At 40.8% G+C, this 67,896-nt stretch overlaps 1 protein-coding gene across 3 annotated transcripts; it reads left to right on the top strand.

Moving 5' to 3' along the window:
• The first annotated feature begins 9,763 nt into the window (after positions 1-9,763).
• On the top strand, positions 9,764-54,751 carry si:ch211-137a8.2 (uncharacterized protein LOC777613 homolog). Of its 3 annotated transcripts, none has more exons than XM_054603643.1 (12): positions 9,764-9,941; positions 35,090-35,215; positions 37,260-37,410; positions 38,578-38,760; positions 40,284-40,414; positions 40,511-40,709; positions 44,038-44,167; positions 44,262-44,423; positions 44,573-44,670; positions 48,200-48,439; positions 52,123-52,178; positions 53,212-54,750. In XM_054603643.1, the coding sequence occupies exons 1-12, from the start codon at positions 9,865-9,867 to the stop codon at positions 53,402-53,404; spliced, it is 1,746 nt and encodes a 581-aa protein (XP_054459618.1). In that variant the 5' UTR covers positions 9,764-9,864; the 3' UTR covers positions 53,405-54,750. The 3 variants fall into 3 exon arrangements, with proteins under 3 accessions (XP_054459618.1, XP_054461186.1, XP_054460401.1); XM_054604426.1 differs by lacking the exon at positions 9,764-9,941 and adding an exon at positions 19,323-19,387 and having other exon boundaries at positions 53,212-54,751; XM_054605211.1 differs by lacking the exon at positions 52,123-52,178 and having other exon boundaries at positions 53,212-53,371.
• The last annotated feature ends 13,145 nt before the right edge of the window (positions 54,752-67,896 follow it).

Raw genomic sequence — 67,896 nt, forward strand, 5'->3', positions numbered from 1 at the left:
ACTCTATTGCCCCTTTTAAAATAGAAGATAATAAAAGAAATGAGGTTTGCTCCATGGTATAACCCTCAAACCCCAAATTACAGCAAACATCGCGAAAGCTTGAAAGGATATGGCGTTCCACCAATTTGGAAGAATCGTGGTGAGTCTGGCAAGATAGTCTTAAATTATAGAAAAAAGCCCTCCAAAGCAGCCTATTATTCAGCATTAATAGAGAACTGCTTAACCCGAGGGTTCTCTTCAGCACTGTTACCAGGCTGACAGAGAGTCACAGCTCTGTTGAGCCGTGTATTCCTATAAACCTCAGTAGTAGTGACTTCATGAACTTCTTTAATGATAAGATTCTAACTATTACACACAAAATTAATAATCTCCTGCCCTCAACCAGTACCGATTGATCCTCAAATACAGTAACCTTAGAAACAGCTCTAGAACCTGATATATATTTTGATGGATTTTCTCCCATCGACCTTCAACAATTGACTTTAACTATTTCTAAGTCTAAACCTTCCACCTGTTTCTTAGACCTGATCCCGACTAGGCTGCTTAAGGAAGTTTTACCTTTAGTTAGCAATTCTTTATTAGATATGATCAATCTGTCTCTACTAACGGGCCATGTACCACAGTCCTTCAAAGTAGCTGTAATTAAAACTCTTCCTAAGAAACCCACTCTTGATCAAGAGGTGTTGGCTATCCATAGATCTCTATTCTTCCCTTCCTCTCTAAGATCCTCGAGAAAGCAGTCACAAATCAGTTTTGTGACTTTCTACATAACAATAGTGTATTTAAGATTTTCAGTCAGGATTTAGGGTGAATCATAGCACAGAAAAAAATTACGAATGACCTTCTAATTGCATTAGACAAAGGACTTGTCTCTGTACTTGTCTTGTAAGACCTTAGTGCTGCGTTTGACACCATTGACCATCAAATCTTATTACAGAGACTAGAACCTTTGATTGGCATTAAAAGAACCGCACTTAGCTGGTCTAACTCGTATTTATCAGATCGATCTCAGTTTGTATATGTAAACAATGAAACCTCGATGAAAACCAAAGTCAGTCACGGAGTTCCACAAGGGTCTGTTCTTGGACCAATTTTATTCACCCTTCCTTTAGGGAATATTATCAGAAAACACTCCATAAACTTTAATTGTTATGCAGATGATACACAGTTATATCTATCCATCAAGCCAGACAAAACCAACCAGTTCGCTAAACTTCAAGCATGCCTTAAGGACATAAAAACCTGGATAACCTGCAACTTCATGATGTTAAACTCTGACAAAACGGAAGTTATTCTACTAGGCTCTGATCATCTCAGAAATCAATTATCTAACAATATAGTTTCTCTAGATTGCATTGCCCTGGCATCCAGCACTACTATTAAGAATATCTGAGTTTTCTTTTATCAGTTTCTGTCCTTTAACTCCCAGATAAAACCAATTTCAAGGACAGCCTTTTTTCATTTACGTTACATTTCGAAAATCAGGCACATCCTGTCTCAAAGCGATGCAGAAAAAGTAGGTCATGCATTTGTTACTTCTAGCCTAGATTACTGCACTTCCTTATTATCAAGCTGCTGTAATAAGTCCCTTAAGTCTTAAGTCCCTCCAGTTGATCCAGAATGTTGCAGTACGTGTACTAACAGAATCTAAAAAAAATAGGTCATATTACTCCTGTATTAGCTTCTCTGCACTGTTAAATCAATAATAGTATTTTAAATACTTCTACTCACCTACAATTCCTCATTGGACAGGCACAGTCTTATCTTAAGAATTTATAATTCCATATTTCCCAACTAGAGAGCTGCGCTCCCTGAATGCAGGGTTACTTGTGGTTCCTAGAGTATCAAAAACTAGGATTGGAGCCAGAGCCTTCAGTTATCAAGCTCCTCTTCTGTGGAACCAGCTTGGACTTGATGCGAAACCTGTTAAAGTCTGAAGAAAAACTTAAAAGGCTGTGAGACCATAACAGTACTACTCATTTCATTATGCATCAACAAAGACTTCTAGATGTAAACAGGAGAAGTTATATAAAGGTTGTGAGTTTGAGTCCTATCTTGTAGTGCAGAACATGTTGTTACTGTGACTACTTGTAAGTGTTAGTAAAATCAGTGCCCTGTTTGAGACAAAGGGATGTTGGGTAAACAGGGATTGAAGAAAACATCAATTTACCACAAAATCACAATGTTTCAATCACTTTAAATTATATGAGATAAATATATATATATCCTGGGTTTACTTGTGTGTTTCCTTTTCCAGAAACCTGATATATCCAGATTGTGCCTATAGCTCCCCCCATAGCGGTTTAATTCAGCTAATGGTATTACCTCTACCACAAGAGCGAACCGTGGGGCTAATGCTATCATACGTTCTTCTCTCCTGAGCTCACTGGTCTTAGCTCAGTGAACCGTGCAAAACGTCTTCTTGAAGCCGAGAGATACATCTGTCATCAGATCGCCATGTGCTAATCCTCTGCAGCTCCAAATTGACTCCAAAGCATCTCCTCACCATCTCAGGACTGCTTCTCTTTAGCTCCATAACTGCTTAAACCAGATCAGCAGATCTGGTTTAAGCAGTTATGGAGTTACTGAAAGGGCAAAGAGAGCATCACATCGGGAGTGTGCAGACTTTGGCTGCTTTGACCCAATTGAGGCTAATCATCGAGGCTAATCATGCAATCTTAGAGATACATTTATCTAGTGTTACCAAGATCCAAACGACACAGTGATTTTTTTAGAGATCTTGCAGGACTTAGAACTGTACAGATTCAACACTTGAGCTTTATGTCTGCTCTGATCCAACAAAGAAGCATCCACCTGTTAATCTATGTAGACCAACACCTATTTAAGAGGTCTTACACTTAGACATTATTTGGATTTTTTAACCACGTTCAGATGATTCGACAGGTGTGAACAAGATGTGACTTCAGTTTTAACCCCCCAAAAAAGTTCTTAAAAATGGGATACTCTTGGCTATTTTCCATGCAAATTGTGATGCGAAACATGTCTGTCGGGAAGTTTCAGTCCTAGTTTAGGGCTTGGTATTGGCGGCTACTATCCAGACTGGTCTTATCCAGCATTCGTAGCATTACTTGCAAAATATAATGCGCAGTAATATTTAGACATCCTACAACATTTTAGTGGGATGAAAACAGCGATCCTTCAGCCAAAAGACTGCTTTTCGTTCTCCACGTGAACGTGAAGTCAACGGTAATGTTTTCGTCATGTAATTTGTGTACTTCAGTAACGGCACTTCCTGGTTATTTTAACCCAAATGATGATCTTTTCGTTAATCTAACCAAGTGGTTTGGTTGCTTAAACTTAACTAAACCTAACAAAGAAGGTTTGTGCGCTTTACCTAACTAAGTATTTCATGATCCATTCCTAAACCTCAGCAAGAAATGTTGTTGCCTAAACCTAACTGAGTTCCCTGTGAAAACAAAGATGTATTTTGAAAAGACTGTATGCATATAACACGAGGAAATTGACACTTGTTGCAGGCTTTTGTAGAAAACGCATCTACACAGCTCAGTGGATACTTAAAGCTGCACTTGGCAAGATGTTTCTGTAAACAACTGAGCTGCGTGTCCCATCCTTGATACCAGAGGTGACATGGATTCCTCCTTTGTTTCCAACAGAGAGCAGGAGAAGCAGCTTGGATTGAGATGTCAGTACCTGGGATTTCACTGAATTCTAAAATGTCAGTCTCATGAATGGAAACCCATTGTGACTTTCAAATTAAGAGATGAACTTGGCAGCCACCAACCTAAATTTACCAGCTCCTTGGCTCGTGCTCGGTGTTAAATTCCCTGTTTACTTGTAGCCATAAATACAGCCCATTGTCTTTGGTACGATTGTCTCGGCACATCGCTGTTCGTCGTGGCTGTAAATAGCCTTGGAATCAGAGTCTTATGTAATTTTCCTACTAAACCTCTTTTTGAAATACAGTGCTTATGTAACTGTCCTACAACACAGGGCCTCATTTACATAATTGCATAGAGATAAAGTCAATGCACCAATCCGCAGGAGAGTGTGTGTGAACTCGTTTACATTATGCAGATGAGCCACACGTGTACGCACACACACACACACACACACACACACACACACACACACACACACACAGATTTTCGGTGTCTTTTTGTCCTCCTCGGGTGTGTGTGCATATAGAGACAGACAACCATTCACACTCACATCCACACCTAGGGGCAATTTAGAGTCATCAATTAACCTAAGGTGCATGTATTTGGACTGTGGGAGGAAGCCGGAGAACCCGCGGAGAACCCACGCTGACACAGGGAGAACATGCAAACTCCACACAGAAGGCCGTCTAGCCCGGGAACTCAACCCCGAGACCCTCTTGCTCTAAGGTGACCGTGCTATCCACTACACCACCGTGCAGCCCGGTGTCTGATCAAAGTTTTAATAATCCAGAATGGTCCTTTAAAGAAGTTCTCCAGCGATACTATGTCCTCAGACAGTAAACATCTTCAGAGACTGTATATTACCAGCCGAGAGAAATAAACTGAACTTCAGCTGTAAAATGGCTGGAATTGTCCTTTAAGGGCTCCAGGGGATTATTTTTTCCGTAACCTGCTTATCCAGTTAAGGGTCGCAGGGGTGCTGCAGCCGATCTCAGCTGTCAATGGGTCGCCAGTCGGTCACAGGGCTGACATATAGAGACAAACAACCATTCACACTCACATCCACACCTACGGGCAATTTAGAGTCTTCAATTAACCTCAGCTGCATGTCTTTGGAGTGTGGGAGGAAGCCGGAGAACCCGGAGAGAACCCACGCTGACAGGGAGAACATGCAAACTCCACACAGAAGGTTGTAGTTGCAGAGGAAGACTGAAGGAAATAAAGTCCAAAATGTGAAAAATCCAAATCATTAACACTTATTTTTTTTAGAATTTAAGAGTTAGGCTCTTCCAAACGTACTTAAAAAAAGTATTTTATTACTGTTACTTTTAATATGCTAGCTATATATATATATATATATATATATATATATATATATATATATATATATATACATACATACATACACACACATGGCTGCACGGTGGTGTAGTGGTTAGCACTGTCGCCTGTACCCTGCCTTCGCCCATTGACAGCTGAGATCGGCTCCAGCACCCCTGCGGTCCTTAACTGGATAAGCAGGTTACGGAAAATGGATGGATGTATATACACACACACACACACACACACACACACACACACACACACACACACACACACACACACACACACACACACACACACACACACACACACACACACACACATATACAGCCGGTAAAATAAGTATTGAGCATGTCACCATTTTTCTCAGTAAATATATTTCTAAAGGTGCTATTGACATGAAATTTTCACCAGATGTCGGTAACAACCCAAGTAATCCATATATACAAAGAAAACAAAACAAATAAGTTCATAAATTAAGTTATGTGTAATAAAATGGAATGACACAGGGAAAAAGTATTGAACATGCTTACTGAAATTTACTTAATACTTCGTACAAAAGCCTTTGTTGGTAATGACAGCTTCAAGACGCCTCCTGTATGGAGAAACTAGTCGCATGCATTGCTCAGGTGTGATTTTGGCCCATTCTTCCACACAAACAGTCTTCAAATCTTGAAGGTTCCGTGGGCCTCTTCTATGAACTCTGATCTTTAGTTCTTTCCATAGATTCTCTATTGGATTCAAGTCAGGTGATTGGCTGGGCCATTCTAGCAGCTTTATTTTCTTTCTCTGAAACCAATTGAGAGTTTCCTTGGCTGTGTGTTTGGGATCATTGTCTTGCTGAAATGTCCACCCTCGTTTCATCTTCATCATCCTGGTAGATGGCAGCAGATTTTTTCAAGAATGTCTCAGTACATTTTTCCATTCATCCTTCCTTCAATTATGTGAAGTTTGCCAGTTCCGTATGCTGAAAAACAGCCCCACACCATGATGTTCCCACCTCCAAACTTCACTGTTGGTATGGTGTTTTTGGGGTGATGTGCAGTGCCATTTGACCTCAAAACATGGTGTGTATTATGGCATCCAAAGAGTTCAATTTTGGTCTCATCTGACCAGACTATATTCTCCCAGTATTTCACAGGCTTGTCTAAATGTTGTGCAGCAAACTTTAAACAAGCTTCAACATGCTTTTTCTACAGCAATGGAGTCTTGGTCGTGGTGAGCGTGCATACAGGCCACGGCGGTTGAGTGCATTACTTATTGTTTTCTTTGAAACAATTGTACCTGCTAATTCCAGGTCTTTCTGAAGCTCTCCACAAGTGGTCCTTGGCTCTTGGACAACTCTTTTAATAATTCTTTTCACTCCTCTGTCAGAAATCTTGCGAGGAGCACCTGGTCGTGGCCGGTTTATGGTGAAATTATGTTCTTTCCACTTCCGGATTATGGCCCCAACAGTGTTCACCGGAACATTCAGAAGTTTAGAAATCCTTCTGTAACTAATGCCATCAGTATGTTTTGCATCAATAAGGTTGCGAAGGTCTTGAGAGAGCTCTTTGCTTTTACCCATCATGAGATGTTTCTTGTGTGACACCTTGGTAATGAGACACCTTTTTATAGGCCATCAGTTGGGACTACTTATTTTACCCGCTATATATAATATAATATATACGTATATATATTGATTTACCTGTTTATTTCACTCTTTATTTAAGTTTTATAATAATGATAATTCGTATTGAATACCTATGTTTAATACACTTCCTGTAAGTCGCTTTGGATAAAAGCGTCTGCTAAATGACTGTAATGTAATGTAATGTATTAAGTTCAATATTATGATGTGTGCTCAGTATATGTTTTTAAAAAAGTAATCTAGACGTTCACAGATGAATGGAGTAGTCTTATGTGTTTATGGTTTGATGACCAATAAAGTAGGTCAAGCAGGGCCGCGTCCCATTCCAAAATCAGCTCCACTTCTACGCGTCCTCCACCAGTTCCCGTGGACGTACAAAGAGTTTGCGTGATCATGGAATTACAGCAATTTATTGAATAAATAAGTAGGTGAAGTTATGAAAATGAAAGTTATTGACGGATGTGAGTGTCCACTTAATTCTGTGTGAGAAGGTGAACTAGGACACATCCGAGGAGGTGTTGGTAAGAAAAAAAAACACCTTTAAAAGGGCCGCGCTCCAGACCTGTGAGCAGCTGCAGGTGCACGCGTGAGGACAGGTTCAGAGGGGGCGTGGCTTGTAAACTAACTGCAGCAGGTAGAATTTTAGTCGAAACCTCACCTGGATCACCGGAAGTGATCTGAGCGTATGAGTAGTCTTTTTCTCCGCACCAGCTCGGACGCTTTTTCCTTGTTTCCTGAAATGAGCTCACCGAGCAGCAGCCGGTAGGTCAACCATCGCACGGACGTGAATCAGGTCACGTTCACCACTCCACACGCCGTTTCAACCTGCTGCGAGTTTGTTGTTTTTCCGGTTCGTAACGGGGAAAAAAAGTTTCCAATTTCACTAGAACCGAAACTCTCATTGCGGGGTTTGTGATTATGACAATATGCTGTATACATATATGGAAAACCTAATGTGAGGGTGGAAATTTAAACCATTTTACTCTGCAAGAACCGGTTTTGATTCTGTACCTGGCATGCTCACTGTGTGTGTGTGCGTGCGTGTGTTTGTCTATGTACGTGGGCGGCCTCGCTGTCAGGATTGTATCCAGTGTCCTGTCAGTGTGCCCTCGGGATAGGACTTTAATAAGGTGTGTGTGTGTGTGTGTGTGTGTGTGTGTGTGTGTGTGTGTGTGTGTGTGTGTGTGTGGGGGGGGTGTCGGGTGTCGTGTCCCTCCGTTGTGCTACGGTTACAGAGAGGGGTATCTTGCATGCTGGTCTGGTTGAGGTAGTGGAGGAGGCCTTATTTTCTTGGTGTAGGTTGAGCTCTTAATGGTGGGGGTATGATGTGTTAGTTGGTACGGATTTGTGAATGGGCATTGTGGTCCTCTCTATCATTTCATATCTAATAGCTTGTATTCAACCTTTGGGGTGATTACTTAATGACATGAAATAAAATCATTTACATTTATTTTCAATTTCCATTGATTTTTACATTACGTGTTACTTTATTTGAACAGGGACAATGCACAAAGAACAATTGCCTTAACACAAAGATAGATTTAATGTACTGGGATTTAGAAAAATTGCTATTTTTTTTATAGTTCCTGGTACAGTATAAACAATTTGATACCTCTTTTTTCAGTGCAAGTATATACTTTTGAGTACTTGCAGAAACAGAGTACTTAATAATTCCGTTATAGTTCTAACAATGACTTTGAAATCATTATATACATCAGATGTTCCTCGCTTTCAGACTGTAACTATTAATTTTGGTCTCATCTGACCAGACTATATTCTCCCAGTATTTCACAGGCTTGTCTAAATGTTGTGCAGCAAACTTTAAACAAGCTTCAACATGCTTTTTCTTCAGCAATGGAGTCTTGCGTGGTGAGCGTGCATACAGGCCACGGCGGTTGAGTGCATTACTTATTATTTTCTTTGAAACAATTGTACCTGCTAATTCCAGGTCTTTCTGAAGTTCTCCACAAGTGGTCCTTGGCTCTTGGACAACTCTTTTAATAATTCTTTTCACTCCTCTGTCAGAAATCTTGCGAGGAGCACCTGGTCGTGGCCGGTTTATGGTGAAATTATGTTCTTTCCACTTCCAGATTATGGCCCCAACAGTGCTCACCGGAACATTCAGAAGTTTAGAAATCCTTCTGTAACCAATGCCATCAGTATGTTTTGCATCAATAAGGTTGCGAAGGTCTTGAGAGAGCTCTTTGGTTTTACCCATCATGAGATGTTTCTTGTGTGACACCTTGGTAATGAGACACCTTTTTATAGGCCATCAGTTGGGACTGAACCAACTGATATTCATTTGCACTGACAAGGGGCAGGATTGCTTTCTAAGTACTGATAGATTTCAGCTGGTGTCTTGGCTTTCCATGCCTTTTTGCACCTCCCTTTCTTTGTGTGTTCAATACTTTTCCCCTGTGTCATTCCATTTTATTACACATAACTTAATTTCTGAACTTATTTGTTTGGTTTTCTTTGTATGTATGGATTACTTGGGTTGTTACCGACACCTGGTGAACATTTCATGTCAATAGCACCTTTAGAAATATATTTACTGAGAAAAATGGTGACGTGTTCAATACTTATTTTACCCGCTGTATATATATATATAATATAATATATACGTATATATATTGATTTACCTGTTTATTTCACTCTTTATTTAAGTTTTATAATAATGATAATTCGTATTGAATACCTATGTTTAATACACTTCCTGTAAGTCGCTTTGGATAAAAGCGTCTGCTAAATGACTGTAATGTAATGTAATGTATTAAGTTCAATATTATGATGTGTGCTCAGTATATGTTTTTAAAAAAGTAATCTAGACGTTCACAGATGTGAGTTGAATGGAGTAGTCTTATGTGTTTATGGTTTGATGACCAATAAAGTAGGTCAAGCAGGGCCGCGTCCCATTCCAAAATCAGCTCCACTTCTACGCGTCCTCCACCAGTTCCCGTGGACGTACAAAGAGTTTGCGTGATCATTGAATTACAGCAATTTATTGAATAAATAAGTAGGTGAAGTTATGAAAGTTATTGACGGATGTGAGTGTCCACTTAATTCTGTGTGAGAAGGTGAACTAGGACACATCCGAGGAGGTGTTGGTAAGAAAAAAAACACCTTTAAAAGGGCCGCGCTCCAGACCTGTGAGCAGCTGCAGGTGCACGCGTGAGGACAGGTTCAGAGGGGGCGTGGCTTGTAAACTAACTGCAGCAGGTAGAATTTTAGTCGAAACCTCACCTGGATCACCGGAAGTGATCTGAGCGTATGAGTAGTCTTTTTCTCCGCACCAGCTCGGACGCTTTTTCCTTGTTTCCTGAAATGAGCTCACCGAGCAGCAGCCGGTAGGTCAACCATCGCACGGACGTGAATCAGGTCACGTTCACCACTCCACACGCCGTTTCAACCTGCTGCGAGTTTGTTGTTTTTCCGGTTCGTAACGGGGAAAAAAAGTTTCCAATTTCACTAGAACCGAAACTCTCATTGCGGGGTTTGTGATTATGACAATATGCTGTATACATATATGGAAAACCTAATGTGAGGGTGGAATTTTAAACCATTTTACTCTGCAAGAACCGGTTTTGATTCTGTACCTGGCATGCTCACTGTGTGTGTGTGTGTGTGGCGTGTGTTTGTCTATGTGTGTGGGCGGCCTCGCTGTCAGGATTGTATCCAGTGTCCTGTCAGTGTGCCCTCGGGATAGGACTTTAATAAGGTGTGTGTGTGTGTGTGTGTGTGTGTGTGTGTGTGTGTGTGTGTGTGTGTGTGTGTGTGTGTGTGTGTGTGTGTGTGTGTGTGTGTGTGTGTGTGTGTGCCTGTGTGTGCCTTATTTTCTTGGTGTAGGTTGAGCTCTTAATGGTGGGGGTATGATGTGTTAGTTGGTACGGATTTGTGAATGGGCATTGTGGTCCTCTCTATCATTTCATATCTAATAGCTTGTATTCAACCTTTGGGGTGATTACTTAATGACATGAAATAAAATCATTTATTTTCGATTTCCATTGATTTTTACATTACGTGTTACTTTATTTGAACAGGGACAATGCACAAAGAACAATTGCCTTAACACAAAGATAGATTTAATGTACTGGGATTTAGAAAAATTGCTATTTTTTTTATAGTTCCTGGTACAGTACAAACAATTTGATACCTCTTTTTTCAGTGCAAGTATATACTTTTGAGTACTTGCAGAAACAGAGTACTTAATAATTCCGTTATAGTTCTAACAATGACTTTGAAATCATTATATACATCAGATGTTCCTCGCTTTCAGACTGTAACTATTTAAGTGTGCATGCATGATGCTGTTAATGACATTTCAACATTGTGTTTCCTGATACAAATGGAGCATTTATTTTTTTCCCTAGTGATGACAATTACCATTTAAACCTGCTAACCGTTAAAAGAGATATTATGAATAAAAAGACCTGAACAAAACTCTGAGGAGCTGCTTGTCACATAAAGGAGAATAGTTGGTCCAGCTTAAAGGTCAGTCCACTGCAAGTGCGCCTGCATTGTTGTCCAGTGTGTTTTTTACATAATGATATGAAACAAGCGTAACATTAACGCTCACGTTTGGCTTCACATTGGACCCGAACAACTGCATCCTGGGTGAAAGTCCTGGGTTTGTTTTGACCCACTGATCCACCCTCTTTGGACTCTCTTGCCTCTTATACTCTTTATTATACCATGTAACATTCAATAACAGTTACAGATCTTGTTGTTTGCTCTCTGTGTGCGGCTTGTACTAAGACACCTGCTCCGAGGGATTTGAAAAAACGTCAACATTCAATGTATCCGTGGTTTGTAGAAACTTACAATGCCAAAAAAATGTCATGGCGACTGGGCTGATATACTACATTTCTCAGCTTTACATCACGGTAAACTTAATATTTTCGGGTTTGGAACAGTTGGAATAATTGATCTTGGACTGTAGGAAACTTTGGTGGGCTTAGAATCCAAACATTACATGGCTTCATGATGTTGCAGTACATTTTCTTTGAGTTGTTATGTACAGTATTACGTCTAAGCTCACAAACAAACACCCTCCTGTTACTGTCCTACAGATTCTGTTTGGTTGCATTTGATTGTCTATAGGTTTTCTCAGGCTTTGGAATGTGTCTGTGTGGTTAAATAGTCCCTCCACCCAGTGACAGCAGAACAACACTCAGACCTGTTTCTTGGCGTCTGACAGCAGCCGGATCCTCTGCCACACCTGAGCAGAAGAAACAATTAAACACGCCGCTGTGTTCCTGTCTGTCTCAGGTCAAGGTGTCTAGAGAATTCTCAAACAAACCCGTTGATCCCTGTGAATGTGTTTAGGGCTTTGTCTAACACCGGTGTTGAAAATGTTTCTGTGTACTCCCCTTTATCCTAGCATGAGTTGTAGACAGATGCTGCTGAAATCTAGTGCTTTGACTTGAATTTAGAACACTCAATTTGACCAATCCATCCAATCTACAGAAAATGAATTGACAATCATACAGATAATATGTTAATGCTGTGTTTCAAGCTTCTCTTAGTGAGGATTTGCTGCTTCTAAGTCAGTTTCTTTTTTTTGGTGTCGATTGAACGACTTCTTTTTGGGACGTCATTACATAACAAAACATAAGTGAGGTTTATGCAACAAAACCACTAAGTTAGGTTTAGGAAAGACGTCATGGTTGGTAGGAAAATAACAACAAACAAATCAAACGTGACGCTTAGGCAACAGAAACACAACAACACTTTGGGAGACACGTGTCAAACACCGGTCTTGTCCCGTGTTTGATCCACATGGACTTTGCATTGGCATTGCTTTGGTCATGTGGGACCGGTCTGTATTGTAACAGAGTATCTTTAGGTTGTTGGCTGTTTGTGGGGAAAAAAACAGATGTTGAGATCTACATGTTTTACTGTTCTGTGATTTTTCTGATTTAATATTCTCATATAGATTTGGGTAAGGCTATGATTGGTCAGCGCATCAAACAAAAAAATCAAAACAGAAAACACAGTGGTGTTTGTCTGCCCAGCTCAAAGTGTCTCAAGTTTTAAAGACTAAGGTCTTCCAATATTCAGAAATATCAAGTGTCAATGTTCACCTGCTTTAAATGTTAAAAGTTGTTTAACTACAGCACAGTCAGTCTCATACACAGCAAAGGAAAATGTCAATAAGGGATAATTTCAATATACCTTTACCACAATGGTTTTTTTTTTTTTTTTTTTTAATCTTCAAATTGACCATTTGATAAGCCTATCCGCACTTGGTTATTGTTGCCAGGCCTGTAAAGCTTTTGCATATTTTCCGGCATATAAATATGTCTTTTTCAACAATATCAGTGAGATACATTAAATCAGAGATAGTCCAAATGAAATAATCGCAGATTTTTGGAATAATTGTTCTGAAATATTAGAGAATAGACAGAAAGGACTTGAATTTGCATTTAAGAGCTACTGTACATTATCATTTTTACGGTGGGGTGATGTGAATGAAGAGGCCATGTGGGACAAAACTTTACAGCAACAACAATGTTCCTGCATATCAGGATTAGTCAATATGTCTTTTTAAGCTAATTTAACATTTATTTATGACTCTTTCAGAGGAGACTGATCCATAGAGGAAGAGGAGGTTGCTTCTCCTCTGATTTTGAGACGCAAAAGGGAGATTCAAATATACAAAAGAGTAACTAGTTGATTAAGCCATTACCAAAACTTAGTATCCTTTTTATATCATTCTTTTTTCTCGAAATGAGTCCATTATTGAAATTAACTTTAAAATGCTTCAGCAGCATCACCTGCAGGTCAGGCAAATAAGTGGTGGTTGGGGACTGACATCTGCTGTCAAATTCTTTACAACCGAGCCCAGTTTAAGTTTTTTTTTTTTTATTGAGCAGAAGCTAGTTACTTCTAGCCAACTCAACATTTAGCTTGTTGTAACATCCAAAGAGGAACCATGCAGCCTCCTATACCGGCATTAAGTCCTCGGTGAGCAAAGTGCAGCAGCGCATTGCGTGTGTAGCATATTTGCACCTTTTTGCGGCCAACCTGGGGCAGGTAAGCATTCCTCTGTAGAATCACGAGTTGGTTTCTTGGGCTCTATGCTAGTATTTGTGTAGTGGGCTCTTTTTTTTCTCCAGGCCATCTTTTATTCACTACTGCGACCCTTGTTTGGTGCACAGGTCACATCCTGTATGGACTCTGTGAGTGGAGTGTTCCAGTGTTGATGTCACGGAGCTCAGTGAACGAACCTGCAGCTTTTACACTGTAACTGGTCGTCCTCCAATCAGAGGATCGGCGGTTCGATCCCTGGCTCCGGCAGTCCATGTCGATGTGTCCTTGGGCAAGACATTTAACCCTGAGTTGCTCCCGAAGGCTGTGCTATCGGTGTATGAATGGGTGTGAATGATTAGAGAGACCCTGATGGGCAGGTGGCACCTTGCATGGTAGCCCCTGTCATCAGTGTATGAATGGGTATGAAAGGGTGAATGATTAGTAATGTAAAAGCGCTTTGAGTGGTCGGAAGACTAGAAAAGCGCTATACAAGAACAGTCCATTTACCATTTACCATATCATATAACTGTCATGGCTACAGTTTCACTACAGTGACCTGACCTGTGCTTGGTGTTTAGTGTCAACGGAGAGGCAGAGTTGTGTTTGACCCCATTCACCACCTACTACAATAATGATCATCAAAATAAATGATATGATATGCTTTAAATTCTGACCAAAGCCCTACGTTTTGCAGCTGCACACTGTATGCCAGGATCTGTGTGTGTGTGATGCAACTATTGTTTGATTGATTTATTGATTAATCTGCAGGTTATTTTTTCAATTGACCGATTAATCAGGTGGTCTATAAACAGTCAGAAAATTCATGTCAAATTCGTGTTCACAAGTTCAAGAACGCCAATGGCATTGTGTTATTACTTATTTTGTAGGACCATCACTGTAGAGTTTAAAGATATTCAGTTTAAAGTCCTTCAACACCAAGAAAAACAGCATTCTTATTTAAATTTCAGTACTTGGAACCAGCATTTTGCTTGCCTTAATTATTAGATGAGTCAACTATTTTATGACTAATTGTTTCAGCTTGAGTATGTATTCTAATTTTACACCTGTCAAACACCTTGAAAATATCTATTCTGTAAAATATATAGATGTAAAATACATTTAAAAAAATGCCATTTTCATGCAGATTGGAAGATAATACTTGTGTGGGTCCATGTTGACAAATCTGCTTGACAAATAGTGAACAGCACTGTTTTGGGATAAGAGATGAAGAGTGTGCAGCATAGAGGAGAAAGAAAAGCAATGAAAGAGTTAACGAGGATGCAGAGCAGCTTCTCAGTTGACAAGAGTGTTTTTAAAGGAGTTGATGTCTTTTATTAGTGTTGCTGGAGCTGCTGGGCTTCATTATGACTCAGATTACCCCCCCCCGTCAGCACAACTCTTTGTTTGCTAACATCTGCAGGCTAATGTCCCCTCTGGCGGCCATAACAACACATAATGCTATCACACCACTAACTAGCCTGCTTCTGCACAGAAACACCTGCTTCCTCTGCAGGGTTTTCTTTGCAAGGTTTATAGCCAGGGAGTAGACGGCTCGACTTCCTGGTTCACATTTCAAAGTAAACAAACAATTTTTTTTCCTTGCATGGGTTTCATTGGTGTAGGCTGGAATTATGGTAAACTTACCAAGTCATCGTGGTGAAGGTTGGTATATTCCAGTAAGTCACACAGGAGCCAACGCACACAAACTTCAACAGTTCGTGGTGCAGACGTGCTCATGAATCAAGCTGAGTTGTTGATCCAACTCTTGTCAGGAGGCTTGTTTGTAGATGACCATCCTAACCAATGTATAAAATGTATGTTGCATGCTCTGGTTTAATACCAAATTATGTTTCATTGCATTGCAGCAAACGCTGAGCCGGTTCAACCTTTTTGCCAGAGACCCTGCATTAAAGTCTTCTGTATCAGGACACCTGCTGCGTGTTTCTATACGGTGTGCTATGGTCGGCCTAAACATGGCAAGACAAGGCAGGCCTCAAACGCACCAGTCTTTCAACTTACTCTATTGTAAACCCATACATGTCAGTATTAGACAGTCAGAGCAACTGGCGTAGTATAAAGAGCGAGAAAGTCCACTATTGACGGGAGGGAGGGTTGATGAATGGGACAAGAAATCATGGGAGTTTCACTCAGCGGACCGGTGTTCGTTAACTTTAACTGTAACCATTTGACCTAGCTAACCATGTATTAAACCCGTTAGTTAACTATGTCAAACAATCGCAGCTATGTTTGAAAACGTTACTTGCGTCTTCTCTAGAAAGAGCTCATCAGCAGTTATCAGGTTTCTATTGTAGAATGGCACCAAACTGGTCTAACTGAACCAGTCCAAACAGGGCCTCTGCTCTTGCTCGGTTGCTGTTTGATGTAAACTAAATGTAAAAAAAAAAAAAGTTTTGTTTGTTGTCTCCACCCAAGCAGAGCACATTTTCCTCCTGGGCCGTTTGTTTTAAATGAGAAAAAAACCGAATTAAAGTAATTTTTCTCTTGACGGAAATATACTTTTTCAGTGCTTTTACCAAAAACTTCCGTCTTTATCTGTTCCTCGTGGTGAATTCACCCACAGTCACAACATTAGTCCTTGTTAAAGTATTTTAAACACACACAAACATACAGTTTTCTCTGAATCTGCCTTAGCTGTTATGTTTAATAGAAATATGATATTTATGTGTGACATACAGAGGCAGAAAATAAAAAGCAAAACTAAATGTCTCCTTAAATTTAGGGACTCTTTTCAAAGCCACAACAAGCTGCATCTTCAAGCTAATCATGTAATATTTGTCCTGACGAAGGCGCTTGAGCTGGAAGACTTCCTGTCACTGTGAGAGGTTCTGCAGAAAACATAGTAATAAAACAATCGTTCGTGTCACACGTCATTAAACATTACCATCACTTTTTCTTCAGAGTGAAACAGAGCAGAGTCTGAATCTCCTTATCAGAGTCTGAAGTATGTCGTCACACTCTCCTCCACTCAGTGTCTGTGATCCTCTCTGCTTATCCCCAACTCAAACACTTTCTCTTTTTCACTGTGCTGCTTTGTGACGCCACTTCCAGCTTAGTTAGTTTAACATTCAAATCTGCAGAGAAACGTTGACATATTTGGGTCATGAGATTAGGATCTGTTGAGTAAAAGGCTCCTCTGACACCTTTTTAGAAGTTTCAAAGTCCCACTCAGCTTGAAACTAGATTTGACATAATCACTGAGCTTAGAATTATACTAGTCTGATTTACTCTTATGAATCAAACACTGTTTTAATGCCATTGGTCTTAGAAGAAGAAGAAGTTGGCTTTTAACCATTTTAGAAAGTAAAGTAGAACGTATGTGGTTGTTATTTAAAGGCCACAACACCTCAGAGTGTCTTTACAATAAAACAGCAGGGTTCCGAATGACAAATAAATCCAGTAAGTTTAGAACTCAATAGCCTTGTTTGGGGCAAGTATGGATGGTGTGTTTGTTTGGCAGTCATCATGGTCTCGGTGTGGTTTAGGAAAAAGATCATGGTTGGAGTTAAAACAAGTACATATGTTACTAAATGTAGGTACAACGTTCGTGCTGTAAACGTGTGACGTGGTAATTGTACTAGCGTAGTTATGTACGTAACATATGCTTTTCATTCTGTAATCATGACTTATGGCCATCCTGGGAGAGGGATTCCTCCGAGGTGTAACTCCCTGACATTTTTTGGATGATTTACACTTACTCCGGAGCAGTTGAAATAATATTTCCAGACGGTAATGAAAAATCGTCTGAAGCCTTGTATACCAGCTGCTATAGCAAAACAAAACAATATAAGGGATCTGTATTGGCCTATATGGCACCGATAAGGAATCCGTATTGGTGGCCAAAAAACGCGATCTGGGATCTCTTAAATATATCATATATTTTTTTGACTGCTGGTCCAATCGTAACTCAAAACCATGATACAATCTGAACCGTGACCAACAATTCATAAAGAGTTTCGTGATTTGTGGCGCCCCTGCTTAAAATATCTCAATGTACTGACTTTTGGCTTTACACAGACTAAGGGCCGTCTCCTTGGTGAAAGTCTTGTTTGTTTTACCTTTCCATCACCTCGACATCCTCCATCAGCTTCATTTCACAACAGTTACAATAGAGATTCTCCACTAATCATCCACGGGCTCAGGATGTTCAAACAACCAATTGTATTGGCAAAATATGTTGTGGGATTTGTCTTAATAAACAGTTTTCTTTTGTTTCTAGCTTAAGCTTTTTTTCTTTTTGCACTTGCAACCTCGGTTACCAATCAGCCAGGTACAACAGACATAAACAGCAGCACAGTAGTGTAAATCAAATTATTTAGAAATATTGTGTCGCTTTTAGTGTATCAGAATGAAGAAAAGAGAGAGTAGTCCTGACTACCTGGTTCATATCCGTACTCGGATGAAGTGATAACTTGGTATGAAAAGGCATGAAACATCTCTAAACGTTTCCTTAAATGCTCTTTGTATTCTGTTATTTTGAACCTTCAGGAAACAGACCAACATTTACCTGAAACAGCATTGTTCTGTTTCTCACACAGAAGCAAGTGGTATTTGAGTGGCTCATAGTACCCTCAATGTGACATTGTTTATTTTATCGACTGTTCTTCCCTCCTCTACACTTTATAAACATGTATGCCACGTTCTTGTAGACAGCATGACAATCCATGGTACTATTTTTTTTTTTTTTTTTTTTTTTTTTTTTTTTTTTTTTTTTGTATTTGAATATTGCTAGGAGAGCTGTGGAGTAGAAAAAACAAAACACTGTGCACTTAATTTTCAGTAGGTTTCCATCTTTTCATGTTTTTAGTTTTTTTGCACATTCTTGTTTGCATCTGGCATCTTCATAGATTAGGAAAATCTGACTATTGATGGATTGAAAATCAACAGCAGCTTTTCAGATGTAATTGTCATGCAAGGAAAATAAAGTGCTCCTGAAAGTAGTGCACCTGGAACAGGGACTTCTTTAGGAACCAGGACATGAACTTTTTCTTTGGTCCCTCTGGTCGAAATGTAACATGACACTGAAGGGGTCAGAGAAGGACAAACACATTTTTGGTTTTGTTCGTTTCATGGGTTTTGTTGTCAACAAGAAAAGTATAGATTATCACCAATAGGTATATTACATATACATATTTTGTCTCTCTTTGCCCCTGTGGCTGTATGACTCTATTTTCTTTCTGTCCGTTATTTTAAGGATGATTTGTAAACTTATACACCCTCCAGATATTCTCACCGTCTCCTTTTCCATCTTCTCCTTTTCCCCAATTTCTTTGCGTAATTAGATAGTTTAAATCGGGTATCTTTCATACCCCCCGGCCCTTCCTCTCTCTCTGACTGCCAGTCTCTGAAGAGGACAGAAAGGCTGTTTGTTCCCTGCCTGCCTTCTTTTGTCAAGATGAGACAATAGACTGACTCTGGGGACAGAAAGAAGGAGGAGCAGGAGGATGGGGAAAGGAGCAAACATGTATTAGAAAGGACTAGGACAGACAAAAGAAATGTAAGATATGTCTCCAAAAAATCTTACTCAAGTAAAAGAGCAGAAACAGCAACAAGGGATATATTTTTTAAGGAAAAGTGTGTAACATTTAGGTGGATTAATTGGCAGAAATGGAATATAATATGCATAACTATGTTTTCATAAGTGAAACTCACAACTGTTTTTCCACCATGTTTCTACAGGAGCCCAGAACAGACAAACCTAACACTGGGTCTAGCGAGAGCCTTTCCCGCTTTAAAACTATAGGTAGGTGTACCAAATCTCAGTATTAAAAGGGCCCCAGTTGTAACTTATTAAAGGCTGGAGTATTGATTGGACTGTTGATACTGATGTTTTTAATTAACACTTTTTGTTTTGGTGTATAATAATATCACGCTATATCACAAAACTCTACTACCTCTGGCAAATTATGAACAGGCCATAGCAAAAGCTGTCTGTCTGTAGCCTAACTGTTGAGCTTAGTTTGTTCTTGTAAACTTCTCTGCTGGCTAATACAAACGGCCCTCTTCCCTCTACCAGCGGTACCTGAAGGTGGTGAATCAGCAGAGGGAGGAGGTCAGAGGAGAGAAGAATTAAATCCATCATTCTCGATACTGAATAGAGCTTGGATGCATCATAATGTAACTCGATGCAACCTCTGTTAACGTTAGCTGTTGGCTCCGTTATTTAACCAAGCTTAACTGTCATGCCCACTGGCTGCTACAGCTAATGTTAACTAGCTCTCCGTTTGCTGATTTCAACATGGATTTGTTGTTCACAGGTAAGCATTATCAGGGAAATTTTCTAGTGACCCAGGACGGCCGGACGCAATTGATCTCAAGCCCTGCCCACTGGGTACACTTATTGAATTTGTATTTGTTTACTGCACTTATCCTATTCGTAGTAGTTTGTAGCACTTACTATATTCGGATTAGTCTGTTGCAATTATTGTTTTCGTAGTAACTTGCCTCTGCACTATACTTTTGCTCTGGTTTATGCTTTAAGATGCTTGTTTAAGAAAGGAGATGCACTTATGACTTCTGGTGACTAGTAGTTCTCTTGAATACCTATGTTGAATACACTTCCTGTAAGTCGCTTTGGATAAAAGCGTCTGCTAAATGACTGTAATGTAATGTAATGTACCTTGTACCTTACAAAAATAAGGCCTGTTTCCTTTTTAGAATTCTGGCATTGACTTGGTACCAAAGTATCGGTTATCATGTTGTCTGGACTTTTTTGCATCTTTAACCCCATGGTTTTATTTTTTGTGGCACACAACTCAGTCTCAGCTACCGCTAACAGCAGAAAGACAGTTAGAGCCAAGCTGGTGAAAGTGGAGCATTTAGCAGCTGTTACGACCCGGCTCGAGGGGAGTAACATGAAGTCGACAAACAAGGATTAGATATAAGAAAACCGGGTTTATTGTCACTAAAGGTTACACAGACTGGTGAATGGGAACCGTGCTGCTGGCTCTGGCTAGCCCCCAGGGAGCGTATAAAGCCTCCCAGGCTTTATAGGCAACAGCAGGTGCCAGGTAACGAAGCGAAGGAGGGGCTGAAGGAGGAGCTCCAGGAGCACTGCAAAACATGGAGCAGACCTGCACATAACACCCCCCCCCTTAAAACGGTTGCTCTAGGCAACCGCCAAGTTACACAAACCAAATCAACAACAAAACAAATGAAAACCTATACCACCGATGCTTCTGACACTCATGATCTTGAAAGGGCATCAGCGAGCACATTGTCCTTTCCACGAATGTGCTTTATTTCCAGGTTGAAGCCCTGCAGGAACAAACTCCATCGCATCAGCCGGTGGTTGGAGTTCCTCATTCTGCTGAGGAACACAAGTGGGTTATGGTCCGTGTAGACCACCAGGACCTGACTGGAAGAGACATACACATCGAAGTGGTCCAGAGCAGAAATAAGGGCCAAGGCCTCTTTCTCGATGGTAGAATAATGCTTCTGATGAATGTCAAATTTTCTCGAAAAATAACAAACGGGATGTTCAACCCCTGATGAGTCGTCTTGAAGTAGGGCGGCACCTACCCCAGCATCACTAGCATCGACAGCCAGTTTAAATGGCTTGTTAAAGTCAGGGGCAGCCAGGACTGGGGCACTGACCAACATGGCCTTCAGGTTCTCAAATGCCAACTGACACATCTCTGTCCAAACAAAGTGGACCTTTAGGCTAAGTAAGCTAGTCAAGGGGCAGCCGCAGTAGCAAAATTCTTACAAAAACTTCGGTAGTAGCCTGCCATGCCAAGAAACCGCTTCAGCTCACCCCGAGAAGTAGGAACGCCGAAGCAGCAGATGGCCTCTACTTTAGCGCCGATAGGACAGACTACCCCCCGCCCAACAACCTTCCCTAGATACGCCACAGTGGCCTGACCAAACTCACACTTGGCAAGGTTCACCGTCAAATTGGCAGCAGCCAGCCTACCAAATACCTCCTCCACTTGAGCTATGTGCCGAGACCAGGTGGAGCTATAAATAACTATGTCGTCAAGGTATGCTTCACAACCTGCAACCCCTTTCAACACCAGGTTAACGAGACGCTGGAATGTGGCAGGTGCATTCCGCATTCCAAAAGCCATAACTCTATACTGACAAAAATCATCTGGAGTCACAAAGGCAGAGATTTCACGAGCCCTCTGAGTAAGAGGGACCTGCCAGTAGCCTTTCAGGAGGTCTAACTTCGTGACAAAAGCTGCAGACCCAACTCTGTCAATGCAATCATCTAGACGGGGAAGAGGATAGCAATCCGGCTTTGTGACAGAGTTTACCTTGCGAAGATCAGTACAAAATCGAGGTGTGCGATCTGACTTATCAACCAGCAAACACGGGGAGCTCCACGGGCTAGCACTAGGTTCTGCAATGCCATGCTGCAACATGTAATCCACTTCTTTACTCATCAGCTGGCGTTTCTCAGGATTTACCCTATAAGGGTGTTGCCTAATAGGTGCAGCATCCCCGACATCAATGTCATGCTGGAGAACATTGGTACAAGTAGGCACATCAGAGAACAGGGCAGGATATTTACAAATAGCCTCAGTAACGTCGGACCGATGTGGTGAATCGAGATAAGACAGATGGACCTCCAAATTTGCGACAATTTCTGAGTTTGGGAGCCTAGCACAAGAGACCCCACGTTCAACACCATCAATGTCCTTTTCACCCACAGGAATTGAAGTGCTCAGCACAGCAGCTGTCTTCACCCCAGCAACTGCCTTGAGAGCCCAGCCTGGCTCCTTTCACAGTACTTTTTCAAAAGGTTAACATGACAGAGACGCGTTTTACGCTTTCGCTCTGGAGTCTTTATCAAGTAATCCAACTCACCCACCCGACGCTCAACCACATATGGACCGCTAAATCGAGCCTGCAAAGCAGACCCCAGAATTGGCAGCAGCACCAACACCTTTTCGCCAGGGGAGAATGCTCGATGCTTTGCACTTCGGTCGTACCACCCCTTCATCCGTTCTTGGGCTTCCCCAAGTTCTGCCTCGCCAGCTCACACGCCTTGTTCAGTTTTGACCTAAAATGACAAACAAAGTCTAACAAATTTGTCGAGGGGGACTGGTTTGCCAACCATCTTTCTTTCAAAAGTTTCAAAGGGCCCCTCACAGTATGACCGAACACCAGTTCAGCTGGACTAAAGCCAAGGGACTCTTGAGTGACCTCTCTAGCCGCAAAGAGGAGCAAAGGGGTTCCCTCATCCCAATCTCTCTCAAACTCCTTACAGTAGGCTCGTAGCATGGTCTTTAGGGTCTGATGAAACCGCTCAAGGGCTCCTTGACTCTCGGGATGATAAGCAGATGAAGTCTGGTGCTCGATAGACAACTGCTGGAGAACCTGGGAGAACACACGGGACATAAAATTCGAACCCTGGTCGGACTGGATAATTCTTGGCAGGCCAAACACTGTGAAGAACTTGATGAGAGCCTTGGAAATGGCTGAAGCGGTGATTCTACGGAGAGGGATCGCTTCAGGAAACCGGGTAGCTGTACACATGATCGTCAATAGGTACTGGTTACCTGACTTGGTACGAGGAAGGGGACCAACACAATCAATCAGGATCCGCTCAAAGGGCTCTCCTATGGCAGGGATAGGATGTAAAGGAGCTGGGGGAATCTTCTGGTTGGGCTTACCAATAACTTGGCACACATGACATGTTCTACAATGCTCAGCAACATCAGACTTCACACCAGGCCAAAATAAATGTCTCATCACTCTGTCTAAAGTTCTCCTAATCCCCATATGACCGGCCAGGCAATGATCATGAGCCAACTGCAAGACATCCTGTCGATAGACACTCGGCACTACAACTTGAAACACACTACTCCAATCATCATGACAGGACAGTGTCGGAGAAGTCCACTTCCTCATTAACACACCATTGTCCACAAAATAGCAACAAGACACAGCTGTCATCTCATCCTCAGGCACAACCTTGTCAAAAAGTGAAGATAAGGTTGCATCTCTCCCCTGCTCACACTTGAGCTCGTCACACGAGGGAAACACTTTGCCAAATCCCAACACGTCACCCTTCGCCAAAAATGTGTCAAACAGTGCGATATCAGAATCAGCTTCTTTGTCTGGCTTCTTCTTCTCTGACATGGCACGGGTAGTAACACAGACAGGGAATGCTTCTGGGAATTGCTTCTCAAGATCATCTGGGCGTTTCGACACAACAGGAAAGGGGACAACCTCAGGAGCCGCAAGCATCCTACCACCGGCTAGGTCATTTCCCAAGATGAAGGACACCCCTTTAATGGGAATGCTCGAACAAACCGCTACAGCTACTTCCCCAGAAACAAGTCCCGTTTCAAGGGTAAGGTTATGCATCGGCAGAGACAGATACCCCCCCCCCCAAACCCTTGGACGAGGACACTGGAACCCAACTTAGACTGCTCAGAAAACGGTAGGAGGTCCTGGAGAATCAAGGACTGAAAAGCTCCACTATCTCTCCAGATCTTAATCGGTTGCTTGGTTGAAGGATCAGTGACAAGAGAGACACAACCATCCATAAGGAAAGACGAAGAACCAGGCAGCTCACTCTTTTGAGCGGGTTGGTCCATGGTTTGGTCGACAGCACAATTGCTCACAGTTTTTAATAAGGCAACAGGCTTATAAGACTCTTGTTTTTTACTCAAGACAGGGCAATCAGCAATGAAGTGACCACTGTTCTTGCAATAAAAACAAGTCCTCTCCAACGGAGTACTCACATTAGCCGATCTTCTAATGAAAGCTGTAGAAACGGTAGGAGGAGGCTTTGAGCAGGTGGAGGAAGTGGTTGGAAACCGAGATCTGTTAAAACCAGTCCGTCCCCTTCGCTCACCCTGGTCGCTATCAAAGTTTACCTTGAGCGTCAACACAAACTTGTCTGCTAGAACAGCAGCCTCAACAAGAGTGGACACTTCTTGTTGATTGAGATAAGTACACACAGCAACAGGCAGACAATTTTTAAAGTCCTCCAGCAGAACTAATTGTCTAAGATCCTCCTTAGTTTCCGCCTTCTGTGACTTGCACCAAGAACTAAAACTGATCTCCTTTTCTCTTGCAAACTCAACATAAGTTTGTTCATCCAGCTTACTGAGGCCTCTAAAACGCTGGCGGTACGCCTCAGGAACGAGCTCATAAGTTCTTAGAATGGCGCCTTTAACTTTTTCATAGTCCTTGACATCCTCAATGTTTAAAGAAGCGTAAGCGTCTTGTGCTTTTCCCACCAGAACGCTTTGCAAAAGCGAGGTCCAGGCATGTATTGGCCAGTCTGAAACAGTAGCCACTCGTTCAAAATGAGCGAAATACCGCTCAACATTTTTCTCAGCGAATGGAGGTACTAGTCTGATGTTTCTCGCTACGCTAAACTGAGCCGAGGCAGAACTGGATGAGCTCAAAGCAGCATGCTTAAATTCAAGCTCTTTCAAGAAACGCTCATGCTCTAGGTGCATTTGTCTTTCCTCTAGGTGCATTTGCCTTTCCTTAAGGATACGCTCTTTTTCTTTATCCTCTAGTTCTAATTCTCGGAACGCCAACTCCTTCAACCTGAACTCCAGCACAGCATCTGACATTTGAGGAAGAACAAGTTGATGCTGGTATGCTGGTAGAGCCGACGCCCTCAGGATGCCTCCTTCTGCTAGGCCTGCCTTAAGCTTCTCTTAAACTCTCTTTAAGACGTTTATCACCACTGGCAATCTCAATGTCATAATCCAATCCAATCCAATCCACTTTATTTATATAGCACAGTTTAAACAAACACAAGGGTTTCCAAAGTGCTGCACACAAAAAAGAGATAAAATAAGTATAAAATAAGTAAAAACACATGACCCACCCAACACTTCTACATCACATCAACACGCCATCTAGTGTCCAAAGGCCAAATAAAAAAGGTGCGTTTTTACCAAGGTTTTAAAGAGACACAGGGATGTAGTTTGTCTAATATGGAGTGGCAAAGTGTTCCACAATTTTGGGGCTGCTACCGCAAAGGCACGTTCTCCTCTGTGTTTTAGCCTGGTACGGGGTGTGGCCAAAAACAGCTGGTCAGCTGACCTAAGAGAACGGCTAGGAGTGTAGGGTTTTAGCAGCTCGGATAGGTATGGTGGGGCAAGGCCATTTAAGGCTTTAAACGCAAATAAAAGTATTTTAAAATGAATCCTAAAACGTACAGGTAGCCAGTGCAATGAAGCCAGAATAGGTGTAATGTGGTCGTACTTTCTAGTGTTAGTCAAGAGACGAGCTGCGGCATTTTGAACTAATTGGAGGCGGGCAATGGAGGCCTCACTAATCCCCATGTAAAGTGCATTACAGTAGTCCAGCCGGGTGGTCACAAACGCATGGATTACTGTTTCAAAATGCTGTCTCTGAAGCATTGGTTTAATTTTTGCCAGCTGCCTTAGCTGGAAGAAGAATAATGACTGGCAAGACTAAGGAGCTGTTCTTTAGTGAGCTGATCAAACAACTCCTCCGAGGGTGCACTAATAAAGTCATCTATAGCCGCCATACTAGACAACTTCAATCACCAAGCATAGATAACAAAATACACCAATCACTGCTGAGCACAGTGAGCAAGCCTCCGAGTGCAAATGATCATCTAAGCAAGCCCCCTGGTATCTGCCTAACTTTAAACTAACCCTAATGGTCTTCTGAGGCGTGCCGGGCTCGAGGCTTCTTTAAAACAAAGCTCAGTTAACCTCAGCCATGTGGCCAAGGCCCTGAAATGCTCGCCCCCACCAGAGAACACGTCTCCACCCAGGATTACCTCGAAAATAAAGAAGGCAAAATAACAAATAGTGTACCGATGGAAAGACAGATTGCTCCGCCCAGCTGGTACACTCCCTAACTAACCAGGGGGGATCACTCACAACTTAAAATCATAGCACTCAGATTCAATACTCACCATACTCACCATGAAAAGAAGCTGCTCATAGCCACACTGCCAAACACCACCAAAACATACCAAGTTACTCTGTCTAGGGGAAAATTAGAAATAATTAACTCTGCAAAACTGATCCAGATTTATCCCGGACGAGCCCCCAATATGTTACGACCCGGCTCGAGGGGAGTAACATGAAGTCGACAAACAAGGATTAGGTATAAGAAAACCGGGTTTATTGTCACTAAAGGTTACACAGACTGGTGAATGGGAACCGTGCTGCTGGCCCTGGCTAGCCAGGGAGCGTATAAAGCCTCCCAGGCTTTATAGGCAACAGCAGGTGCCAGGTAACGAAGCGAAGGAGGGGCTGAAGGAGGAGCTCCAGGAGCACTGCAAAACATGGAGCAGACCTGCACATAACAAAGAGCCAGATATTTTTTACTCATGATTTGGTGGTGACCAAAACGGAGATAAGAGAGTGACTATTGTACATGTTGCTCTTTAATATTTCATAGTCAGATTGCTTTTGTGTGAAGACTTTATACTTGTTTGTAGACCTGATGAATTTCATCTTCCTCAGTTTGTCATCTCTTTGATATAATCTAAAAAAAAAATCTTGATTCTTGTGTGCCCTGAATAGTTTGATGGTAGTTTCAGGTTTCCAACTGTCTACAGACTGTTTCCCGCCCCTGTATTCATCCCTTTGCGCTTTTTATCTGCATGTTCCAAAATCAAAGTGCTTGAGGAGACGAAATAATTCGAATCATTAATATAACACAAATTATGTTTGATGTGGTCACACAGCGGCCATGTAAGCTCAGGTTTTTGTGTATTTTCAACTGAGCAGCAAAGTGGATGATTGACTTTGTCTCAGGACACAGACGTTATTTCGTCTTGGTCCTAATGGTCTTAACTTCCTCTGACCTTCATCACCTCCTCAGTTGAATTTCACTTTCCCTCTAAAGCGGCCGCTCTCTAATAGGAGCCATTCATCTAATTTCTTCGCGGCTGAAATTTCAGGCAGTAATGCATTTCCGTGCTTCATTCCTGCAGTTTCATTGCAGGTCAGCAAGTGCAGTCCAAACTGCACTTGCTGACCTGCAGTGTTTTTTTTTTTTTTACACACATAATATGCTTAATGTCAGTGTGATTGGAGTTTTCTAAACATTAAGGTCACAACCAGATTAAAGTGTTGCCAGTTATACATGTAAAAATGAGTTGAGTCCTTTATTATTCCCAGCAAGAAAGTGTTACAGCAGCTTAAAGCAAAAAGAGACAAAGATGATGAGCAAAACAAATAATATAATACTAATCAACAATTACTTAAATAAGCAGGATCATTTTTAATTTCCATACATGCATGTGTGAGGTTAACATTATGCAAGAAATAAATAATAAACAATAAAAAATACTTATACCTTATATATGCACGGTGGTGTAGTGGTTAGCACACAGCAAGAGGGGCCCGTGTTCAATTCCTAGGCTGGACAACCTTCTGTGTGGAGTTTGCATGTTCTCCCGTGTCAGCGTGGGTTCTCTCTGGGTTCTCCGGCTTCCTCCCACAGTCAAAGACATGCAGCTAAGGTTCATTGAAGACTCTAAATTGCCCGTAGGTGTGGATGTGAGTGTGAATGGTTGTCTGTCTATACATGTCTGCCCTGCGACAGACTGGCGACCTGTCCAGGGTGTACCCTGCCTTCGCCCATTGACAGCTGAGATCGGCTCCAGCACCCCTGCTGGATAAGCAGGTTACGGGAAATGAATGAATGAATAAAATAACAATAATATTATTATTATTATAATATATAAAAGTAATAATAATAATGCATTTATGAAAAAATGGAAATTAGAAAAGGTTAGCTATGGCAAAAATCCAATGTGTTAAAGGCTTAAGGGCAGTATTAACTTTGATGATACATGGAGCAACTTTTAATTTTGCATCGCAATGTATCCTTTTCATCAAATCAAAAATGTTTTTTTATATTATTTTTGGGCAGTATTTCACATTGTGTCATTTGCTCTCTATACAGTAGTTTTTATTTTTAGAGTCAGGGTCCACCATTCCCATGCTGGATCCAAATTGCGCACAAGGGATTGACCGGAAACTGATGCAGCGTGTAGTCCAGTGTTACTGTTTGTAATTAGATCTGATGATATCGGCCTCACTGATTACTGTTCACTCTCCTGCAGCTAAATCCGATCTGGATTAAGTTACCGCTAATGCTAATACTAAGACTGCTGCTTCACATAACAGGCATTCAACTGGCCAAGTGAAAGTCACTTAATCATTTACTTTACTGTAAATGTGACTTTTATTGTGAAGCAGTCCTGCTGTTGAGTTGTAAACTACTAGATGATGGTTGCTGATGGCATTTTGGAGAACAGCAACAATAATAACTTCTTTATGAGAATCACATGAGTTTGTTTGGCTGCACTGTAAAGAGACGGCCACAGCTTGCTGCAGTATTAAACCACATCTGCTGTTACCCACAATCAACCTGGATTGAAATCTCAAAGATTATAACTTTAAATGGCTGCAAACACTGCACCACCCTCTACGTCAGTCCCTCCAGCCCCCAGAGTATACTCATCATATTCACTTTAAATGTCCCTCCCCTGCTCTCCATTCACTGCCAGATGCTGAATTAACTTTGTCTTAGGACTCAGCCATAGTGGGAGTACTGTCATGCTGTGAGCTTGCCTCCTTTCACCTTCACAGCTGAATATTCTCCAGTTTACACTGCAGATCTAACAGCACAAATCCACCTCTGACCAGCATGCTAATAAAGCTGCATACGAACAAATACTTTCAGATTTCTGTCTCAGCACACAGACATTATTTAAATGAATGAGTCTTTGCCTCTCACCTCGATCTCCTCCTCAGCTCTATATCACCTTCGAGTCTGACAAAAGCCATTTTCTTAATCCTTATAACATGAGTTCACCTCCTCTCCTAGTACAATGCACAGAAGAGGAGGCGGTATCCTCAACATCTCAGCAGGGAGAAGTCTTAATAGTGTAGATGAGCTGCTTCTTCTCAATTCCCCACATGCTGCTCTGATTGGCTGCTTCTGGTTTCCTGCAAGCAGAATAGCAATTTGCACTGCAAAAAGAAATCCTCTTCAACAGAGACATGGATATTATGTAATCTAGATAAATCTTCTGTTATCAAACAGAAAATCTGCAAACAGGGTAAGAAAAAAAAAGATTTTATGAACGTAGCGTTAAAATCTACCCAATACCAAAAACGATATGACCTTATAAGTACTTAGATGATGTCTTGTTGTGATTTCCTTGATTGTACTTACAGTATAAAAAAATGATGTTGAGGCAGTGGAATGACCGTAACATAAGAAACTGTCATATTTAGTTAGTTAAAAATCATGAAAAAGGCTGAAATAAATTTAGTATGATGTAAGGCAGTGATGATCATGCTCATGTCGTGAATCATGAAACTTTTTATCACTTAAAATCCAATTTAATCTCCACAATCCGCTATCTCCTATACTACCCAATATTCAGCTCTCTTAACTCAGTAATTGAACAGAACCCTCTCCCCCTTTTTGTGCTTCTAAGCAGTACAGCAGATTTCCCTCCAGATGTGAAACAAAACAACACAGAGACAGTGGAAATGTTTTCACATTTTATTTTCAAGTCAGGTGTTTTGCTGTTGAGGAGTAACAAGATAAGAAGAGCGAGTGCTGTTTCACTGTTGAGACTAAGCAGGCTGTTTGTCCCGCCAGACAGTTTGCTGGAGGCATCAAAGTCACAGAAGTCAATGGCTGATCTGAGACACACACACACACACACACACACACACACACACACACACACACACACACACACACACACACACACACACACACACACACACACACACACACACACACACAGAAAGCTGTCAGTAATCATATTGGGTGATGAAGCATCAATCATTACAGCCAATCAGACATCACTGCCACTATGTTTGTCCAAATCGATCACATTATTTTTGTTTTGTCTGTCTGGCCCAGCTGGTGATGTTTGTGACATCACCTGTCTGGCTGACTGTGTGTGTGTGTGTGTGGGTGTGTGAAGACTGTAAAATTTAGTCATCATAACAGTGTGTGATCTGCATTCAGAGTGAGTCTGTTTTTGCTGTGCAGGAGGCTTTCATGCATTCTTTGACTTTCTTTAAGAGGCAATAACATTTTTCTAATATTTGATTGTTTGAATAGTTACAATCCTGCTTTAATTCAGCTGATGCAAATTATGTTGTGTGTGTGTGTTTTCCCAGTCTCTGTCTCATATTCAAATGTGGCCTTCTCATGGAAAACTACCAGACCTAAACCTGTTACTGTCCATGGCAAATCTTGCATTCTGCTGCAGCAACCTGCGTAATATTTTGGGTGCTCAATTATGGCTGCAAGTCTCAGTTACACCCGTGAGATGGAGCTGAGACATTACATTTTTACATTACATTACAGTCATTTAGCAGACGCTTTTATCCAAAGCGACTTACAATAAGTGTATTCAACATAGGTATTCAAGAGAACTACTAGTCACCAGAAGTCATAAGTGCATCTCCTTTCTTAAACAAGCATCTAAGAGCATAAACCAGAGCAAAAGTACAGTGCAGAAACAAACTCATACGAATACAATAAGTGCAACAAACTAATACGAATACAACAAGTGCTAAGATGGCTCAGGGTAGTACTTCTTGAAGAGGTGAGTTTTCAGCCTGCGCCGAAAGATTGGCAGCGACTCTGCTGTCCTGACGTCAGTGGGGACATGTGCCGACACACAGCTGGTGCAGACATCTAAATAGATCACAATGATGGCAAACTGTTGTGTAAGACATGCGAGTGTAAATCACTTCTAACGCACCTGGTGGAGATCTTCATTCTACGTAGTGCAGCTGTCTAGTTAGCTTTGTATTCACTCTGTTCTGTAAAAATTCAAAGGAACAGTGTGACATTTTGGGCAGTCCTCTTCTTCCCTTTCTTGCTGAGAGTTTAATGAAGCCACAGACCGCAACCAGTTAGCCTAGCGTAGCATGAAGACTCAAAGATAATAGTTACTAATGGCTACTTGAAAGCTCTTTCATTCACATGAAATGTTTCGAATTAGAAAACACTCCTGTTTTCAGATCATTAAATGAATAAATTGTACTCTTTTCTCAAGTCTGTATGCAACAGGTCTGCACTGGTACGTACTGCTAGCAGGACATAGTCACAGCCATCTCCCATTCAAACACAAACTACTCCCTGTACAATAAAGAATATTGATGGTTGCTAGATTTCTTCATGTAACAGAATCAGACAGTAGACTTTGTGGATTCCTGCTGCATGTTGAGTTTGTAGATAGTCACTATGATGTTTGAGTTAGACTAGTCCGGTTGTGTCTGTAATGATGTTAATAATTGTTTTGCATATTGAGTCAAAGAATCTGCTCCAATTCTTATTTTGGCTTTTGTCTTGTTACAAAATACATAAATGTTGATGGAATTTTGTCTAATTGACGTAGTTAGTTTCATAGTTTGGAAGGATTATGATGCATTAATTGCTCTATTTGCACTTAGTTCCAACACCCCTGTGGACTTGTAACCTATAAGGTTCAGACAGCAGTTTCAGACTGTTGTTTAGCCCTGAGCTGCAGCTGGTGACTCATCAACAGATAAATATGCTCTCTCTCTCTCTCTCTCTCTCTCTTGCTCTCTTTCCCTCTTTCTCTGGTAATTCAATATAATGAAGCTCCACTCACACTTTCAGCTGTTTGGGGCAGCAGCAGGTGTGTCCACATGTTCAACAACTGTTCATGTTTTAATGTTAGTTCTCTTGAGACTGAGGGGCTGATCTGGTCTCTTTCTCCTCATATTTATACATTTTTAATGTAATTTGTTGTTCTGAGAACCTCACACTGAAACACTATACTTATGAGGACACTCATTGACAAACAGCCCCTAATTCTCTCTTTAACCATTGCCCAAACATAGGCCTAGGTACAGTAAGTACTGTGTATATGTTATATTTACATTTTAGTTTTTTTACTGGTGCTGATGAGACCAAATAAATCTTCAGATATAATAGGCTCTTCTAACTTTATGACAGTTCATGGTTTCAAAACTTAATAAAAACATTGATAATGAAAGGGATTGGCTGAACGGTAATGAAAAAAAAAAAAAAACATATTTGGAGTGACATTACGTAGACTGAAGAGTCACACTCACTCACACTGATGCAGACTGACAGTGAGTAGGATCTATGTGGCCTCTCAGTGGTGCAGGGCCGAAGTGTTAGCCTCATAGCTATTGTGTGGGCTCCTAGACCACATACACACACAAACACACGCACACACAGACACACACACACTGTCCCCCGAGAGAGAATTTGGAGGTTGAGGCCTTGGCCTGTTCAGCCTCCTTTGGGGCGGAGGATTTATGAGTCTGGGAGGCTGGAAGTTCTCAGGTTTGTCTCACTCACACGCACGCGCACACACGCACACACACACGCACGCGCACACACAGATAAAGGGAGGAAGGAGAAAGGGGAGGATGTAGGTAAGAAGAGACTCAGGTCTGCATATTAAAGGGGCTGCACTAACTTAGTTAACTAAAAGAAACAGCTTCTTGGAAAGAGCAGTAATCACAAATGAACACAGCATCTGTCTTATTTGGACTCACTGAACCGTGAAATCACTGCAGGTGATGCACTCTCTTGAGGAGACATTTACAGTTTGCATTTGTCTGCATTTACCTCTGTCTTCTAGTGAGACATCAAATTGTTGAGATGTAGTCAGTGTTTCCTCTGTATTTCATTCACTGATGCTGCCCAACTACACATAGTATCTTGAAGTGTATTGTCTGAGAGTATACTCTTACTATACAATTATATAATCTATTAGACACCCATTTTATGAATTTCTCATCAAAACCCCCAAAAAACTCTGCTCTGTTTGTTGTTCACTGCTTCTACTAGACGCACTGACTTCATATCATTTAGTTGTGTCATCAGTTTCTTTCTCTCATTCCCTTTGAGTGTTTTTAAACGTTGCTTGTTTGAGTAGTTTCTTTTCCTGTCTCAAGTATCATGATTTCAAATACTTTTCAGACATAGTTAGTCTTTCTTGCAGAATCATTGCAGTATAATTTCTTAACTTTTAATGCATGAAAACATTATGCAACCAGGCCGATTCTTTTTTTTTTTTTTTTTTTCTTTTCTTATTGTTGTTGTAAGGATCTCCATCAGCACAGAAACACCCAAACAGCAAGAAAATAGCTAAATGTCTTCTTCTCTGTCCGTTTTTCAGTCGGTAAACAACAAGCCAAAATGTCTTTATCTGCAGTGAGACAAACAGTCTGGTTCGTTTTAGCAGGTTAAACCGTTCTCTCCCCTCATATCACTACACAATGATAGCAGAGTCCTCTGTAAAATGAACAACATAAGTGCGTGTGTGCGTGTGTGTGTGCGTGTGTGTGTGTGTGTGTGTGTGTTAATATTGTAAATGAGTTATTATAGATATGATTAGAGAAGACAGGAAGATGTCTTCTTAACTTTACTGCCACACAGCTGCTGATTGGGATTATGTCACTGATTTCCAAACAGCTCCCGGTCACACTGGACCTGGCTTTCTGGATTCATACTAATTTGGACGGATGATGAAAGAAATGGGCTTTCAACCTTAGCTGTATCAGAGATTGAGCCTTGGGGATGTTGGTCCCAGTCAGTGGATTGTGTGATCAGCTGCTGCGTCTGTAAATCAGAAGATAATTACGCACAGATAAATGGAAGGTGCTGTGTAAATATGCTCTTCTTTTTTAAGATGCAAATGTGGCCTTCAGGGTTATTTTTCTTTCTCTCTCTCTTTTCTCTCCCTCCAGTCATTCAGTTCTGGCGCCACACACACACACACACACACACACACACACACACACACACACACACACACACACACACACACACACACACACACACACACACACACACACACACACACACACACAGAGAGAGATCGCTGTGTGTCTCTTTAAGCACCAAACAGCATGAATTCTTATTAAATTCTTATTTCTTATTAAAATCTGTATCGGGTTTATTGCCAAGCAGGTTTTCACATACACAGAATTTGCCTTGGTGTTATGGTGCATATACAAGACACATAGTAAGAGAAAACAAAACACTTTCTATGATGCCCATGTCTATCAATCATTATGAATATACATATATGTGTTATCAGTTTATAGCACTGTATAATTGGTTATAAGCACTAATAAACATCCATAATGCTATGTAAATGGTAGATCCTTGCAAAATAAATGCCAGTGATTAACCAGCAATTATTAACTATTATACTTGACCTTTGATCTTTATATTGTGTTCTGATTATTGTTATAATTACAAATATTTACAATATGTATAATTATACATGTCCATAGCAGGTTATAAATCATTATCATTATGTTTATAATTCATAACAGACATGAGCGTCATAGAAAGTGTTACTAAAACAATAATAGAGAGCAAGTAGCCGGAAACGAACGAGGAATTTCTACTTTCTAATTTTCTACTACTAAATGGATGTAAAAAAATAACCAAAAGTACGTGTGTTTTTTTTATGTGATGTCAGGATGCCTGGATTCCCACCAGACCCGCCCCCTTCAGAGTGCCATGGTGATGCCATCCCCACCACTGAGGGAACCCAGCTAGTGGACGTCAGCTGGAGCCAAGATGGAGACCTTCAGGGATGTGGACGGTAAGTGTCCTCCGTTGTTTGCAGCTGGTGGTGTTCTGTCTCCAGCTTTACAGACGTCTCTTTTTATAATGGTGCTTCTTGGGGAAAATGTCCCTGTGGTTTATTGTTACTTCATGTTCACTATCCATTTTCTAAGGTAAATAAGAGTCTACAGCTGTACAACAATATAAACCTTTGATGATTTTAAGAAAGTGTTAAAATACGCTTACAAAAAGATACAGCTCCAATGAAATGTATGCGACGGAGCGCATACTTACATAATCATAGCTTTCATATTCATGATGTCCATCCACTCTCTCTTCTGTCATCTTTTCAACTATGGAGCTTCAATCTCTGCCATCTACAAAAGTCTGCACCTTTCTGTCCCATTTGTCCTCCTTTGGACATTTATGAACTAACCATAGACACTCCACTGCGGTGTCTGATCCGCAATGGTTCAGGGCTTATGGGAAACGGTGTTTGTTAAAGCCCTCTAAAAACAGAAATAGTGCATATATGATACTACATAATTCAAAGAAAAATCATAGACCTACCGGCCCCCGTCTTTACAAATTTATTAAATGGGTGTTTTAATGAGTTAGGTTTCTTTACTTCTAGAACAGAACCTAGGGAATCTGCTTTCACTTTGGCTCTCTATTCAACTTATGAATAGAGAGATTTCTCCAATTTAAAACGGCAATTACTTTGCTATAAATTTCCAGCTGTATCAGCCAAAAAGCTGTTTTTAAGCTTAAAAATCTTAAAAGCTTTTAAGCTGTTCTTAAGTGTTAATAATAAAAAAGAAAATACGGCAATTCCATGTAAGGAACCTGATTCCACTACCGACCTCATATTTAAATCCTCTCAGTGGCAGAACAATTGTTTATGAAACAAAGAATCATTCCATTCTGGCTATATAGGGGTGCTGGTTGTCTGTTTCTTTTTTTTTTTTTTCAGTACTTTGGACAGCTCCGCACCCACACACATATACACAAACAGTCACACACACAGACTACACACACAAACTCACACACCCAAACAGTGCTGTCCATTATTCTGAAACAACAGCTAAGCAATAGTCACGTGTATCAAGGTCAATCATTTTTTTTTATTTTTTTTACTGTTTTTCTAAAGATAAATTACTGGAGATGGATAAATAAGCTCAAACAAACATGATTCGATTCTGGGGCAACTGTGGCTTAGTGGTAGAGCAGGGTCGTCCTCCAGTCAGAGGATTGGCAGTTCGATCCCCTGCTCCGCTAGTCCATGTTGATGTGTCCTTGGGCAAGACACTTAGTCTAATGGGCAGGTGGCACCTTGCATAGTAGCCCCTGCAATCTCTGTATGAATGGGTGTGAATGTGTGAATGATGACATGTAGTGTTAAAGTGCTTTGAATGGTCAGAAGACTAGAAAAGCGCTATACAAGTACAGTCCATTTACCATTTTATAGAGTCACTTGAGTCCCTAGTAATTTAAAACATTAAACCTAAATTCCTATGAAGACAGATAAAGAACTATACATGTGTGTCTTAGTGGACGATAGCCCAAACTTTTTTTTTTTAGATTTTACTATATGAATAAGTAGTTGGGGACACAGCTGCCATTTAGATTGCCAATAGAGTGTGTGATCAGTTTATCCAAATAACAACTATTTGGAAATTTACGCCGAAGTTTTCTTGGTTGCAAAAGCACGTTGACAGTTTTTTTCCCATAATTCTTACTGCCAGAGGAGTTGGACAAAGGGCTGCACTGCATGGGTAGCACAGCCATAGCAACTGGAGGAAGAGAAAAGAGTTTTTAAATCAGTGTTTTGATCATCATCCTCTGACCCGCTCACAGTGCTGTGGAGCCTCCTATGATTTGCATCAACCACCGAGCAACAAAGAAGTTGAAAAAACAGAATAACAAATATAATTGCATTAGAACTGTAAGATAAGAAAATGGACGGGGAACATGCGGTGAAGAGAGTCACTGCAAGGAGAACATTTATAACCTCCATGTTTTGAGTCTGTTTCTGCAGGAGGCTAGTTGTTTGACTTCCTCTTTCTTTCCTCTCTTTCCAGATTGGAGAGGAGGTGGGTCCTCTGGCACGAGTTTATGAAGGAACACGCTGAACTGGACACCTGGCTGCGATTCGCCAAGCAGGTTGTCAGTTGCCCCAACCCCGCCCATGTTACCTATGTCACTGCCAAGGAAGAAATGAGGATGTTTGAGGTGAGAAGAAATCAAACAAAAGTTCAAATTAGAGTGAGTTCATTTTTTAAACCAGACATCAATCCTTAAAAGGATTCCCTAAGGCCTTTACTACCGGGGGCGTTTTTTTCCTGGGATTAATTCACACTTCGGAGTTTTATTTGGATCTGTTGGTTTTTGTTATGAATACTTTTCCAAAGAACGCATATATTACACAAATATTTATTTTGATTTAACCAAATCCACTCTCTTCTGACCTTTTGAGTGGGGTGGCTCAGAGGTAGAGCGGATGGCTTTCCAGCCAGCATGTTGAAGTGTCCTTGGGAAAGATATTGAACCCCAAATTGAACCTGAAGGCAGTGCCATTGGTTTGTGAGTGAATTAACTTGGAATTCTCATGGGCCGCCTTGCATGGAAGGATGCTGTATGAATGTTTGTGTGAATGGGTGGTTGTTTACATCTAGTGTCAGCGCTATGAGTGTTCAGACGACTAGAAAGGCATTATGGATTTACCATTTAGCTTCTTCCCTTTCAATTTACCTCAGACAGACTGCCTGCTCCGGGTCAATAGGATCCCAGTAGTTGGTCCTCTGCTAGCATGACTCTATTCAAACCTTTTATTGAAAAATGTTGCAACTGTATTGAGTATTTAGCATTTTTCTGTTGCTTATTGGTTACATCCCAGTGTGTAAAGGCCCCGTACTTTTCACCTTTGATTCATATGCATTATTATTATACATTTTTTTGGGGAAGTCAGTGCATCTCACCAGTCTTTTACCTTAAAGAATCAAGAACAAGAAAACAAGGTTCTGTACCGCAGTCATAAATGGGATTGTCACATTTAGAGATCAGTCAGAAGTTTCTCTGTGGAGTTATATTGGCACAATAACCTATCAGGCAGATTTATCTTCCCTGGATCTGGATCTGAACTGGTTTTAAAATATCTGTAGGTTCTTTGAGACTAAATACTTAAACTTGTTTGACAAAATCTAAAATTTCCCTGTCCTGCTGGCAGATAATATTGCTTGCTCAAGTTATATTTTCCCCATGTTATTCAATTTGCGGTGTGAAAGAGGACCTGTTTGTCCCTGTTTGTCAACACACAGGGTTTATGGGTATTGAAGTCCAGTGAGGAAGCCTGAGTTGCTTCATGTCTTTGTTAGCTCAGCTGTTGGTCTGTGTGTTCAGAGGCTGCGGTGTGAGGCCAGGTCTCGGCTTGGTCAGTTGGACACTTTGACCCGGAGGAACCGAACACTGACTCGGCTGTTTCAGGGCGCCATTCAGGCCCGGCTTCTGGCGTCAGCGAGGGAATGCGGGCAACGATGGGACGACGTGAACACAAAACTGGAATCCATCACCGGCCGACTCAAGGTCAGAGTTCCTCCCAATAATAATGACACCAAAACAAATATTACTCCGTCTTGTGTTATTTGATAGCATAAAGAAAATCTCAGTTCATCAACATTCTGACTGAATTTTTTATGTGTTGCTGATCGTGAGATTGAACTTTTGAGAATGTTGAGTGATATATATATTTCAATCTTTGTTTGATATGGAATATTTTCTTATCTTAGATTTTTAAGAAAGAAAGAAACATTATTAAGCAGCACAGTTAAATCAGGAGTAATAGCTTGCTTCCACTTCTTATTTTCAAAAATGATCTTTAGCGCCATATCTGTTGTAATATATATAAAGTTTCTTATATTTTTTATAGTGGACTCCAGTGTTTGAAATACAGGGGGTCTCAGGTGGGCACTTCAGAGCCCCGGAAAGCCTCAATAGCTACATTTTGGGGTCTCTCTAAAATCCTAAAATAATATAATTATTTTTACTTCCTTCCTGCTGCTGTCAGGCTGCACAACCAACTGCTGTAATCCTGTAAATTTCCCTGCTGCGGGACTAATAAAGGATTATCTTATTTTATAACACAATTATTTGTCACTTACACTTGTCACTATAATGTCTTTCAAAGCCTACCAATGTCCAGCAGTTTTTATTATTCAAACTGCAAAACATTTATTCACCAATATGAATAGTGAGTGTTAGAGAGGATTTTCTGCCCTAGATGACACAGCCAGCCAGAGCCACAACAGGTTGCACATAGCAAGCCTGTGTTCAAGTCTGTTTGTGGATCTAAAAGGACCCCCCTTTAGCATATTTGATCCAGTGCCCCATGTGAGAACCTGGACTAAAGCAGGATATTGTCTCTCATCTTCTTGGAAACCAGGACGACAACAAGAAAGATTCAAGGATCTTTTATTGTCATTAAGCAACACAGGGATGCATGAAGAAATTCAGTTGAGGCCCATTTTTAATGCTGCGTAAACACCAAAAGCCACACAAATTTTACGCACGAGTCGATTACATACAAAGTAAATGCACAGATAGATGCAGGTAGGCGAATGGCGGGAATGACTCGAAAATGCAAAATCCGCCTTATTCAGGCAAGTTGAAAATGTTAAATTCAGGCGGGAAAAAAAACCGCGTGACACTTTGTCTCTACAGCCAATCAGCGGTGAGATTTTCCTCCTGTCATCACTGACCTCCTGACGTTGTTAAATCCGAAATGGAGGATAAAAATATTGTAGCCGTAGGTGTTCATGCATACCTCATATTAGTTTAGACTGTCGTTTGGTCCGACAGGTCTAGCTGGTTGATAGGCCGTGGCTGGTGATCATCTTAAATCACCTGCACTTATTTCCAGAGCTTCCTTTCAGATGTTTATAACTTAGCTTGTGCAATGTGAGTGTGAATAGGTGGTCATTTGTGATAAGTAAGCTTCATGTGCTTAAAAAGAAAAGTCAAGTTTGTAACTAAAAAAAGTCGATAATAAATATTGAAGCAATCTGTCTGAGCAAAAGTGGTTTGAATATGGATAATCTCTCTTTTTTCAGCTCTTTGTCTCGGAGTGGGAGGGGTTTGAGGCAGAGAGGGAGGCGCTCGCTCTCTGGTTGGCTGACCTGGAAGTCCGTCTGACCAAGGTGGATCACCTGACAGGAAACACCTGCGCAAAGTTGAAACAGCTGCAGTGTGTGTGTGTGTGTGTGTGTGTGTTACATAACTCAATAAATAGTCTATTTTCCTTCCCCCTGAATATTTTAGTATTTTTATGTGTGTGTGCGCAGACCTTCCAGCAGAGTGTGTGTGTGAACTCGGGCCGTGTGAACGTCCTGCTGCAGCGCGGCGAGGCCTTGATCCAGCGCAGCGAACCGGTTGATGCTCAGCGTGTGGAGGGTGGTCTGCTGGAGCTGCTGCGGAGCTGCAGCCTCGTCTACAGCAACATCGCACGAACACACACACGGCTGCTGAGCATGAGACTGGTACACACACACACTCACACACACACACACACTATGACAATACAATATGAGGGCTGGAGAGAAGTTAAATCACAGGCAGATGGTTGTACAGGTTTTTCTTTGTCTTTTACAAATATAAATACACATTTATCCATGTAAATTCAGAAGCTCTGCAGTCAGTTTATACACACATAAGGATGGAGACTTTTAACCCGGCGAGCCTTTAAAGATTCATATTCCTCAAGTTCACAGGACATCTAGAAGTACTTAGTCTCTAAGTATTACATGGGTAGCCCACTATTGTTTTTGCACTCAGTTTAATAAAAAAATATCCTGACTTTCAGTCCCTGGGGCACTATTTAAAAAAAATAAAAGGATCCTAAAATTCCCATAATGCAACTCAAATGTATCTTTTCTTATACTGTCCCTGCCTGTTAACCCTCTAAACCCCAAGCAGTTCTGGGTCATTTTTTCTGTCACATTCATGCTCACTGTGGCCTCGTTTTTCACTGAAGTGTCCCCAAAAATGTATTTTGTACATTATAACACAGTTGTAATGCCATAAATGATTAAAAAAAAAATCAGAAAAAGTTTGTGTGTATATATACAGTGGGTACGGAAAGTATTCAGACCCCTTTAAATTTTTCACTCTTTGTTTCATTGCAGCCATTTTTTTTGCATTAATGTACACTCAGCAACCCATCTTGACAGAAAAAAACAGAAATGTAGAAATTTTTGCAAATTTATTAAAAAAGAAAAACTGAAATATCACATGGTCATAAGTATTCAGACCCTTTGCTGTGACACTCATATTTAACTCACATGCTGTCCATTTCTTCTGATCCTCCTTGAGATGGTTCTACTCCTTCATTGGAGTCCAGCTGTGTTTAATTAAACTGATTGGACTTGATTAGGAAAGGCACACACCTGTCTATATAAGACCTTACAGCTCACAGTGCATGTCAGAACAAATGAGAATCATGAGGTCGAAGGAACTGCCCAAGGAGCTCAGAGACAGAATTGTGGCAAGGCACAGATCTGGCCAAGGTTACAAAAGAATTTCTGCAGCACTCAAGGTTCCTAAGAGCACAGTGGCCTCCATAATCCTTAAATGGAAGAAGTATGGGATGACCAGAACTCTTCCTAGACCTGGCCGTCCAGCCAAACTGAGCAATCGTGGGAGAAGAGCCTTGGTGAGAGAGGTAAAGAAGAACCCAAAGATCACTGTGGCTGAGAGATGCAGTAGGGAGATGGGAGAAAGTTCCACAAAGTCAACTATCACTGCAGCCCTCCACCAGTCGGGGCTTTATGGCAGAGTGGCCCGACGGAAGCCTCTCCTCAGTGCAAGACATATGAAAGCCTGCATAGAGTTTGCCAAAAAACACATGGAGGACTCCCAAACTATGAGAAATAAGATTCTCTGGTCTGATGAGACCAAGATTGAACTTTTGGCGTTAATTCTAAGCGGTATGTGTGGAGAAAACCAGGCACTGCTCATCACCTGCCCAATACAATCCCAACAGTGAAACATGGTGGTGGCAGCATCATGCTATGGGGGTGTTTTTCAGCTGCAGGGACAGGACGACTGGTTGCAATTGAAGGAAAGATGAATGCGGCCAAGTACAGAGATATCCTGGAAGAAAACCTCCTCCAGAGTGCTCAGGACCTCAGACTGGGCCGAAGGTTCACCTTCCAACAAGACAATGACCCGAAGCACACAGCTAAAATAACAAAGGAGTGACTTCGGAACAAGTCTGTGACCATTCTTGACTGGCCCAGCCAGAGCCCTGACCTAAACCCAATTGAGCATCTCTGGAGAGACCTGAAAATGGCTGTCCACCAACGTTCACCATCCAACCTGACAGAACTGGAGAGGATCTGCAAGGAAGAATGGCAGAGGATCCCCAAATCCAGGTGTGAGAAACTTGTTGCATCATTCCCAAGAAGACTCATGGCTGTACTAGCTCAAAAGGGTGCTTCTACTCAATACTGAGCAAAGGGTCTGAATACTTATGACCATGTGATATTTCAGTTTTTCTTTTTTAATAAATTTGCAAAAATTTCTACATTTCAGTTTTTTCTGTCAAGATGGGTTGCTGAATGTACATTAATGCGAAAGAAAATGAACTTTTTCGATTTTAGCAAATGGCTGCAATGAAACAAAGGGTGAAAAATTTAAAGGGGTCTGAATACTTTCCGTACCCACTATATGTATATATATATATATATATATATATATATATATCTATATATACAAACTTTTTCTGAGTCCCTAAGAGTATTACCAATATTTGAAAGAAAGTTGCTACACGTAGTACTATTTACATGTTACAATCTCTACTTCCAGCCTCTCTCATCCTCCCCTCTCTGTGTGTAAACAGACTCTAGTTCAGTCAAAGTTTCACTATTCAATCAGGTGACTGTTTCAGTCAAGTCACTCATGGCTTACCAGTTGCTCTGAGGAGTGCAGAATTTTACGTTTTTTACAAAATCTGGTAAGTGCAAAAAAATATTTCCTTTGCAAACTTTTAGAATTAGACATTTAGAATAACTTGATTTTGATGAAATACCCAAATAATTTGTTTTGATTTGGTTGCTTTTTTTTGGCAGAAGTGTTGGTCACACATAATGTGTCCAAGAACTACTGGAGTGTTAAAAGTCCAGCAATTATGTCTGTTTTTACAGTTTCTGGCTATGATAAATGGTATATTATTGATTAAAAAAAAAAAGAAAACATGCTTTTGAAACCCGCCAACATGTTTTAGGTCATCCTTCAAACTCCATACCTCCAGTTTACAATGCAGAGTCTCCAAACACTGACTCGAGATAACCCTGACAAAGTCATCTCTCCATTGGTCAGCAACGATGTAAAGAAACACAGAACGTGTACTCAATGTAACATTTCAATGTACTTGCCCTTTCCAAATGATCCTACTTAATACTTCTACTCCACTACATCTCAGAGGGAATGTGTGTTTAACTCCACTACATTAATCTGACAGTTATAGCTGCTTTTTATTTTCATTGAGATTTTGCATAAATGTGATGACCTTCTAAAATATGACACACATAGAAAGAGATACCCGACAGTACAGTAATTAAACTGAGCTCATCCTCAAGTCTGCTACATCATAAAAAATGCTGTTTAATGCACCAGTAATAACTACTTCAGTAATATGAAGAATTACAATAAAACATTAATGGGACTTTCTTCCAAAGTACATTTTGCCAATAGTACAACTGTGCTTTTTATTTACGCAAATGTTTGAGTGTAGAACTCTGGAGATTGTGGTATTCCTACTTTTGCTAAAATAAAGGAACTAAATACTTTCTTCACCTCCTCGTCCAGGTGTTTGAGGATGACTGGATTCTGTCTCAGGCTACAGACTCTGGTTGTCCATCAGAGACTCTATTAGAGGAAGATGGAGCACTTGATGTAGCCAACCTGGACCTCCCTGCATTTCCAAACCATCCTAAAGGTAAACCAACAGAATAAACGTTTAATTACAGGTATAAGATCAGTCAAAAAGGTACAATATTTAAGTAAGAACTGTTTCTGCATCTTTCCTCTAGATTTCAGCCAGTTAGCTAACCCCACCCTGGCCTTCTCCTCACCCGTTCATCTCCGTCCTTCTACCCATGAGCACCTGGGGTTGGAGTGGGACCCCTCTGTGGATATTGGAGGCTCTGTCTCCCATGAAGACGCCGACTCGTCGTATTTCAGTGCCAGAACAGGTAGGAAGTGACGGAATATTTTCAAGAAGCCAGAGTAGAGGTCTTTGGTAATCTTTTATTTCTCTTTCCTTTCTCAGCAGCTTCAGATCTAACACCATGTTTACTGTGTGTGTGTTTGTATGTGTGTGTGCGTGTGTGTGCTTGTGCAGGTCTTTGCCACAGAGATGATGGGAAGAGGCTGAGCTACCTCAGCTCCCTTGGCTCTCAGACTGATAGCAATGACATCACCAATCAGGAAGCAGATCTGGTGAGTTGCAACATACTGCTTGGTTTTTCTCATTAAAAAAAAAAATAATAATAATAAAAAAAAATACATTCAATATGGTTAGATGGGCCCTGTGATAGGCTGGCGACCTGTCCAGGGTGTACCCTGCCTTCGCCCATTGACAGCTGGGATCGGCTCCAGCACCCCCGCGACCCTTAACTGGATAAGCGGTTATGGAAGATGGATGGATGGATGGTTAGATGGAAAAGAAGAAGAGATTGACATAAAAAAATATCAGACAACAAATGTTTGAATTCCTAAATGTCCATTATGCACAACAATTGAAGCAGTCATTGGCTCCCTCCAACAGCGCTTATAAAGTTATTATAGAAAAATGATAACAAAACAAAATATTCAGGTCCAGATCTAATTCTAGTTTGTTTAAACAAGAAAGGACAACAATGTGTGTTTATTTTTTTTTACATAGCTGGGCTTTTCTCATAACATAAACTCAGATTACATTAGTTATAATGCTCTAGAGCTGCAACAATAAGCAATTCATCGATAAGTGGTTAACTATTGAATATTTTGGCAAATATTTTGATGATTGTGGTTTATGATTATTCATTATTAAGTAATTTAGAAAAAGTGAGTATTTTCTGTTTTTCCTACTCCTCTATGACTGTAAACTGAACATTTTCTTAACAAGAGATTTGAGTAGGTCATCTCAGGCTCTTGGAAGGACTGTCCTTTTTATGACATTTTATAGACCACACTAAAATAATAAACAGAATAATCAACAGTGAAAATAAGTGTTGGTTGCAGCCCTATCATGCTCGCTCAGGTGTCCCAGTTTTATAAATGAATGGACAAGGTAGAGGTCATCATGCACTCCATTAAAACACAGAATACAATAATGTGTTTATACTGGAGGAACTACCAAGTCAAGCCCTTATCCATGTTCCATATTTATTTTAGTTTTCATAATGAGTATCTTTGTTAACCATCAGTTAGTATAACTGCGGGCCTAAGGGCACAGTCACACATGCGCAAAATTAAAAATGGCAACCATTCCCCTTCTGTTAACTTCCATTCAAGTTGGGGGGGAAATAAATCATTTACTTCTAGTGTCGAGGGAAATTTTCGCATTACGTAGAGTTCAAATTTGGTGGACTTGCAAAGTCGCAGCCTTAGCCATTAGCAAAGAGGTGTGTGCATTTGACTAGACTTCACCGCTCCTTTAACCTCGTAGAGGAACACTAATGAGCTGCTACACCCCTGTGACTCTCTGCAACGTGAGCATTTTATGTAGGATATAACCTGACCCCAGATTTAATGACATTAATATGGAATATGCATTTTGACACCCTCATCCTGTCGGCTGATAAAGGGCTTCTGTGGTGTACTATTCCCAAACAAATTGTCAATTTGACTAGAACAAACCAGCTGACACATAGAAACAATGTAACATTGTATATTCTTTTTTTATTGGTTGCTGTCTTATCTCGCTAAAGATTTTGACCGCATTGTTTTAGGTGTTGAAATGATTTGACCTCATTTCAATGTATTTATTTACGTGTTAAATCCAAACTGATGCGTCGGAGGAGGACGACTGCAAAGAAGCCACACCAAGCCTCCATAAGAACAAAACCACGTGGTGTTTTTCTTCTAATTGATGTTGTTCTGCCCTGACCCAGATGCTACATGGCCCAGAGGCTTCGTCTGTCTGTCTGTTTCTACTATCTACTTCTATCGCTCTCTCTCTCTCACACACACACACACACACACACACACACACACACACACACACACACACACACACACACACACACACACACACACACACACACACAGCTATCTAAAAATGTTCTCCATGGCCCGTGTGTCGGCTCTATGAGCTGGTTACAACAAATCACCTCCTCCTCTGCCGATTTATTGATGACGCCTGCAGGATGTGGCAGCTCTTGTTAGCAGTTTCCTTTTTTATAGCTTTATTTTGGCAACAAATGGGAGTGTGTAAGCAGCTCTACAAGAGAGGCAGAGGGAAACTGAAGAACAGACATAAAGAGAGAGAAAAATAGACAGCATTCATGATTTCGGGGGGAAAACAGAGACGAGAACAGAACACTTTGAAGTGTTCTCTCTTTCTGTATTTTTCTACACACAGTGAACCCCAAAACCCAACTGGAAAAGAGAAAAACAGAGAGACGCACGTACAACTGAATTAGCATTTGATTACAGCTGCAGCATCCCAACAAAGACATCAAAGTGTGTGCACACTTGTGTCGTCCTACTGTATTTTCTTAATTGTCTATTTATTGGACGTGTAAAGGTATGATGTCAGCACGCCCTCCCTGCAGGCTCTGCTCGGCGCTATCTGACCAGAGAGCTGTTTGTACTTAATTCATTTGTGCCCGTGTGACCCCAACTGTTTGTATGCTGCATGAATTCTGGATGCAACTCAATCTTAGAACTTTTTGCTTAAACTTTTTTTGCAAGAGGAAGAGTGATAAATGTGTTTCTTGTATGCTTTACAGAAGATTAATTTGCAGGTGTTTTTGAGAGGAATCAAATCATGTGATCACAAGTTTGGCATGTAAAATAAATAGCAATTCCAGTACACTTATACTGCAAAACTGTTTTGATTTCCTATAACTACATATTTATCGCATATGCAATATCCAGAGAATGTTTAATAGTAAGTTGGTCTTAGCTTTTACGTGTGCAGCAAGCCCCCCCCCCCCCCTTTGATTTTGATTTATACCAAATTGCATGTTTACTAGCACCTGACTGCATAATACTGCTGTGCATAGGAGTTCTCACTTGCTAACCTGCTGAAGAGAATTATATTGATGATAAAAAGCCATCTGAAGATCTAATGTAGTAGAAAGCATCCCAGCATTGTCATTGTGTAAAGAAACATTTGTAAATGTGGTTATTTATTTTTAAGGAAAAACAACACTGAATGCAGCAAGCAGGAATGCAACTGAACCACAAAATGATGATTGAAGAGATATTTACTCTGTTGTATTTTTATACTATTAATGGTAAATGGACTAATACTTAGGGTATTTTTAGTCTCTTGACCACTCAAAGGGCTACATGTCATTCACTCATTCATACACTGACGGCAGGGCCGAACATGCAAGGGGCCACCTGTCCATCAGGACTATCTGACATTTACACACATTCAGATGACTTGATTGCTTGACCCGTGAGCTGTGCTGACAGGGGCAAGCAATCTTTAGGTTCACTGAAATGAACCCAGCCGTGGTTAATTGGGAAATAACAAATTATTTGAAGGCCTGCATGGTATAATTTTGAAAATGGTCAAGAGATATGAACCTTCCAAGCCTTCGAACTGAACCATTTTAAAAGAGTGTTGCATATCTGAGGTCCACTTGGAAACTTGATGTCTGATTTATGAAGTTTTGTCATTTCCATAATATGATGCCAACAAAATAAAATAAAAGAAGAAATGTTGACAGGCTGGATCATCAGGAGGTGACTGGAGGTAAACGATTAATTTTCATAATTAACTCTAGTGTATATTATCTGTTTTTCTGTGCAGCATTTGGAAGGATGGCTTGACCACGCCCACCCCAGAGTCCTCTCACCAGTAGTGACCCAGGGGGGCGGGATTCGGCCAAATGGAGAACAGGGGGCGACCTCGACTCCTGACAAACAGGACAGAGAACCGGTCTGCTTTGATGGCTGCCGTGTGAGGGCGTGGCTGGGTGTCCAGGGCCCCACCCCTCCAGAGAGGACGACTTCCTGTTCCAAAGCTGTGCAGACTGACGGGCAGGTGAAGGTGGGTGAAGTCACCTGTATTCACACTTTTGAAACCTAAATCAATCTTGACCAAAATACATCTCCAATTTCCCTTATCAAATGTTTTTTTTTTTCATTTAGTTTTTTCGGTTTTCATTTGTGTTCATTTATTATACTTAGTGCATACTAATACAAATTTGACAATAAAAAAACAACAACATTTTGCCATATATCTTCCCAAAATCCCAATAAATTGTGATTATAGATTTCAGGGGGACCCATCTTATAACACCATCAGGTTTAATTATGACCTGATTTAAAACCTACATTGTATGGCGATGTCCATCGTTCAAAATATTTAGTCCAGAGCAGGATATCTGACCTACCACAATTCTACTTATCCTGAATTATAATTAATTTGGGAGTACTTAGTTTATAATTTAATTCTACTTCAAGGATAAATATGGTAATGTTCTACCATTTCTTTAGATTGTAAAGAAATCCCATGAAAACACCCCAACTAGCACTGAATGTATCTACTAACAAGTATTGTGCGTGAATCAAAGCCTGATATATCTTCTTCATCAGTGCCACATAGTTCCATGAAAACACATCAACCAGCCACACTGTTTGACACGGTGACATGGTCCTTCATTACCATGAACTTTTTTTTACTCAATCCCACAATCCTGCTGCTACAAATACTCACTAGAGCACCAAATGTGGATTAATCTGCCACAACCTCACTATTTCCTCTTGTTTGATTAAAGCTACTGTGACCACCTGTTTTAGGAAAGTACTGACTATATCTTTGTGTTTTAAAGATGTATGTCTTCAGTTGGAATGGGTTTGGAGCTGACAGCCATAGACTTCCTCTCTGCGTGCCCTGTCAGACAGTATTGAGAAATGAACTAACACATTGATGGTTTGAGTCTTTTTACGAGATTTATGGGAAATTACAAAAGTAGAGACCATGTTGTGATAGGATCCCACCAGCCACGATGCCAAATGGAACCAGTAGTGTTAACTGGGTGATAAATGGACCTATACCCACTTCCTTACCCCGTACCTCTGCCCCCTTGCTCGGACCTCGCTCACTTTGGCACACAACCTTCATTTTGATCTCAACTACATACCTGCAAAGTTTGGTGACTGCATCTTGAACCTCGGTGGTAGCTCTTGCTTCAGTAGGTGTCCTCAGAACCACAGATTGCCACAATGACACATACGCAGAAGATGAGAACAATACCAGCATTGCTGTTCTGGCTGGTAAATTTAGAATAACACTAGCTTTATTGTCTTGTAAGTCTTATTTTGTTTTTTGCTGAGCTTGCTTTCCTGTGCAGTTCAACATTAACTTTCAGCACATGGCATCACATGAACATAATTCACGTGTGTAAACACTCCTGACCTGACTCCCAAGACATGCTCACGTACTCACAATCCCACTACACAAAGTAAATGGCTTATTTTATGGGGACCAATTGACACATGTTTCAGTCTACAAGTCAACATTTGAGAGTATTCAGCTTCAGATTTATGAGAGCAGAATCCGTTTTGAGTGTGAAGTCCTAATCATTTCAATTAATCATATCAAGCACATTTCTCTGTCTACTGTCTTTATTTTCTCAAGCTTTTTTGGCAAGTTTTCAGTACTTGACATTGCAGGAGGGAACTTTTTTTTGTCTACCAAGCTACAACAACAACAAAAAAAGGTTAGGAGTGGTCTGGAAACTAAACTATTTACTTTAAATATATTAGACTCTGAAATAAGTTTGTGATGCTGGTTTAAACAGGGGTTAATTTGCAAACATATGAAATGTGTTGGAATGTATAAAATTTCACAGACTACAGTATCCTGTAGTTACTGAAAACATGGAGTCCATGAGGGGGTTTAGGGCTCATTATCCTGGGAAGACGAACAGATTGCCAAGACATTCGTTTCAAACATTCATGTTTGCTCAGGAAGAATTGCAATAACTTTGGTGATGATCTGACGTTTCATCTAGCGCCCCCATCAAGTCTTAATTTTATTGTGTCCAACTTTCAAATATTCAGCTATTTAATGGTACACTATGGATACATTCAAAACACTCTTCTTAAGGCCTTTAGGAGCCGTCAAATGCAGGGTGAAAATCTGACAAATCAACGAAGCTCTGCTTTTTTCTACAAATTCTCAAATGTTAAAGACTAAACACACACACACACACACACACACACACACACACACACACACACACACACACACACACACACACACACACACACACACACACAGGCTATCTTTCTCAGTTTAACTAGCATTGTATAGACAAGTTCCAGCACACACTGAGTGATGTCCTCTCTCACAAGAAGCTTTATCAATATTCATTAATCATCAGCCTTTATTTTTCAATCTTTTGCAAAGACAGATTCCTGAATAACTGTCCTCTATGATCTCTCCCGCTCTTTTTTTTCTTTCTGGACTCTCTCTCGCCTTTTTCTCTCCATCAGACTTCATTTTCTCACCCTCTCTCATTACCGGTGAAAGAGGCCCCTATTTATCCTCCTCTTCCTCCTATCGTCTGTCGCTTCACGGCCGTAACTGATTTATGCGTTGAGTCTGGATGCACTTTATCTGTCGCCATAAAAACAGGAGAGGAACACGCAGACTTTCTCTTTTCCTTCCTCTTTCCTTCCTCCGTCTCTCGTCACTGTTTTTCCTCTGTCTGACTTACAACTAGTTACAGATAACTGTCCGTGTTCAGTAAAGAGAGATAAACAGACAGCGGGCAAAGAGAAGGAAGTAAAGTTTGTAGATGAGTTTTTCAGGGTCAAATCTGATAACAAAGCGTGTTTATGTGTATGCATTATTGTAATTAGAGCGATTTCGTGCACACTCATTTTCAAAATGTGATTTTGATTGAACGTGTGTTTGTGCGTAATAGCATTGGCACTTTCTAATGGAGGTTCATTACTGCCAAAACTATCGAGCGAGCACAAAACAAATTGGAGCAGAAATCAACCTGCAAGCCCAGATTTGGGAGCAGAGAAGGAGAGAATCAAGAGTTTAATCGATGTTTTGTGAGCAGCTTGTCTACAAACTCAGACTGAGAGCAGAACAAACTCTGATTAATTTGAACCATGGTTCTGACTCTGACTCCTCCTTCTCAGTGTGCTCCATCAGCTCTTGGACATCTCATGAGCTCAGTTTTGCTAAAAGGGAAGTCTGGAAAACTGTTGACTTAAAACAGAAACCAGCAAATGTGACTTGCAAACTCTAAAAGGCTGTTATTCTCATTATTGCTGAATATATTTATTGTGTGTATATGTATATATGTGTGTATATATATATATATATATATATATGTGTATATATATGTGTATATATGTATACGTATACGTGTATATATGTATACGTGTATATATGTGTGTATATGTGTATATGTATATGTGTATATGTGTATATATATATGTGTATATGTATATGTGTATATATATGTGTATATGTGTGTATATATATGTGTATATGTATATGTGTATATATATGTGTATATGTGTATATATATGGGAAAATAATAAACACAGCACCCTTTAAATAAGTAGTTGTAATAAGACATGTCCTGTGGGGTGGGTGGGTGGGTGGGTGGGTGGGGGCTGATATTCTCTTAAAAAGTTTTCATGTGAAAGTAAGTAATGTTGCCTGAAACCACCACTGATCAACAGAAGCTCTCTGTTCTGCAGGCTGAAGAAGAGCGGCCCTGTTGTGAGGAAGCTGAGCGTCTTCTCTCTGAACCAAGGTCAGAAAGAAGTTAAACGCAGATTGGAGAGATAAAAGACGCAGACAGGCTGTAATTTGTGGGATATTTCTAAACCACAGAGATAAGCAGGACAGGTCCTCTTAGTTCATGAAGAGAAAAAAGCTTGTAGAGAAAAGCACAAAAAGGTCATCGGCCAACAAACGCATCTTTGATCAATTAACAGAAACAGTGTTGAATGTTTATCAGTTTATGGTGTTTGTGCCGCTCCGTCCTAACTGGTCTGTCTTATTCATACTCTATTGTTCCAGGCCTTTATTTTCAATATTAGTCACAATATTAAGTGAAGGGACACCTCAAACACTCATCCCCCGACCTCCAGACGCCAAGAAGAGATCCTAAAATGTTTTTATTATTAATGTTTCATATTTTGTGTATTGAGCCAGCTCTCAAGTTTTATTTAAATGGAGAATTTGTTATAAGAAAATTCCCCTTAACATCAACAAACACATGCTCTATGAAATCAAATAACTGTCTCATGCTGCTTCTCTATGCTGCCAGGAATTCAATTTTGCAGGAGGAATAATCCTGTTATAAATGTTCTTATTTCTACATGCTGTGTTGGCCCAAAAGTAGTCAAATTAGTCTAAAGGTCTACTTGAAGCAGCCTCAAAATATGTTTAGTGTGTAATTTTTAAATTGCTAAAATCACCCCCCCTCAAAAAAAATGACAAAATATGATGTTTTTGTGGCAGAAATTATTAAACTGAAGAAAAGAAAAGATGGATGGTGGCTCCAAGAAAACTTTCAAAATCGACAGATTTGAGCAAACATTTCTAGAGAATTTAAAGCTTAAAGGGTTAGTTTTACATCTTCTATTATTACATCAGCGGTTAATTGAGAAATCATAGTTTGGTTAAGAAATAGTTATGGTTAAATGACAGATATGTTTTCAAATGTTGTTATCCAGCAATTGAGGAGATAAATGGACTTTTAATACTACCACAGTTAAAGATTACATTCCCAGAGTTTTCAAAACCAGAGTATTAATCCTAAACCTCTCCCTACTCTACAGTGTGACCTCCAGCAGCAGGCCTCTTTCCAGCCTGCTCTCCCCAGCCCTCCTCTGCCTCTTTCTGGCTGAAGCTCTGGCTCTGCTGGCCTGTCTGATCTGGATGACCCTAGAGCCGCCATGTCACTACAGTGGCCGGACACTTCGAGGCTTACACCTGGCACTGAGGTACGTCAACGGACCCCCACCTACATAAGACCACCCAGAGACCCTCATGACCGTCCAAAAATCAGAAAGGGTCTGACTTATATGGCTGTTTATTTTATATATATATAAAAAATAAATGATACTTATGGTTGTAGAAACAGCATTAGCCCTGTAGAGAGATGAAGTCAACAGTCATATCCAGAAAAGCTTTGTGCCCACATTACTACGTAAAGAGATTTAATGAAGCAGAAGCTTATAGTTATATTATTAAAAGATGGGTTGCCTTGCTTACACAGGTTATACTTTAAACTGTGCTAATGTAGCTAAAGCTAAATGACTGTGTGTAACACTTTGACTGCCATTCATGTGGAAATTATGAAGTATGTTGTACTTGATATAAATCACTACTGCCTTGTTACACTGTGACAGCACTTGTATTTATAATTCATTAAGATGTTTTGCAAAGTAACAAAATGAAATGTACTTAAGTTAACATTTAATGTCTTTTTTTTTTTTTTACGTTTTAGCCTACTACATATCTGTTCATTGCTCCTGGCCTTTTTCCAAACAATCAAAAGTGTATATGTTTTTTTTTTCCACTTATTTCCAGGCAGCTTTTGGTTTCAGTTAATTTATCTAAAAATCAGTTTGCAGCCACTTAAAACCTTCAGCAGAGAAATAATCCATCAGTGATGAATGTCTATTTATTGAAGCCAAAGTTGTGTTTTTGGTGTCGTGTGAAGCATTTGAAAGTTCTGTACGGCTTTTCCAAAGACCAATAATTTCACTGTGACCAAAATCAAAGCATGATGGAGCTATAGTTTCACGTCTCAAAGACACAGACACATTTCTGTTTTTACTCAATGTTCAAACTCAGAAGTGTGTAATGATTCATCTTTGTCAATAATGTCATGTCCCAGCCTAAAGAAGGTCCTGCCTGGTTTATCATTTTGGAGACTGAAGAGTTCCAGTTAACCAGCAATATGTCACAGCTGTAGGAAAAACAGCTGTTTGTGAATTTAGCTTGCTTTGGACGACCAGTGCCTCCTCACAAACTGTGGGTTTGAGCTGCTTGTCTTTGTTTTGTTTTGTTATTATATTAGTGGACATTTTTTCTTTAGGAAGAGTAGATAGTTGAGTAGATTTACTTTGAAACCCAAATGTCTCAGTGCAAAATGTCAGTCCATGCTCCCTAAAAAGGTTAATTTCAAGAGGATCACATTTTTGTCAGTTGCTGCATGATGATGACGACGATGATGATGAAGTTGAAGATGTGTTTGGAGCCTTTAAGAGTTTTGACAAAATCATAGAAAAAGGAACTTTATAAGTCAACTGTAATCTTAAACATTTCACTTTTTAATTTGTCATTGTTTCAAAAACAGATATAGCTTTCAATCAAATGTTTATGCTTTTGTACACTCGTTTGAATTTAACAAATAAAATGAACTGTATGAAATATTTCGATCTTCTAGATCATTTTGTCAGTGTTTCATTTGTTTGTTCTGAAAGTAGAAGTAGAATTTATTTTAGTGGGAGATTCAAACAGACATTTTTTATTCCCTTTCTAGAAGTAAAGACTGAGAGGTTTGTATTTCTCTCATGCATGACATTCAATCTTCTATTATTGTTCCTTGAAATAAATGGGATTCAATATATACATCCCATTACTGTTTGCCTTTTTAAAAAACATCCACAATCTTTACCAATTAAACAAACTTCAGTTACAAGGGACACAAAAAGAGACACAAACATTTGACACTAAACATTAAAACGTGTTGTCATCAACATTTTGCAGAACTGAACTGGTCTGGCGATCAGGTCGAAAAAGGTTTTACTTCAACATTGACTACACTTTACTTTGCTTGACAGAACAACTATGACGGAAGTAAAATTCTGCCTCTATTTCAGACCACATTTAGTTTTGAATACGTTTTAATGCAGTATTTTAAGGTACTTAACTTGAGTATATGTTTACTACCCAACTACATCTCAGTTAAATATTAAACTACTACACTTTTTTGTGTTTGTGCAACGTTTAAAAAAGTTCTTCTAGACTGAGCTACAAGTGAAGTTAAGAGTGGATCCTCCTCACTTCGTGTGTGCGTGCGTGCGCGCGCGAATGACGGCGTAGTTTCTTATAGCAGATTTGGGTTCTGGATCCCGTGCCACACTCACGTGCATGAAGAACAGTGAGTCATTGCGATCGGTGACACTGCTAATACACTAAGCAGGGATTACCAGTACAGGACAAGGTGTGTGTCTGTGTGTAAGATAATGTGCTCAGAAAAGGCCTGTTTTTGTGTGGGGTTGTACAGATTGTATGTTTAGGAGGACATTTTTTGGAAGGCTTTTCCTATTTCCTGTTTTGATGAATTTCTCTATGAATTTACTGTTTAACAGCCCAAAAATGAGACAATAATAAGCCCACCAGGACCCACAGCCTCACTCCCTGCTGGCAGGAGACTAGTTTGGTAGAAGAGGGATCAGCAGCTCCCAGTCTCATGGTGGCTCGGGATGACAGACGGACCGTTTAGATCCAGCAGCATCATGTTGGGCTACTGTTTAAGTACCATTCAGTAGCACGGAGAGGATGCTGGCTTGTTCGCCGCTTCTCCGCCTGCAACTTTAAATCTATTTTTTGTTTAATTTTTAACTTAACTTAGCCCGATTATAGTTGTGTTATTTGCTTTTGGTCTTAGCCCTGACGCAGAGGTGAAGATTCATTTCGCTGTAGTTAGTAACCTACAGCCATCCTCAGCTACAAACAATTCACCAACCTGTATTGGACTAAGCTTTGCATTCCGAGACAGCATCCCTGGCTCAACTAACTCTCGTTGGATAGACGCCGGAGGCTGTGTACAGACATCACCACTCTTCAACCTCTGCGACATCATTGGATTCTCCTCTCTTCGCTGAGTCCTGTCATCCATTGCTAGGAGGTATCCCCCGGACAGCCTGCTGTCCCTGTGCGGTTAGCCTGCTGGCTAGCTCATCAACAACTTGCTCTCTGGGCCTGGGGCGCCTGGATTCAACAAACTGGCATGGCATTAAAACTCTTTACTCGCAACTGCCACAGCTTACCTGGATGTTCTGATGCCAAAGGACCTGATCTTGTGAATCGCCCACGCTAAATACACAGAGTTTCCCGACGCAAGTTTGTTTACTCTGCGAGCACCATACCGTCTCTTTAGACTGAAAGACGCACTGGCGCATACTTACTACGTCATCAGAACGCTGTCGCTCACAGAACTAGTAGCAATCTCGGCCCTCTCAAAAAACACGCACTCTGCCCCCAAAATCAGAAGGATTTCAAATTTGCCTCCCTGAACATTCAGTCTCAAAACACTTCTTTTAAATGATTTTATATCCGATCATGACATTGACATTTTATGTCTTAGTGAAACCTGGCACCGCAGTGGTGACCATCTCACCTTAAATGAGGCGACTCCTGCAGGCTACAAATATATCGAAAAAGCACGCAGCTCTGGTCGTGATGGGGGGCTGGCAGTGTTCTATCGGGATACTTTCGGCCTGGCTGAACTGCAGGTCCCTGATTCCCCATCTTTTGAATGTTTAGCTGCCAGATGCCTCACTCCAGAACCTCTGCTAATTGTCAGAGACAGCCCAGAGCAAACTCAACTTTTATATCAGATTTCTCAAATCTCCTCACAACCCTGTGCCCCACCTTTTCCAGGCAGGTGGTACTTGGTTATTTTAATATCCATTTTAATATCCACTCTCATTGACTCTGGCCATAGAAATCCCAGGCACCTGTTCTCTACAATAAATCAGATGCTCAAGCCCTGTAGCTCCTCCACCACTACTCCCTCTTCTGATGACTGCAACCGCTTCATGGACTTCTTCAAAACAAAGGTCGAAACATCAGGCACAACATCACCCCCAACCAACCTGACCCTCCCCCTGATCATGCCCCCCATGATGGCCTAGCCTTCGATCACTTTGCTGAGGTCCCTCAAGATGAGCTCTCCAGCATTGTTTTAAAAATGAACTCCTCCACCAGCTCTTTGGACCCCATCCCCACATCATCATTGAAAGTGTGTCACACAGCCATTGTCCCTACCGCAACCTACGTAATAAACAGGTCCCTGTCTACTGGTGAAGTAGCCCCCTCCCTCAAACTGGCAGCCATCAAACCTGTGCTTAAAAAGCACAATCTGGATCTTGAGGTCCTCTCCAACTACCGTCCCAGTTGGGAGGACCATGTAGCTGGAAGGTTGTCACCCTCCAGCTACATGACCATTTCCACTCCCACCAGCTCTATGAAACCTTCCAGTCCGGTTTCAGACCTTCCCACAGTACTGAAACTGCTCTGGTGAGGGTTGTAAATGACCTTCTAAGGGTGACTGGACTTAAGTGCTGCTTTTGACACGGTGGACCATAGCATCCTGTGTCGGCGCCTCCAGGAGGTGGGAATTACAGGCACTGCCCTGGACTTCTTCATTCCTACCTCACAGGACGGCAGGAATATGTTGCCCATGGCAATCTCACCTCCAGCATTAGATGCTTACCTCCGGTGTCCCCCAGGGGTCAGTCCTGGGGCCTCTGCTCTTCTTAATCTACATGCTGCCCCTGGGAAAAATACTACAGAGCCATAACATCCAATTCCACTCATATGCTGACGATACACAAATCTACCTGCAAACTACCCCTGACAAACACCTGGCATTATCCCGGGCTACCAAATGCCTGGATGACATCCAGCACTGGATGAGCAGCAACTCCCTACAGCTAAATGGCAGCAAGTCAGAAGCAATTCTCATTGGCACCCCCCATCAGACAAAAAAGGCCAGTATCACCCACATCACCATCAATGGTCACCCCATTCCTCTCTCCTCACTTGTCACAAACCTGGGCATTAAACTGGACTCATCATTGTCCTTTGATGCACACATTAAATCTGTCTGCCAAACATAATTTTACCACCTGAGAAACATCTCAAGGCTAAGACCCTGTCTACCCAAACGTGATGCAGAAATGTCATTCATCAGCTCTCGCCTTGATTATTGCAAATCTCTGCTCGCAGGACTACCAGCCAAAACCATCCAGAAGTTACAATATGTCCAAAACCGTGCCGCCCGGGTTCTCACCAGGACACGGAAATCACAACACATCACCCCAGTCCTACACTCCCTCCACTGGCTTCCAATGAACCAACAAATCATTTTCAAGGTACTTCTCATAGTCTTCAAGGCCTTAAACTGCACCGGTCCAACCTACCTCCTGGACCTCCTCACCCCTCAATCCACATCAAGGCTAGCTTAGATCAGGCAACTCCAACCTCCTTGCGGTTCCCCGGACAAAGCCGGCAACCATGGGAGTTCGTGCCTTCTCCTCGCTGGGGCAACACCTTTGGAATAAGCTCCCGGAGAAGATCAGGGCCTTAGACTCCCTCGCTGCTTTTAAATCAAATCTTAAGACTCACCTGTTCCTCTCTGCCTTCCCCTAAAGTCTTGGTTTTGTGTTGTTTAGATTGCATGTCCTTGAGTAATTGTTCAGTTTTAATATATATTCTTTTATTTCATTATGATTATATAAAAAAATATTTCAGATTTTAGCATTTTATTATTATAATTGATTATTGTGATTGATTGTTTCACTTTGTAAAGCACCTTGAGATTTCATTGTATTTTAAAGTGTGCTATATAAATAAAATCCATTATTATCATTATTCATTTTCTATAACCAGTGTAGCATGAAAGCATGGTGGAATTAGCAAGCTCGCCAACTATCCATAAAATGGGTAAAATTAAACAAATGCTTCATCCACACTCACAAACATCACACGAGTTAAGTCATACGAGGAGCCAACTATATGACCTATAATCAAACCTTATTTCCACCACATGAGTTTGCCTTTGTGAAAAGCAAAAAAGCAAAACATTTAAAATTTGATGCAGCTCTCAATACTTAGCTAAGACAGTGCTAAGTAATAGCATGTGTGTGTGTGTGTGTGTGTGTGTGTGTGTGTGTGTGTGTGTGTGTGTGTGTGTGTGTGTGTGTGTTACAATCTGCTATATGTGAAGTGTAAGGTGTGTGTGTTGTGTGTACTGTACTTGTGAGTGCACAGTGTGTAGCAGTCATTGTCAATGACTGTAAACTGTACGTGTGTGAACATGACTGTGTACATGTGCCTGTGTTTTTGTCATGCAGCTGTCACGTCATGTTTGCGTTTCTCTACCTATGACCTCTCTGTACGCCTGTGTGTCTTTGTTTCTGTGTTATTGTGGTTATTTGCCTGATTTTCCTCTGCATTCTCAGACAATTCGTATTAGTGTGTTTCTTGTGTGAGCAGCAGCGTGGTTTCTTGTGAAGGACTCTACTGCTAATATTCTTTCATTTGTATGACTGTAGTCTTTCTCTTCTGTGTGTGTGTGTGTGTGTGTGTGTGTGTGTGTGTGTGTGTGTGTGTGCGTGCGTGTGCGTGCGTGCGTGCGTGCGTGCGTGCGTGTGCGTTAACTGGATCTGCTGGTGATCCAGTTAATGAAAGCGCTCCATCTGTTCGGAGTGTCGGCAGGCCTGCAGCTGAGGATAAAGGCGATGATGATATCTGCTCATTAAAAAGTAAGAAAATTTCAAACTTCCTTCTCAAGAATCATAAGGGAGAGCTTCTGGATTCCAATTTTAAATGTATGTATTGTCCAATAAGATGGTCCATGTTTGGATGGACAAGGCGTGTTTTTCAGTCCGGACGTGTGGAAGCGGGACGGTGGTCAGGGGATGGGGAGAGCGTCCAGCGCATGAATGGACAAGATTGTTTTCCCACAGCTGACAAAATGCCTCAATTCAGTTAGAGGGCACATCATTTAGTGTTAGCTGAGGAATCTGCCAGTGGACATTCTATCAGGGGGTCGTGAGACAGTTAGAGCTGTGCGATAGGGACAGAAACTTTAAATCTAAAATGTATAGGAGGACTGAAAGCCTTATATTCATTTCTGATAGCTCCAGATTCACAAGCTGTAATGTTATTGGATTTCACAATTCTAGGATGAACCTCATCTCATTATGAAGGGAGACAGTCGAGACAAAAGGCATTAACAAACAATGACACAGCAAAAACAATTTGATTAGTTGGAGGTGTGCTGGTTTGCAGAGAATGCAGTAAAAGCCAATCATCTGCATCTCTTGAGGTAACCATGGCTGATTCTCCCTACAACATTTAAAACACATCCAGTGGTCAAATAGTACGGTAGCGTTATTGGTTGAAGCAGTTTTAATAATTGATTATTAATTAATATGAAATCATGTGACGATGATTAATAACCCAAAATCAGAAACCCATTAAAATGTGTAAATGGAGAAGGGGAGTGATCGCAGTCAGCTTCAGCTATCAGACAAATATGTTTTAAGCCACAATAGAATTTACATTAGATTCTATAGGACTCAACCCAATTCAGGAAAAAAAGGGAAACCTACAAAATTTGATATTAATCAATTAAGTCTCAATCTGGGATGCGCCGGAGCTCTTGTCATGGTGTACAGTGACTTCTTTTTTAGTAAACACACATATCAAATGATCACATTCTTTATAAGTGAAATACTTAATAAATGATTAACTACACACTTAACCAAAAACTTAATAAAGAGGAATAAATTAATAAAGGGAATAAAGATCAATAAATTAGTAAAATGAATAAAGATTAACAATGTATGAATGGAGAGGATTATTTGTGACCAGATAGAATCAGTGACTCCTGGACTCCTGTTTGGGAAGTAGTGAGCGTACTACTGGCTAAAGACACTTGGTCTGTCCTGTACGAGATCGTTATATGATGTTTTGATATAGACTGTTCTCTGAACTTTGGTTCTCCAATCACTATGAAGGAATAAGAATATAGTTTTTTGTGAAAAAGGTTTTTTTCACAAATTCAAGGTACCACAGGGCTGGTCATTGATACAAAAATAGTCATTTTGTGGGTGGGGTAGACAGACATATTGATAATGTCTGCATATCTTTTTTGGAAAACCAACTGAGTTGAAATCAGACCCATCCATGTGCGCCAAAATTGAAATTATTGAGATTTATTGAACAGAAGGTGTACACATGGCTTCATAAACCTGCCTGTGTATATTCCTGTCTTTGTGCATGCAGTTTTGCATTTAGTTGTGAATCTACAGAACTGTATGGATCTGAGCTCTGAAAGCCACAATTGTAATATTTATACTGAACTCAACATTGTTGTGGAAACAGAAAGAACTGAAAAAGAGAAAAGACAGAGGGAGGACAGATTTCAGACACATTCCAGCTCTGGAGCTGCTGTGTTCGGGAATTTAAGCTATTCAGTACGTATTTATGAATAGAACACAGTCTGTTTTGTTGTATAATGGGAACTTTAGCTGCATCCATTTCACACAAAACCCTACCTCATCCATGCAGCATATAGACACGTCCCATCTTAAAGTGGCGTCTCGCCAGGCGACAGTTTTTTGAAATCCATACTGTTTCCTATTAAAGATCTGGACTCAACAGAAACACACTATACTTTTCAGCTTTGCCTGAACAGATGTAAAGAAGATAATCAGCTGCAAACTAAATCATTGCATTGATTTAATTGAAATGCAGCAACCAACCACAGTCGTGGCCATGGTTAATCGCATTTAAAACATACACAGAGGTTTTAGTCAAGTTAGAAGAATTTTTTTTGTCAGATAAAAACATGCTATTGATTCAATTAAGATGTAACGGAGTTAATCTATTTACTGGTTAAAACATACTTACAGAAAAATGCAGTTTTGTCTGGTTGCACTGATGAGCATATAGGGGTTGTGTGTGTTTCCCTTCTCCGTTCTCTACACTGGCTCCCTGTAAGAGCTCGCATCCAGTTTAAGACTCTGGTGCTAGCCTACAGGGCAGTGAAAGGAACAGCTCCTTCCTATCTCCAGGCCTTGGTCAAGCCCTACACCCCTGCCCGACCACTTCGCTCTGCTGCCTCGGGGCGACTGGTTGCCCCGTTGCTCAGAGGTCCCTGCGGCCGATCCACCCGGTCACAGCTTTTTTCTGTCCTGGCCCCTCAGTGGTGGAATGAACTCCCCACCGACGTCAGGACAGCAGAGTCGCTGCCCATCTTTAGGCGCAGGCTGAAAACTCACCTCTTCAAGAAGTACTACCCGGAGCCTTCCTCGTAGCACTTATTGCACTCGTATTAGTTGCTGCACTTACTGTATTCGTATCAGTTCGCTGCACTTATTGAATTTGTATTTGTTTACTGCACTTATCCTATTCGTAGTAGTTTGTAGCACTTACTATATTCGGATTAGTCTGTTGCAATTATTGTTTTCGTAGTAATCTGCCTCTGCACTATACTTTTGCTCTGGCTTATGCTTTGAGATGCTTGTTTAAGAAAGGAGATGCACTTATGACTTCTGGTGACTAATAGTTCTCTTGAATACCTATGTTGAATACACTTCCTGTAAGTCGCTTTGGATAAAAGCGTCTGCTAAATGACTGTAATGTAATGTAATGTAATGTTTACAAGGCAAGTCACGTGTTTACTGTGTGTTTACTATGTGTGTTTGTGTGTGTTTGTTTGCTCTGTGTGTGGCTCCAGGCTGGACACACGCTCCCTGATCTCTAGAACTAATGAACTGTCCAAATTGTCGGCCATATTCTCGAGGTTTCAGCGTCCTTAAAAAAACCTATTTTTTAGTTTTATCGTCCCAAACACATTCTCTGCATTTCAGTGTCCCAATTACTAACACACACAACACACACACACACACACACACACACACACACACACACACACACACACACACACACACACACACACACACACACACACACACACACACACACACACACACACACACAGATCCTGTTTCATCTCATTAAGCTGGTGGTCAACTTATGGAAACGCAATGCCAGAAAACAACCGTGTTTGTGCATGATAGTAAGTCTCATAGTGTGGAAATGTAACTGTATGTTCTTACATCGTCTCTTTAATATCTTTCCATTACAGGGAAAAGATCCCTATATTTACTATGTTATAATATTATTTCTGCACATCAATACTCAAACTAAAACATGACTTCATAGATTTTAAACTGAGCAACAAATGCATCTGTCATTATCATGTCCTTACACATACATACCCAACTCAGCCCTCTTTAGCAATACCTGGGCTGAGTTGGGTACAGCCTGCATTAAATGTAAAACTTTGGTACCAGAAGGCAATGATGCATTCATTTGCAAGTTTGACTGACACCTTGACGTCTGTGAAAAGATGGCTTTATTCAAATGCCTGAAGCATGTAAAACACACAGAAATATGGTCATTTAAATGCTGTTGAAACCACATGCAGGACTCTGGAAATGGATCCAACTCTGGTGTTCTGCACTTTATACAGCTACCATCCAGCCTCAACAACATCAGAACTCGTAAAACATGCCTCCTGACCGCCTCGGAAAACAAAAGGTATTTATACCTAATCTGAACAGCTACACTTGAAAACGGGGAAAAGAGCGGAACTTGTGTCTTCATTGATAACTGCACTCATTTTCAGATGGCCCTTCCTGGAAGACATTGATGGTGTTGCACTTTATTGAACTTAAAAAAAATTGAAAGAAGTAGTTGTGTGCCAAATATAGAGAGCTAGAGAGAGAAGTTGAAATCTCCACACAGCTGAGCAATCACAGATTGAAGAATGCTATTATCTGTTTTCAGACACATTATTACAAGTGTGAAATTTTAAGGTGGAGCTAAGTAGAACTGAGCGAATAAGACCCTTTTAGGTGAACAAAATGTTACAGTTAATTTACATAAACTAAAAACACACTGAAAGGGTTCAAGTTCTAGGACAAAAAACAAATAAAACTCCAAGACCGGACAAAGCTGTGGTAGCAACCTGTCAATCACAACGTAGCCCCACCCTAAAGCATACCCTGTTTAATGGTCTATTTGACTCTAAATGACACCATAATTTAGTGTTCATTAAAGAAGACTTGAAACAAGAGATTTAGACCATGAAGTCATGTTTAAAAATGTTCAAGTTAATAAATCAGGTGAGCAGTAAAGTCATTTTTTCATAGACTTTTAAATAATCAGATTTCATTTTGCAACCAGAGGAGTCGCCCCCTGGTGATCATAAGAAAGAATGCAAGTTTAAGAGCCTTCTGCATTAGCTTCACTTTTCAGACCCGGAGGTTGCTGTCTGTTCTCTGTGCTTTATTTACATAGCTCAGGCTGCCCCTGCATGCCTTCGGGATGGAGAACCCTTCTGCACTGCGCTCATAACGTGTTTACAGCTGATATCTGCCCCAACCCATGCTGCTGTTGTAGAAGCATAGCATCCACCCTCCACTCTCCCGCCCAGGTTAACGCTGTAAGCTCTGTCAGCACTGTTGCCTTTGGGATTGAGAACCCGTTTGGCATTGGATTTATCTGCTCAATTTTATTTAGCAACACATTATACTCTCCTGTATCTTAAAATATAAACAGAAAACCCTCAAATGTTTCAGCTTCTCAGAAAGCACAAGGAGAAAGTGTAAACTAATGTAAAAGGACATCTCACTGATCTCCAGGCGTGTGTCGCTGGAGGTGGAAAGAGTGGTGCTAACATTAGCGAGCTTCAGCTCCCTTATAAAACCAACACTGATCACTTTCCTGGGAGCTTTAATGCAGATAAATGCATCCACCAACTGGCTAATAATAGTCCTCTGGCAATATACACACCATTAACGTGGCATTACCTTCACCCATCCATAGGAAGGGACAGGCGTGTGTGTGTGTGTGTGTGTGTGTGTGTGTGTGTGTGTGTGTGTGTGTGTGTGTGTGTGTGTGTGTGTGTGTGTGTGTGTGTGTGTGTGTGTGTGTGTGTGTGTGTGTGTCTGTGTGTGTCTGTGTGTCTGTGTCTGTAGGAGCTCTGTCTCGGCAGTGTAGTTCAGGATAAAGTCGGGATGTTCCCCCGGCTAATGGCTTTGGATCGGAGCCCGCAGTGACAGGACTAACTGACCAACCGGCTGCTGTGTGAAGAAGTCTGGTTCACTGCCAAGTCAACACACATTACACATTACACACAAACACAACACACACAGCTGAGACAGGAAGCTGACTGTGGCAGAGTGTGTGTGTGTGTGTGTGTGTGTGTGTGTGTGTGTGTGTGTGTGTGTGTGTGTGTGTGTGTGAGTGTGAGTGTGACAGGAAACTTTTGTTTTTGGGGAAATTAAATGTGACCTGCTGCATCCGGCGCAATAAAAACAGGAATATGTTGGTATTTTTGGTCCTTAATTATTTTAAATGATGCTCTAAATTGATCAATACCAGAGTAGACTGACTGGATTATTTAACAAGCTGATGCTGTGTAGCTGTTTAAACCTCTTAAAAGCCTTCATTCTGACCTTAATTTAACCCTGAAGTTTCTTACAATTTGGAAAATAAAATCTGATTTAAATTTTGTATACTAGTGCACTTATTGCTTGGCTCCCGGTATAGCTGCTTACAGTGTTGACGGGAAGCATGAGCTTTTCATTGAACGTGGACGTTTGAAACGTTTGTGCCCCTTTGGAGCGGGCCGATGGCTTGGCTCCCAGTCCTGGACATGCTGCAGGGAAGGGAGAAGAGCCCTGACTGACAGACAGAGAATGCTTGCTTTAAAGTTATACTCTGTATTTGTACAGCTGCAACATCAAATAGTATTATATACTATATTTCTGCAGAGTGAGAGAAAGTGTTTTTGAGACATCCAGACCTCCCATGAGAGTTTGAACAAAGTGATTTAAAAAAACACCAAGACGGAGTGGGAAAATTAAAAAGTCAAGACAGAGAGATAAATGAGGAGGCAGTGGGATGTCCTTATTTCGGTCATTAGCTCAGAAATTGAAAGTTCATTTTCTCAAGGACAGTGTGAGGTGACTGACAGTTGGAGCTCTTAATGGCCCAGATAAACCTGAAACTCTCCTAGTTGAACCATCAGTACATAAGATGTGGAACTGTTAGAAAATGTCTGCTTTGGTAAAAAGCCTTTGGACATAAAAAAAAAACTGTGACTCCCAGACAAATTTTTTAGAGAACTGATAACACAATCTGCAGTTTAAATCAATTAATTTAGGATTCTGGGTCAATTTTGGAATATAACATCCTGTTTTGTTCCCAACTGCAACAACTAAGCATTCTGAATTTCAAGTTGCATCATGTATTTTAATATCCATCTTACAAAACTGATGGAAAAACAGAATTTCAAATATTTAAAAAGGATGGCCACTCTTCCTGATGCTAATACAACAATGTAGATATGCAGGGCTAATTCATCGCTAAAGAAAACACAATGATTCTTAGTTTCAAGTGATTATACACTAATGCAACACATTTATGAATATTATATTCCCCTTCTGCCAATACATCACCCTAAATCCAACACACTGGTCCTTTTAGTAAAATATGAGTACTTCTTCCCACTCTGGCAAAAATACAGTAAATCCATTACTGCCATGCAGCAGTCCTGTCTGTTATATGTTGGCCAAATACACTCAGAAATACATTGGTATTACAGTTATGGACACATTTCTATCGTCTCACATGCAGTTGCCCTCTTGTATTTTATCAGTCCGTCTCACCTGATGGAGACAAGAATCTGGATTTACATTGAAAGTGTCTAATGGCCAGTGAGGGGCTGGCATTGGTTTGCGGGGTTGACAAGAAAAAGACAGGAAGGTGTTAACATTACGGGGACAGTGGTCTTCATTCAGCTCCCTAGGGTGAGATGTCAAGCCTGCTTAGGAGCCTCAGTAGATTAGGACTGACCCGACTCACTGCTCCCTTGGGCCCAATCACTCAGTCTGTAGGAAATCTGTGCCGCCTCGGTCCTCCCTGTGGAGACGAGAGCAGGCAGATACTTCAGTGGGAGGAGACTCGTCCACCTCAGCAGGACTCCAGGGTCCACTACGCTGTGCTGATCTTATAGGTGATCAATTCAACATCACTTTCTGATGGTATCTGGGTCCTTTAGGACTACTACTCAAGATATTTGTACTTTGTAAAATGAGTTGTAACTTTAGTGTAGTTGTATGGTGAGTAACTTGTAGCTTAAATTTATATATTTTGACTTCATTGTCTGTTTTTTGTGCTCAAAACAGGAATATCATTAGTTTTTAGTTTTGGAGATACTTTATGCAAATTCTGTGTCTGTATAACTTTACCCTCAGTGGCAACGACACAACCTTGTCTTCTCAAAATAGAAAGTAGATCTAGAGACGACACAGTAACCTCCATACGGGAAGCAAATCTACCTCCTCAGACTTTTGACTTTGACTAGGTACTGATCTGAACCGATCAACAGATCTTATATCACATAACTCACAAACCACTTTACAGTGTTATTCCATGACAGAGATACAGCCAAATTTGCCAGGTTGGTTCCTGGAGAAGGCTTGAGAGATGGAAATCCTTGCTGCAGTATAAAAGTTTTTCTAAAGGGACGCTGGTACTGGGAAACATTACCACTTTCAACCACAGGGACCATCAAAATCAACACAAAATGATAGTTCCTCATAGAAGCTTTTAAGGCAATATCATAGTGTAGTCGTCTC

Source organism: Anoplopoma fimbria, chromosome 1, assembly GCF_027596085.1.
Source record: "Anoplopoma fimbria isolate UVic2021 breed Golden Eagle Sablefish chromosome 1, Afim_UVic_2022, whole genome shotgun sequence".
Taxonomy (NCBI): Eukaryota; Metazoa; Chordata; class Actinopteri; order Perciformes; family Anoplopomatidae; genus Anoplopoma; species Anoplopoma fimbria.

What these genes read in the sequence shown, in the direction of transcription:
- si:ch211-137a8.2 (XM_054603643.1), top strand. Translation starts at nt 9,865, where the DNA reads ATGAGTAGTCTTTTTCTCCGCACCAGCTCGGACGCTTTTTCCTTGTTT. An exon ending in CCATCACCGGCCGACTCAAG is followed by an intron (nt 38,761 to 40,283) that starts GTCAGAGTTCCT and finishes CTCTTTTTTCAG; the next exon opens with CTCTTTGTCTCGGAGTGGGA. An exon ending in AGACTGACGGGCAGGTGAAG is followed by an intron (nt 48,440 to 52,122) that starts GTGGGTGAAGTC and finishes TCTGTTCTGCAG; the next exon opens with GCTGAAGAAGAGCGGCCCTG.